This window comes from Anas acuta, chromosome 1 (assembly GCF_963932015.1).
Source record: "Anas acuta chromosome 1, bAnaAcu1.1, whole genome shotgun sequence".
NCBI classification, from domain to species: domain Eukaryota; kingdom Metazoa; phylum Chordata; class Aves; order Anseriformes; family Anatidae; genus Anas; species Anas acuta.
Window position 1 is genome coordinate 164,714,958 of NC_088979.1, and position 71,648 is coordinate 164,786,605.

The following is a 71,648-nucleotide window of genomic DNA, read 5'->3' on the forward strand; positions in this document are numbered from 1 at the left end:
GGCACAAAGAAAAGAAATTATTGGCTACACAGACAGAACGTGTGTCCTTAGGCTATTGTGCCTTTTTGTTCCATTATGTCTGCAGCAAAGCTCAAATTGACCAGAGATAAAAACACACTTTTTATTTTGTTTATGATCAAGCCAAAGTATTTGTCTACATAAATGGATCAAAATATTTGCCTAATGCAGTTGAAGATGTATTTGGTAGTTCTGGATTGCTTGAATATGATTGATTTTTCTGTTTTATCCTTATCTTGCTCAATAAAATAGTAATGTAGACATATATCGGCATAATTCATGTCTGGCCATTCTCAAGGCTCTAAAGAGTTTTATAATGTTTCCCTTGAAGTCAGTATGTACTTTACAAGATCAGTCATTTGATGTTTTTATGTATAGCAAAAAGATGCCTTTGCCCAGTAAATCCCTTGATTCTAGTACCTGTTTGATAGACTTGTGCAACTTGGGCAAATTTCTATTTCTATTACAGTGACCAAAAAGTAAAAATGATCCCCACACATTACAGTGCAGAAATTATGAAACAGAAATATCAGATTTAGAAGCACCTAAGTAAATAAGTAAGAAAATGACCTATCATAAAATGAACTATCTTTTGGATTTTTTTTTAACATGAATCTGTTGGTTGAAGGCTTTTTTTCCCTTTTATCACAGAAAAACATAGCTTTTGGAAGTACTCGGGAAAAGCAATGATAGGGAGCAGAGGAAATGTCTGTTTTGTGGGTAGAGAGGCTACTAAAATACCCATCACCATTTCAGCCAGAGGGGACCACACATGGTAGGACACGAGGCTCCCTTTTTACAAGGAATCTGGTGCATGGCCTGAAATAATTGCCCACCCTCAAAAGGTAGAGCATCTGCCTAACAGGTGAAGATTCAGCCTCCCCTTGAACCACCAGCTTCCTTCAGGAATATACCAGAAAGAGAGCTAAATGTAAAACACTGTATGCATGTATATATGTAAACCATTCCTCCAGTGATGTGACGAACAAGCACAAATACTTTTGAGACTTCTGTACTGAAGGTTAAGCTCAGGATGAGGAATAAGTTGAGAGCCACAACTCTGACATCAAAAGTGACCACCAGGTATATCACAAGGACTGTTTTTTCTTATCATTTTCGCAATGATATTTTTTGTAGGATTTATCTTTCTTTTTCTTTTCTTTGAAACATGGAAGCTAGCTTTAAAGATGATGATGACAAAGGATTTCCTTGAGCACAGCCTGTCAGAAAAAGTTACTCAGTAGAAAGACCAAATGTTATGAGAATTGTGATAGAATCTGAAGGAAACAGCAAAACTGCATCACTTTCAGGATGGCCCTGTCTGTCCGAGGGTGCCTGATGGACTTCAGTTATTTGTGTTTTTGTTCCCTGTCGCTTCTTTTGTCAACGTCTTCCTTGCAGTGACAGTGTCATTTTGGACTCGGGACATGCTTGAATGGCTCCAGCCGTGCACAGTCTATCCTGAGCCGTGGATGACAGCTCCAGCGTGTCTGGCAGGGCCTTGAAGCCACCCCAGGCCCTCCTCAGTGGCTGAGCCTCCACAGAGTGGTTGGGGCACCCAGCCAAAGAAGACCTGGGGAGTCCTTGTCCAGTCTTCTGGTAGGTTTAGCTTACGGCTAGAAGGAAGACATTGGTATCCTGTCCTTTATTTTTCAGAGCTGCCACTTCTAGTGTGGTGACCGCAGCGGCTACTTTTTAGCATAAAATAGCAGGAAGCTACGCAGTACACTTGAAATTTGCTCTTCATGGCAGAAGGCAATCTGCTGGGAGAAGGCAGACACAGCAGGCTGCCCGGGCCAGCAGACTGCCAGCTACACAGGTCTTTCAGATCCTCCAGGAGAAAAGCTTCCTTTCTATGAAAGTCCAATATTTCAGCATAATCTCTTTTGTCAGCCATAAGCTAATCAGCTCACCCAAAGCTGTACCAAGATATTTTGGCATTTGACCTCATCCGCACCCTCCTCAGGCTCTTTCTAGCTACTGCTACAGTCTCTCTGTCTGAACAACAGTGGCAACAGCCAGGAACTCACAGGCAATGACAGTCCCTTTTCCACAAGCACTGGATGGTGCTCTCCCCATGATCCCTTTCTTGTGGCTCTGGGCCCAGTTCTCTTCCTGTTAAATGGCTCCTGCTACACAGCATCTTTGTCTTCATGTTGGAAGAGAAACCTGACGTCTAGAAATGGGAATATGACCTGCTGTGAAGAAGAGGATAAAGGTAGTCTTGTGGACAAGTATGCTGGTATTGTCCCTCCAGAGGATGAGACCCATGTGTAGGAAAAATCTGTTTTCTGGACTTTAGAATTTGTTCAGTTAAATGATCATCATAACCTCCCATGTCACTGTCCCTCTCCAAGGCGTTGCCTCTGCCCCACCACACATGCACTCCTTCCCCTCACCACGGGGGCTGATGGGCAGTGTGTGCTCACAGCACATCCGTGGGCTTAGGGATGTTATGTGACTACTGGCAAGCAAAACCAAGCAGGCACGTTTTGCTGCCCAGCTGAACAATCGGGTCCCTTACTCAGTCCCAGACCATGGAGGCATGCATTACTCTGAACACAGTAATTAGTAGATTTTATAATGCTATAATACTGTATAATGTTATGATGTTGTATGTGCAAGAGCACAAGAAAACCACTATATTTTGTTGTAACACAACCTTCTGTGTTTTTTAGGAATGACAAGCAGCTGTAAATCTGTTTGTTTTAGGATACCTTTTGCCACATGCCCCTAAGCTTTTGCCTTGTTAATTGATTATCCCTTCTTTGTCTCTCTTTCCTTCCCACCTTGCCTCCTCTTTGACAGAAGGTGACATGTTGCTCATGCTGGGAGCATCTACCAGATGACTGTGAAAACAAGCTCGGGCTTGTAGACTGCTGGAGGAAATGACAGATGCCCCTTCCAAAGTGACTGGTGCACAAGTGCCAAGAAATAGAGGGATGAAAATCAAATCATTTTCAGGCAGAAATGTATCATCTCACCCGTTGCTGAATGGCAAACAGGAGCCTGTATGCAGTAGAATTAAGAGGCATTTGCTCAGGCTTTTCCTCTGGTCTGGCAGATCTGCAGCAGCCTTCCTGTGTACATTTCCCCTTGACAGACCAAAGATCTTGCTTCAAGATATCTAAATTTGACCTGCACAAGGTTGCACAAGGAAAGCGTTGAATAAGTAGTTACCAATATCTTGCTGTTTTCATAATTACATTTCTGAAATGCCTTACCAAGATCAGCAGCCTCCTCTGCTCTCTGTCACACACAAGTGTGCAGTGACTGGGTCCGTGCCACACAACTAAGCAACAACAGAGCCCACATCTTGTGCATCCCTAGCCAGGGCTTGTCTGCTCTCCAGTAATTAATACCATGATATTTGTTTTTAAAATCCTCTGCCACAGAGGCAGTTTTCATATACTGTGTAATCTAACCAGACATCAACTAACAGTCTAAATGGCTACTCTTTCTCAGGCTGCGTGACACTCTGTTTCTGAAAGGGGCCAAACCAAACAATTTTGCTTCCAACTCATATTCTTCTCTTGTTTTAAAAACTAATATCAGCACTTTATAAATACGAAGGGTTAAGGTCAAGACTTGAAATACATTTGCTGGATGTGACTTTCCATGCATCTTCCATCAAGAAATGTTGTTTTGACACACCTGACCAGAACGATTACTGGATTTTCGTGGTTTTTAATGGCTGCCTCAGGAGTCTGGAGAACTTACAACTGATGAGAACTTGTGCAGAAGCTTTTATAGCCACTGAAACTGGCAACACGTCAGAGTTGCCTTCAGCTTCAAAGCTGACGTATTTTTGGCCCAGTAAGTGGTATAACAGTATCTACTTTGCCTACAAATTACTTATATTAATATAGGATGGTTTCAAGTACTGCATTTAATTTGTGACTTCCAAGTTGAGGAGCAACTAGCAGTTAACAGGAAAACAAGACCAATTCTGAGAGCTCTCCCCCTTTTAATAAAGTTTGCTATGGTAGTTATTTTATGCCACATGACTATAAAGGAGAATATGAATAAGAGTAAATGAATCTTTCATGTACTTCAACACCGGAAAGCACCATTCTGCTCATCTAGTTTGACCTTTTTGGTTTAAAAACAAAACAAAAATAGCAACAGAAACCCCAGGCCATAAAATTTCATCAAGATGTTGCTGAATCAACCCCATAACTTTGACATATTAGTGCCAAGATAAAAAATAAGTTCTGCCAAGTCTGCATTTTACAATAGCTAAGATGCGGGGAAACATTTTTTGCTTAATGGGAAGCGTCTTTAAAAGGCTTTCCACCAATTCTCCGCTGCTTCTCCCTTCAGCCTTCTCAGCCTTGTCTTTAGCCCACCTCACAGGAAGGAATGCACAGGTACAGCACAGCATCACCAGTGTTTGTACCTCTCCTGTCTAACATGGCAATATCTGCAGATCCATCCAGGGCAGCTTGTCCAAGCAGTACAGGCAGCTGCACAAAGAGGCCAGACCTCCAAACTGCCTGCTGTGGAGGGAACTTGGGCTTTTGCTTTTTGGGCCTGTCCCTGTTCCCAGCTGAAAGAAGGATGCTTGCTAAGCCAGGACTCACCAAAACAAAACCCTACCATGTTTTTTCTAGGAGACAGTTTGAGCACTACCATCTTTTTCTTTTGCTGCAAAGCTAATTTAGAAGACCTTTCCTCTCCTTTTCCCTCGTTTCAGGACATTTACCCTTCTCCAATGTTATGCTGACACAGCTGTTTACCATGCAATGCTCCAAACCTTATCAGTAAAATGATCCAGCTTTAAAAACATGCCACAAACAGGTTTGTAAAGCCTGGTTTGCTTCATGGTCTGCCATACATGGCAGCCACAGAAGTTACATCAGCACACTGAAAGGGTGGTGAACTGCAGAATGGGGATGGGGAGGGAGGGCTATGGAAAAATGAGCAGCTGCTGAAGGCAGCATTGCAGGCAGAAATAACACCCACGGGATGCCAGTCCTGTCCTTGATCTTCATGTGGTCTTCCATAAGAGTCAATCCTGCCCCAAGAAGCTCCTGCTTCTCTCTTCTTCCCACCTTCAGATACCTGCTCCCTCTCCAGTGTCCCATCCCTGTGCCTGGCATTTGTGGGGCTGTGCTGGGAGCTGGGCCAGGCAAATGCTCTGGGTCAAAAGCAATGTTTTTGTGTCCAGGAGCAGCACCTCCTGAACCAGCACATCTGACAAAGAAAGTTTAAAACGACTATAAGCTGAATGTGAGTGCTTGTGTCTTGTCAAGTCAAATCGCTCCAGAGATTTAAAGAGCAGTCAGGCAAACAGCTCAGCTGGCAGTGACCTCCAGAAAGGCGAGGGACTGGAGTGAGCAGAGGACAACTACTACACCTCAAGTGCAGTCACACCAAATATTTAATAGATAATCTAACTTCATTTCCATCTCTGTTTTCTTTTCCTGCTGTTTCCTTGTCAAAATGACAAGAAACAGCAAGTATATTTAAAGACTAAAGTCCAAGCTGAATCAAGTTAGCCACATCTTTTTCCTTAATTATGCTACTGATAAGCAGTTGGTCAAAATCAGATTTCTGCATCTGGGTCCAGGTCTAGGTATATTGAACAACATACTGAACATGGAAATCCAGTTGCTCATAAAAGGTAGTTTCCTGCAAAGCACAATTACAAAATGCACTCCTTTCCAAGAAAGTCTCCTTAAATACTCTGCAGAAACACACGTTGTGTTTCTATAAGAAAAGGGAATGTCTTTTAGAGATGTACATCAAAATTATTGTTCCCAGTAATAACACACAGGGTGAATACATATGAATGATATGAGAAGGTCTCAAACACTTGTCCAAATTCCTTGTGTCTTTTGGAGATTCATAGAAATGAAAGCCAAGAGTGTCTGCTCTGAAACGATGGAGTATCTCATCCAAATGTCAAAAGGTAAATACTCCCATTAATGATCTGAAAAGGCGCATTGTGGGAGTGCTACAGGTAGAGTACTGAATACTGAAGCCCCAAGAGGGCAAGGAAATCTCGAAACGGAAAGTGTCCAAAGAAATCAGCAGGAGAAAAAGACCCCGTGCTGCAGTGAGGGAAACAAACACTAAACTCTAATCTGGCAACCATATAAATTGTATACCAGGCAGATACAAATGAATGCTTAAGTCCTCACAGTTCTTGTCTATAGCATACTGGATTTACTCTCTGCCTACATGGTATCCACAGTACAAGTCATGGATTTTTCTGTAGGAATCTAATAGCCACAAGCTGTTTCAGAAGTCTTAAAAGGACTTAAATATGGTAACTGAAGCGTGTCCTTCTGTCCTTCCCTCTGATTTAACATGGCCTTTCACACTTCAGTTTGAGTTACCTTGTTCAGTGAACAGACGGAATATCAACGCACTTTCATTAAAATCACTTGGCAAACAGAAGGCTGCCCACTGGACTTTTTTTACCACATCCTATATACATCAATTGCTGTTTTCACCTCTGAACTACTAACATGCTTTTTCATTTTAGATGCCAGTGTCACGCCTATAAAAACAGACAGAAAGGACAAATGAGTAGTGACACGTACACACTTGGACATTTTATTCTGTCAGGTTCATCCCAGCAACAGTCGAGTTCCAGAATCAATAGTGACTGACAGCCAGCCATTCCGAATACCTGCATCTTCATGAATCAGATCATACTCCGCATCACCGCATCTACATGGACAGCATAAGAAAAGCAAAGCCCTGAGAGCTTCAATTAGGCACGTCTATGATTAATGTGGCTAAGTTCACTGTACATGCACATGTACTTGCTGCATAATTTGGCCTGAGCATGCTTCCCAATTTCCAGGGGAATGCAGAAGCTTTAACCAATCAATCTAGACATTTGCAAGACTGATATTACAAGCTGCTTTACAAGCAAAAAGGTGTTACCCCAACCCCAGCTAGAGGAAGTATCAACAACTTTTGAGCAAAGCAAGGACATTCTTTGCCTGTAAATACTCTGCATTAAGCCATGTTTTGCATGAGCTGAATGCTTGGGAATACTTGCTATTCTTGGGCTAAGTGCAACCAAGCCGTCCCACGGGAGGTAGTATGCAACTCCCTCTTCCAAATACTTGGCATTTCTCTCCAGTCCCCTAGGAACAAAAATTTGATAGATAACCTTCCATGTGATTCCTCCAAAGTACGTAGGAGTGCCCAGAAGAAACACAACTGGAGGTGTTTAGCACCTGAACTGGATCTCAGTTTTACAATGCAGTTTGGGCACTGCTGGTCTGTATGTGGGTCCTGCCACAGGACAGGTCCCAAAGCCAAGGTCCTGCTGCAGAAAGGACAGATTTAGACATTCAGCGCCCGATAAGATGAGCCTGGGACAAGCCTAACCCAGCTGACAGCAGAATGATCTCAAATCTCGCCTCTCCTCTGCTTCTGCAACCTGTTTCAAGCATCTTCCCACAGTCCTGATCTGATTAGAAATGCAAGACTGAGAATATCTCTTGGATTGTGGATACCAGGCTTTTTCTCCTGAAAGCTGGGGAGGTCAGATCTCAGGGGCAGGTTTGTCTCACTGTTATTCTAAGAAGACCCAGTCTTCCCAGTCTTCCACACAGGAGTGTGAGCTCTGGGCTCCAGAGTCTGCTCAGGTGAGGTTTGCAACCTTTAGACAACCAAGTCCTACGCTGGCTCTAGTCATTATTATTTTTGTTGATGAAGTGATCAAAAGGACCATCAATCCTAATCTGGAACAAAACCCGTTGTAAGGAAGGCCAGAATATATCTGCTAATGTTTCTTCCTTACTATGTTGAATGAGAACAGGTGGCTCCTTCACAACCCTCCTGAACATCTTTAAATTTCTCATTTGTACTGAACTTTTAAAAAAGAATAAAATAAAAACAAAACTAACTGAAAAAAAAAAAAAAAAAGAGCAAAATCAGTAATTGACTTTTCTGGAAATCATTTTGATTCCTTAGCGAGAAGGGTTACGTGAAAAAAAAAAAAAAAAAAAAAAAAAAAAGGATTATTAACAAATTTTACCAAGCAATGAAAGTAAGCCCTGAGCTTATATCTAGCCATTCTTGGTATTCAGCCAAAACAAATAGCAGTGGCTGCCATTCAAGGTTTTGTGCCAGTTCTCCAGGTGAGATAACTGCATTCTTTCTCAATAGTATGGGCAGCACCAGCAAAATCAATTCTGTCATGCCATCTAAAAAGACAGCCCCTGCACTGAGCCTAATTACTTGCGTTCCCAGCTACCTAGGGCACGTCAGGAGGACGCTGGATATGTTGAATAAGCAATTCACTCAAAGCTTGTGCCGAAAATGAGTGGCTTTTCAAAGCTGTGTGATTGACTACCTGTTTTTCGCAGCTTTCTAGCCATTCAAGAAGAAAACAGTGCTGTTATCTATTTTAAGCACTATGTCATTTCAGACAATTGCAAACTATGTTAGCAAGCCGCAGCGCAGGCATATTCAGAGGTTTCAAACAATTACTGGAGGCCACAGAGCTTTGATAATTATTTTCACTTTTCACCTGCTCAACCAGAGTAGCTGAAAGAGATTAATTCCATGCTATAACTGAACTCCCAAAGGAACCAGCAGCCTCTGATTGCACACACTGCAGCTCAAACACAGCAGCTCATTCATACGCTGCAGAGGGCTTTGGGGAACAAGAGCAGCACTGCCACATAAATACGCAATTCACACCTGCAAATTAAATGGTAGCATTAGCACACTTGGAGATAAATCCTATAGCTGGATACCACAGCAGACCTCTCATTTGTTCATTTTTGCTGTTTCAACGGGCAGCTTAATGTAAAGAAAACTTTGATACCGAGTCAGGCAGCATATCTCAAAGGGAAGTACCTTTCACGCTGCATAAGGACACTGTGGGACCTGTCACTGCAGGGCATGGAGGTGGCCAGAAGGGACTTCAAGGGGCTGCTCAATATGACAGCCCAAATGCAACTGCCATCTCAGGAAGTTCCCTAAGGTGCTGGACCTGGGATGAATAATAATACTCAGGGAAAGGAGTGCTTTCTGTGTGTTATGATTTCATACACTTTCCTTTTCATACACTTTCTATAGGGCACTGTTTGTCCCACTGTGTGGGGCGCAGCACACTAGGCAGGGCAGCCTTTTGCCTCTCTATAATGTGGCCAATGTGTTCTCCTGTACTCATAAGCAATAACCATAGTGACTGGGCAAGAGCTATGAATTCACGGATGCTGTTAGTATTGCTCAATGTAACCTCCCTGCACCTGGTATCCTTCCTGAAACTGGCTTTGTGTCATACATTTTGTGTCGTACAGTCTTTAATAAAAGGGGTATCAAGTGTGCATACACACTTGAATTCCACCCAAGTGGCCTGGCCAAACCCCACCCAAGTGACTTCATTTTCTGTCCTTCCTCCTATTACTTGCTGTCTCCAACACATTTTAAAATTCTTGAGAAACAGATGGTGAAACCTGTGGCTACACTGATCTTTGAAATATACATGTAAAATACATGAATTGCATTAGTAAGAATTTGGGGTTTCTAAGAATATATAAGCTCCTGAGAAATCTTGATTTAGTAAATCATCTGCAAACAAATAAATGTAATGATTAATTGCCACTGCAGCCTCAATAAAGAGGAACTCTATTATCGTACTGCAGCAAATCCAGCAGCAAGATGAAGAAATTCAGGAGCCAATACACTTTTCCATCCTCTCCCGCAAGCAGTCCACAGATTATACTTGTTGAGACTTTGTTCACATCAATATCACTACGATTTTATGGTGCATGACTTCATGGTTCAGTTTAAAAGCATACAAATCATGTATCAAGATACTCATAATTTTGTTTACATTAAGTAACGAAATCCATTTTTATAACTTCAGGTAAACCCCTATTTTATCACACTCAGGTAACAGTGCACAAATATTTGTTTTACTGCATACGATGAACTGTTGTGAACGATTCTGTATGATTTTGTATTTAAATGTACTTTTTATCAAATCATCCTGTTATCCCTTAATGCCTGAACAAAATGTTTCCCTGCCACGGGCAGCTGAATGCAACCGAAAGCAGTTTGTTGAATGCAGGCATGTTCCAAGTATCTGGACATATGCCAGTGTTATATTTCAGACAAGGCAATATTATCTGTGCTTCCAAATGAAGCATTGTTTGTATTTTACTACAAGAAAACCGGAGAGGGACTCTTTACAAGGGAGTGTAGTGACAGGACAAGGTGTAACAGCCTTAAGCTAGAAAGGGTAGATTTAGATTACACATTAGGAAGAAATTCTTTACTATGAGAGTGGTGAGGCCCTGGCACAGGCTGCCCAGAGAAGCTGTGGCTGCCCCATCCCTGGAGGTGTTAAAGGCCAGGCTGGATGGGGCTTTGGGCAACCTGGTCTGGTGGAAGGTGTCCCTGCCCATGGCAGGAGGTTGGAATTTGGTGATCTTTAAGGTCCCTTCCAACCCAAAGCAGTCTGATTCCATGAGTTTCTTTATAGCAAAGCATTGCTCAAAACACACTCTGAATGCTCTATCAGAAAGTCTTCACCCCATTTGTTTCATATGGCCTACATCAGGTTTAAACACTTGGCTGTTAAGTTACAAAATTTTGAAAATTTAATTCATATTAAATTAGGCTCATATCCACTCACTTCCATTGTGATTGAGCTGTTGTAGAAAGTCAGGTCCTAAAATGCACCAAGCTCCTAGCAGTTCCTCAGTTGATTTCTGAGGCTTGTAGGGCATGTCTTGAACAACCGACAAAAGATACTCATTTTTTTATTTTAAAGAAACTCACAGCTGTACTCTGCGGTGGCATTTTAAAGTCCATTAGGGTAGGATTCTGGTGTTATTCAATGGCATTGGTTGGCCTCTGCCAAATCATCCACATTCATACATCTGAGAAGGAGGAAAATATTACTCTTGGCTTACAAACATCAGAGAAACTGAGGTGTATTTAGAACAATCTTTAAGACAGATTTTGCAATATAATATAGCCTGCAAAGCTTAGACAATAACAATGTTATCCTGTTCTCTGGCCCTGACAGGACACATAGGTATTTTAGTTTATTCCACTTCCAAGAGCCTCCTTTCATATCAGGGAGGAAATTTCATTAAATCACAGCCTTCACGTGCCAACCATAAGTTTCAGTTGGCTTCTATTTTCCTTCAAGTGCATTGTAAGTATAATATTAAATCCTTACAAACACCAAGAGGGTCTGCTCCCATCAGGTGCTAAATGGCCTTCTCCCTTTCCAGGTCAAATAAGCCCTGGCTGTCCATCAGACAAAATGTTGAAGTGTTGCTTTCTTTTTGTGTCATTTGTTTTTAAGAATGCAGTTGTAGGGGACTTCAGATATATAGTCAGCTCTGCTCAGTTACTTATTGGCAATTTATCTGGACTGCAGACCAACCTCAGTGCAGGTGGAGACCCTTCCCGGGGAGGGGGGGCTCTGTGCAGAACCAGCTCGGTGCTCGTTTATTACCCCAGGGATGGCACTGCATGAGTGCACCTGTACCGCTCCCCGCTGCAGTCTGGAAGCAATACTTAATTGGAAACAGTCCAGCTAGTAAATACTACTGCTCTGCCAGGTTGCAGTGAGTCACCTCAAGGACCACGGAGCTGCCTTTGCTCAGAACTGCAAGAAATAAAATATTGAAAAGGAAGAGAGATACCGCTGGGTGATACCTGTGGGCAAACAGGAAGAGCTGGGGCAAGGAAGAAATAAAAGTGCCAGGAAGGAAAAGTTTCAGCCCAGTATCCTCCCAGTTGACAGGACCCGCGCAGGTGAAGAACTCGGGTGTGCTTCTTCCTCACCAAATTCATTTTCTGGGATTTGGTGGTCGCAACACAGAGACTTTTTTTGGCAACAGCTTTCTACTCTCAGAGGCTGAAGTCTGCCTAAGGTGCTCTTTCACTTCAAGTTTGGATCTGATCAATTCTTTGTAAGTATCCAAGAGCTTCCTTAGTCCTGCTGGTAGATGAGATTTTCCCTGATTTTGCATAATCAGAAGTGATTTTCTTTATCTGTTTTGGTATCTGTGCCCTTAGGGGCTGGCACCAGACAGTTTTCTTTAAACATAGCACATGTGGAATATGAGGGACCGGTGGGAACTGCTCTCCTTTCTCTATCAGGTTGATGGGCAGTGAGTCCAGTGACAGTTTCACTGATGCGTGGTAGCTTACCAAAGCAGTAAGCTTTGAAGACACATTGAAAACAAACAGCCAAGTCTGCTATCTTTCCACCAGGTGCAAAATTTCCAGACAAAAATTAAAAACTGATAAAATTTGCAGATGAGAAGAGCGGTCATACAGGAATACGGATGGTTTGATGAGAAGAGCCCTTTGCAAATGAAAAACCTCTGTACATACTCAAGTTATTCATTTAATAAGAGGAATGCAGGTCCCTTTGAATAGCTAGGGGGCTACAGAGCGCTGACTGCAAAAGATTGAGAGACCATAGGCGACAATCAATTATTAATGAGCTCCTGCTGCAGTGCCGGTATAAGCAGGGCTAGTGCAATCTCTGCATCAGAAGCAAGGGGCAGAGGTCTTTTTTTTCATCCCAGCTGAAACGCTGAATTTATCAAGTCCAAGACCTTCAAAGGATGGTCAGCTGAAGAAATCAAAATATATACTTTGATTGATATATACATTTTGTGTGACAATATGCTTTGTGAAAAATTAAGAACCCCCAAATAGAAGAAAATTACAAAGCTCTATATACGATTTAAATTGTCTTCTGCTGAAGGAGAACCTTCCTGCATGCAGTTTTCTACAGGAATGCAGATCAGGAGTGGGCAATGATTTTACACCTGTATAAAATTTTGACGAGACCAGTACAGTAACATAATATAAAGCCTGGATATCTGTATTTTTAAAACATGTGTAGGAAAATTGGAGAAGTTGAACACAAAACAAACAAACAAACAAAAACAGAAGTCATTTGAGAGCATTGGAAAATGGCTTTTAGTAAGAAATTAAAGCTCTTATTCTGAGCTTGTTAATATGAGTAAGAGGTGACTTGCTTATGTTTGCAGTATTTACAGGAAAAATGCAGTACTTAAAGGTCCTGCAGTTTGGGGTAGAAAATCCTAACAGGGACCGATGGCTTGAAACTGAAACCAGATGAAATCCAATTAGTAATAAGAAGGAAGAAAAAATGATAGGGAGAATGAGATAATATTTAAACAAGTAATAGTGGAAATGATGAATTCACAGTCTTTTGTTTTCTTCAGATCAATACCACAGGCTTCTCTGGAACACAAGCTTTAGCCAAGCAGAAGTCCTTAGGATCAATACAAGGGTAATGAATGAAATTTAATAGCCTGCAACACCCAGGAGGTCAGACCAGATGATCTAATGGTCCCTCTGGATGTATAATCCAGGGACAATCATATAAGATCAAAGCATACAGGGCAGGGTAATGAAATGAGCCAGGAGTGTGCATGGCAGTCTTTTCCAGGAGTACTGTGCTAGAAAACTAAGTACAGGTCTTTCTTTTTCCTTCCTGCCTGTCCATCTCTTGATTTGCTCCTCCATCAGCGGATATTTTGTGGATAGATTGCACCACTGACTGCAAATGTTCTTACAGAATTACATCAATAGGGTCATACTGGGACTTCTGTTATAACATTTATGATCATAATTTTCAGGTAAGAACCTGTTTTTCAAACCCATATTTTCCATGTTTGGTCTCAAGAGAAATTTTAAAGTGATTGAAGGGGGACCGTCATCCTGGTTTTGGCCTGAAATCAGGAGGAAAACCATTCATCCATAAGAAGATACTTGGCATTCTCTTCCACTGCTAATTCAAAAAGCCAAACTTTCAGGTGGCAGGTCCATGGAGGAAACTAGCACTGCCGAGCCATTTTGTACAATGAAATAGTAGCAAATGATCACTAGAGAGCAGTTTTGAATATTTACAGCACACAGTGCATCCTTCTTCGAGTTAAACTACTGACAGCTTTATGGTACAACAAATCTTCTTCTGTGAATTTTAGGCAGAAATGGTTGTGTATTGGTATGTTATTGATATTCCAAAGAAGAAACAAACAACTCTAGAATTTACTCAGTGATGACTGCAGCTGTGTGGGAGATGTGTGGTCTCACATCTAAATAGCCTCCTATACTCGAAGCTCCTCAGTCATCTTAGGGTCAGTCTAGAGCTAAGCAGAGGTACAGAGGCACTTTTCACTAAAGGTAATGTGGCAAGACAGAGGAAAGGGTTGCACTCCGTGATTTAGAAACCAGCTGAAACATAACCATAGCCCCTGATCTTTTAGATCAAGGGCTGCACAGAGTAAAGATGCTACACCCTGCCCAGGGAGACAAGGCTTCAACCATCACTGTGTCTTTCTGGTGCCACCATGGAATGCTCCAGTAATTGTTTTAATAATTATTAAAACTGTTTTGCATTACACACTAGTTCTTAGTTAAACAATTAAACACTGATTCCTTGTTCACTTCTTTTTGCTGAGAAGTCATCTACCTGAAACCCTAGTAAAGAAGGTTTATGTCATGGGATGTGAAGCAAACTATATTTCATTCAGAGTCGAGTAATGAAATTGTAATTGTACAAAGAGTTGACCATTAATAGCAATTTAATTTCAGTATCCAGTAATTGCTGGAGGTGTAATGCTACCTTTGTGAAATACTCATCTTTCTCTAAAAGCAGTAGCTGGAAGTGATTTTCAGGTGCAAGACTGATTAAAGAGACGCAACTCAGCGAGCTACCTGGTTCCTTATGTGACCTTTGGCAGGTTACTTGGGATCAGACACATAAAAGGACCAAGGCCTGGCCTCGCCAGCTGTCCAGCTCCCAGAAGGGATTTCTCAGAGCCGCTGGAGTGCCTTCGTACACTATCCACTAGGCAGATAGTTGCTACCTCCTGTGAATGGCCATCACAACCCTCAACAAGGCTGCACCTCAATTAGGCAATGGGAGTTGCTCAAGGTCACAGAACCATCTGGGTTGGAAAAGACCTTCAAGATCGTTAAGTCCAACCACCAACATGACCTACCCAGTCCCATCACTAAATAATCCATGTTCCCTAGTGCCACATCCACACCTCTCTCAAATATTTCCAGAGATGGGGACTCCATCACTTCTGTGGGCAGCCTGACCCAATGTCTGACCAATCAGCACTGGACAGGAAAATAATTTTATAAATTGATGACCTTACTTCTTTCCCTAAATGTCAAGAATGGCTGATCCATTTAAAGGGATATCACTGAAGTATGTAAAAGATGGACCTTAGATATAATCCCCAAACTAATCTGCCCCTCCTGTCAGAGCTGGGGCTCTGTGTTGCTGGGAATGCAAACTTCAAAAGCACAAAACACCATAGCATGGTGCGAGAAGGGCCTTGACGTGTTCAGGTGCCACTCCCAGCTATGTTTCTGTACTTCAGTGATGGCTACGGACACCAATGTTCACAGGATCACTTCTAATGCAACCTCTCCTGGCTGCTTTTGAACATCAAGCGACCACGGTGGTTGCCCATGCCCAGCCCAAGGGACAGCTGGATCCAAGGTGGCCAGAGGTCACTGCAGGCTGGCAGCTCCCCCGCTGATGTCCTCAGAACCATTTGCTATTCTGTGATAGAAAAGTTCTGTTAGATACACTGACAGGATTTGTTTTTATCCAACTCTTCCACCGAGGGCATTGGATTTCCCTCACCAAGAACTGGCACCTCCAATTGCACCTTGCATAAAATCCTGCATTTTTCAGGTCTGGAAAGAAACTGAATGAAATTAATAGGAGTGCTACTTCTTAATAATATTCATGTTGCATAGAAAAAGCGCAAATATTTGTCCATGTATCATTTGTACAAAATTGTAAATTAACAGGCAGGTTTTCTTGGTCCTGTCACAAAGTTATGTAAGCAGAGCATTACAGACAGGTACTTCTACTTAAATTTAGGAGTCTCATTTTTAACTCAGTCCTGCCAGGTCTATTACATGTTCTGTGCATATCAGATATAGAGATAGATTTCAAATCATCTTGGAGCATGATGTATGTGTGTACAGCTGCAATAATTAATCTTATCTGATAACCAGCGAGCTTCTTACAGCTGCTAGAGGCAGAAAAGGAAATGTAGTGTCATAGCTTTGTTCTAACTCATGTGTTAACCAGCTAAGGTTTGCATTTTACTGACAGGGGACATTTGGGTGTTTATTTCACTGAAGAAGTAATTAGACTGAAGTTGAACCTGGGAAGAAGGTGGGGCGGGGGAATGTGGCTTTAGTTCGCTTTTAGTTCTCCTGGCCCTGCTCTGTTAGTAACTGGCAATAAATAACATTAATCTTCCCCAGCTCTTGTGTGTTTTGCCCATGACGGTCGCTGGCGAGGGGTCTCCCTGTGTCTTTGCCTCCATCCTCCTCCCTACTCTGCCAGGGAGAGAGCGGCAGGGTGGGCACCCGGCCCACCAATTTCCATGCCTAAATCACTGTAAAGACTTGCAGAGAGCCTTAGCAGCCTATATTCAGAGACATCCTGAATCTCAGGCAGAAACCTGGTGACGAGTGCCGACGGGAGGCCCCTGCTCCGTGCCGCAGCGCTGCAGGCCGGGCACACCTCAAGGCGCGCTGCCCGCACAGCCCGTCACTGATGCTGACCCGCTACAGAAACACGGTACAGCATTTCAGCAAGTGCCTTCCTAAGGTCTTAAATAACTGCAAAATTAAATAACAAGGGCTGTGAACGCAGCCAGACCAGCCAACCCTGCACGGTCGCTGGGCTTTGGGCTTCCCAAAGCCATTTGCGCTCAAGCAGAGGGATGGACGCCAGCTCTGTGCTGCCAGGGCTGGGCACACCGGTGGGCTCTGGCTGGTGCCATGGCCTTCCCCTGCCTGTCCCAGCAACACCCGCCTGCCACATTGGGGCAGCTCTGGCTTTTGGGGCCCCGCAGCTCTGATGAATCCTTGGGCATGAGGGCAGCAGCGGCTCGCTTGTGCGTACCAAGTGCTGCGGCCACAAATACGTGCCAAGGGGGTGCATTTCGCATCGGGGGAATTCATTTTCCTCTAAATGAGGGATCTTTTTATAAATTTGTAGTTTAGAAGAGGTTCTCTGGGAGTTTGTGTTTCATTCATTTGATGAGCTGCGGTGTCCTGGAACTTGCTGCTGGGCAGAAATTAACAACAGGCTGTGTGCGTGTACATTAAACCTCACAACTCCAACCTAAGCTTTATATTCTCATGTTAAAAAAAAAACACATTTTTTGTGCCCCCCAAAACCCCACCGGTGACCATCTCCCAAACCACCCGGAGCCCTTCCCGCGGCCAGCAGGGCAAGGACGGGGCAGGGGGGTGAGCTGCGAGCCGGGCTCCCAGGCAGCATCCCGCCCTCGCTCCCGCCGCCCGGGCCGTGCCGTGTCGGGACGTGTCGGGACAGGCGGTGCCGGTCGGGAGGCTCCGCGCGGGAGCGGGGGGGGGGGGGGGTGCAGGAGGGAGGAGGGGGGGGGGGGGTTGGAGCCGGCGGCTCCCGCGCGCAGCAGAGGCGCGGCGCGGGCGGGAGCCTCGTCCCGCGCTGGCGCGCGCCGCCCGCCCGCGCGCTGATTGGCCGTTGGCGCGGCCGGGGCTCCCCGGCGGGCCGCGCCTGATTGGCCGGATCGTACGAGCCGGGCTGGAGGGCGCCAGCGCGGGGCCGGGGCGCCTGGCGGGAGCGGCGGGCGGGCGGCACCGCGGGCACGGCTCCGGGCACGGCTCCGCTCCGCGCCCATGGAGCCCGGCGGCCTCAGCCTGCGGGAGCTGCCGGCCGGCCGGCAGGGCAGGAGGGGCCGCGCGGAGCCCGAGGAGGCGCAGAAGGTGAGCGGGGAGCCCTGCTGGGGATGGAGGGGGGGTGGGGGGGAAGGTGCCCCCCGGGGGAGCCAGGAGGGGGGAGAGGGGAAGGTGCCGCTCGCCGGGCTGGGGGACGCGGTGCGGGAGGCTGGTAGCGGGCGGCAGCAGCTCCCGCGCTCCCCGCCGCTTCTTCGTGCGCTCCCCGCGCGGAGGGGGGAGTGTGGGGTGGGGGCTGCAGGGCTGAGCCCCCTGCAGCCCCCAAAAAGCAGCCCAGGGACCAGAAGTTGGGGGAAAGGCGGCTCATCTCCACTGCAGGGTAAGTGTGGTTTCTCCTCTGCCCAGTGTGTAATTGCAAGGATAAATCGCATGCCAACACTATGGGATCCCAAGGATACCCATGGTATCCCAAGGGGTACCGTGGCCTCCGAATTGACCCCTATTTGTCGCAGCGTAGCACCATACAGCTGGCTGCTGCTCATTGTAAAAGAAGGTGCTTGTTACATCCCTCTGGGTTATTCGTAGGTGAGCGTATGCAGAAATTATGCCAGGGCTCAGAACAAGATGCTTTTGGAAATCAAGTTGGTGCCCAGTTTGAGCGCTGCCAGGCTGCTGCTAGTGAAAGCCAGCCGCAGTTCCTGCTAAAACTCCTCTGCTTTCCAGCTAGGCTGCACCTGATCAAATGAGAGGTGGAATCACCTGTTGGGATGTCTGTATCCGCTGGTGGTAGCTGAATTGTTCCAAATAAACAGCAAAACACGGGGAAGTTCTTACAGCAAGCTTACTTACAGTAACTTAATGTATCTATTTCAGGCAATATTCCATTTCAGAATTGGATCTGCTGCAGTACAAAATAGAGCAGTGACAGTACCCACCCTCAAAGTTAGCTTGTTAGACTTTTAAAGCTCAACTCAGAACAAGTGTCCTGTTCGTAGGGTGGTAAGTAGAAGTAAGCAATAACGGGACTGTAAGAGCTGGATGTGCTCCCAGGGCAAAAAGGAGATGTGCTGCTTTCTGCGTGGACACTTCTGGAAGTCCTGCGCTGTGCCAGCTCCAGCATACTTCCTGCATCCTGCAAAGAAAACCAGCATGTCCTTCTGTCTTCTTCGGCCCTTTAGATTTCATGAACTGTTTGCACTAACAGGCTAGAGTGAAGTAGGATCTCCTGTTGCTCAAAAACTGATCTCTCAGCTACAGGATACCACTGATGCTTTCCTGAATTAGTTCCTTTAGATTAGTTGTTGGTCAAAGTGGGAGTTCTTGCAGCAAGAAGGGGGGGTGAAATGACTGCCTTCCTGTTAGACCCAAAGGTGAAAAAAGTTGGACTGCAGCTAGAGACTGGAGGGAGTTGAACTTCATTCAAGGAATGATAAAAATCAGCTTATGAATTAAGATTTTCCTCCCAGTCCTAGCTGTAGTCAAAGAATACTGTTATGGAGATTTTCCTTCGTTGTTTTGAGCAGCAGATAGTGCAGACACAAAGCTTGCTTCGTTTACGCAGGAAGTTAACTTCATTTTAGCTTGATGTCTTGTGATGGTCCAAGCTCTATTCCCAGCATGGCTTTTCACTGGGGACTTCTCAAGCAGAACACGGTGTCTTCTTGCCAAGCGTGACGTGACCAAAGTGTTCTTCCAGCTTTAATCCAGTTTGGTGATTTATATTCTCAGGCAGTGCTGTCTTGTAATAACAGTCAGAATTTAAAAGTTTGACTGATTGACCTCAGCTTCTGTAATTCACAGCAGTATCTCATACACACCGTCTCCAAGTACATGAGCATATAGACTATTTCACTGCTTCTGATAAAGGCAGAAGAACTGTGCTAAATATAGCTCTGAGTGCCAAGGCATGAGTCACTAAGATTACCTCTGTAAGAGCAAATGAAATTGATTGTTGGACTGTTTTCTTTCCTGTTGTGCCTAAACAACATTTTGTTTTTAATAGGAAAACATATTTGATCGATCCAGGATGGCCCCAAAGACTCCCATTAAGAATGAACCAGTTGATTTATCAAAGCAGAAAGGCTGCACCCCGGAAAGAAATCCAATTACACCTGTTAAGCTCATTGACAGACCTCAGCCTGACCCCTGGACCCCCACTGCTAACCTGAAGATGCTTGTTAGTGCTGCTAGCCCCGACATGAGGGACAGGGAAAAGAAGAAAGAGCTCTTCAGACCTATAGAAAACAGTGAGCAAAACGACATATCTGATTCATTACAGGTGAGACTCAGAACAGTTACCTTATGTTCAGTTGCAGCTCTGACCGTCCTTTGATTCTGCCTCGTTTTTCTTGCAAGTGGTCCTTTGCTCCGTGTAGGAAATTGCTGTATTTTAAATCATTCCCAAAGGCAGATGCTTATACAACACTAGCTGACCAGTATGAACTTCAAAGATGAAAAGTGGCTGTCTTGGTGGTAATTGACTTGAGACCACTCAAGAGCCTGACGATGAATTGATCTGAGAGGACAGTGAAGGAAGCAGAGCTTCAGGTGGGGAAACAGCACAGCTCCTGAAGCTATTTAAAAAAAAAAATTAGAAAGAAAATTGCCACACCACTTTTAAACAGACACCGTGCTTGTCTACTCTACTACCATTTCCAAAAGCAATCAGACTCTGGTGCAGGCATATTTTTCAAAATGCTTTTGCAGTCTTATGCCTTATTCACAATAGTGGACAAGTCCCAGCAGACTGGTCTGTTAAAGTCACTTCCCATATTTTTACTCCAGCCCCAAACTAACAGTTACGGACAACTCTTAGGAAGATTTGTACATGCCAGGACTCAAGTAGTGGTGGGGCTGATCTCTGTCCTTGCTTGAGGAAGTGCATCCATGGAGGTGATGTTGGGTGATGATAAGGGTCATTAGTTTTCTTCCATCATTTTTTTTTCCCCTCAACGACTTTCATATCCTGAATAACTTCTTACAAAATATCCTTCACTGGGTATTTCAGTGAGAGGAAGATAGTTCTGGGGTGCTCTTTCTGAGAAACATCATTTGATAGGTACAGGTCATGCTATAAATACAGATTTTACAGCGTCTATGGTGAATATAGTCTGGAGATCTCTCCAATTTAGGTAAGTCACAGAGCAGCAAACAATTCTCTGAAGATGATTCCTGACACAGCTTCAAATAAGTAGAAATAGTTGATGTTAAAAGTTAATCATATTACTGATCCAAGCCAGTTAAAACAGAAGTGCCCACGGAGGTCAGGCAGCATTTTCAGGGTGGCTACTATAAAGAGTTCCCATGTTTTCTAGATAATAAAACCTACAATTAATAAGTTTCTGAACATAAACAGTAACTTAGAAGAGATGTGGAAGTGTTGCTGTAAAAGTGTATAACCATTAAAGCACATAAGGAATACTGCTAATTCTATACCATAGAAAACTCAAAGAATTCAATCAGAGCAATAAAGTCACTTAATCAGCAAAGGACAACTAAGACCTTGTAAGCATGGAAATATGGGCTAGAACAGCTGTCACTACTCTCAACTTCTCTTTGCCAGACAGATTTTTTCCCTTTTTTGACATAGAATTAAAGTCCAAAAATTGCCAGTGCAAAAACATCGTCTGTCACCTTGTGTTCTTCAGCTTGTGTCATAGACATACCTCTTCACACATTTTTGCCATCGTATCATTTTTTTTGTTTTGTTTTTTCTCCTGCAGGGGCTGAAAGACCGTCTTCAGACCAGCCTTATGTTAAACAGCTTGACAAAGTTTGATGTTCAGAGGCTGGGTGGTGCCTTTTGTAGCCACTGTCCCCTCCCTATCCCAGCCAGCCCAGTTCCTTAAAGTTAGAGGGCCACTGTGAAGGGCAGTAAACTCCCTTGAAAGTGGTTCTGCAGGAACTCTGATGGTTTTTATATTTTCTGATTTATCAGATCAAGAGGTTTTTGAGGAAAATTCCTCCTCCTGTCTCAAAAAGAAATTCTCCTTCAAGTAGGATCTATCCATCTACCAGTGTGGGTGTTTAGTCTTACTGGTTTGTTTCCTTATGCATAACCATTATTCCGTAAGCTTGCAGGTAAGAGTTTTTCAATAGAGGTCTCATGTGTTGGACACTGGATTAAAAAGAGCTTGCAAGCAAAAGTGTGTGTCACCCAAGTGCCTGGAAGAAGACCGTGTTGTTTTCCTTATTAGAAAGTCTGAGCTTGAATATTGATGTCATCTGGAATACACCTTACTTGGCTATGCCTTGCCTCTAAAGCTCTGTACTGAAGGGTTAACTTTTTTTTTTTTTTTTACAGTATGATATAGTAGATGACAGCACGGTTGATGAATTTGAAAAGCAGAGGCCCAGCAGAAAACAGAAAAGCTTAGGACTCTTGTGCCAAAAGTTTCTAGCTCGCTATCCAAGTTACCCATTGTCAACAGAAAAAACTACTATTTCTCTGGATGAAGTGGCTTCAATTCTTGGTATGTATAACTGCAAAAACTGATCACCTGGGATAACCCCATAAAATGGCCTTCAAAACATCAATTCCATTACCAAGTGTGTTTCAAAGTTTGCCTTTCCTTGGGTCTGGAGGATCTTCCAATTATGCTAATCAAGAGCTAGAAATGTATAATAATGGCTAATGTCTGTCTTGATAATGCTACCATTTTGAAATCTGCTTTCTGACAGTGCTTTCTACTAAACAGATAAATCCTTCAGCTGTCTACCAACGCTGCTGCTTTCTTAATTTTTTCAATTTGCTGAAGACTAAAAGAGTTATGAGTTACAAGCTCTCCTAAGGGAGGACTAAAGCAACAAATTACGTCAAAATGGAACATTGAGGGAAACAATTGCCATCTAGTAGGTATAGGAAATGAGCTGGGTTTACTTCATGAATTAGTAATACGCCTGACATTATATCTTCCGTGATCTCATGGTTCATTAAGGTTATCTTAGTTTGAAATGCTATCTTGTGAAGGGAGGCTACAAGGAGTTCTGAAAAAGTAGGAGAAAATGTGTTCAGGTGGTGAGAATGTATGAACCTATTTGTTGGCTCTGTTGTCAACTTTGGTCTTTTTATTTTTTTTTAAACTATCTGAGAGAAGTAATAAAACCTGAGAGAGAGGACTCAGATCACAGCACTAACAAAAGGATCCAGGTCCATGGAGAGGAAGGGCTTTATGGAATTGGACTTAAACTAAATAAACATTTATATTTAGAACGTTATGTAACAGAAAAGAATGAACAAAGATGAAATGTGTCCTTTTGGGGAAGAAGGAGAACAGAAGTGTAATGTTCTCTGAAACTCTGGTGAGAAAGTCCATTCCCGTGCTTTGGTAATGGGAAGTGAAAATAGAAGAGGATTCAGATCAAGTAAATCGTTGAACAATTCCTTTAAAAAGTAATATTTTTTTGTTAAGTGGGGCTGTTATTCCTTTGTATGTTTGCGTGTATACTAGTACCCCATCCTTGTGTAGCTAACCATGTGTAGTGCATTGTCCTGTGTTGGGAGTGGCATTACCTTGCTTTCCTAAAGAATAGAAGTCTTGCTTTAAAGCTTAGTACTGAGGATCTTACCTCCAAGAAAGGGATTTCTTTTTTTTGTTCTTCTCGATTTGATTTTCACTTCCTTGCTTGTGTGCATCCACTTGCTTCAGCGACCACAGAGTCATTCACTGCTGATGGTGCTGCTGCAACTGCGTAGGTCTGTGTTCACTGGAAAGCTGGCTGTGGTAAGGCCACGAAGAGGACTGTGCTGCTGGTGTCTGATGGACACCAGAATATGTGTAGCAGTGTTTTTATGGAGTATCTTTTCACTCTGAAATCTCTGTGCACTTGGAAACACTCATGCATTGTTTATCCTAATGTGCATTTGAAGCTGGTAAGTGTTATCCATATTCCCCAGCTGGTTAAACAGATGCATCAAGGCCTTGCCTTCTGCAGGGAAGTCTTTCAAAACTTTCCAACTTGGCCAGCGCTTGTTCTGCTCAACTGATGTTAATAGTGATGGGATTTCAGGTGTAGATGCTGATACTAGCATATTTTGTCATATGTAACACAGGTTAGTGTGTTAGGAAACATAGCCGTGCTTCAAACAGAGCTGGAAAGAAGTACCCGGGACATTGAGCAGTTAGCCTGTTCCTGTTCAACCCCCAGCCTTGCTCATACTGGTCAGGCTGAACCCTAGCTGGCCATATTTCGTCAATATTCCCAGACCTAGGTGGCACTGAGGGCTTGTTTCTGCTGCAGGAGTAAGATTTTTTTTATCTGCCCTGTGTTGGTGCCAGGCTCAGCGCCTTTCCTGCCCTCACTTCTGTGCACGTTTGGAGACAGGTACATGCCTGAGCTCTGGAAAGAAGGGCCAGAGTGCCCTGAAAATCTGAGGGCAGTGTGAATAGATGTGAGTGAGGCTGAGCAAACTGCAGCTGGGTTCTGAACACAGCACAGATGTTGTAAGCCGAAGTCACGGCGGGGCTAGCAGCTAAGTGGTAGAGCACATCACACCATGGGGTTAGTCATACATAAGTCAGCTTTAATCATGCAGATTGGGATGGATTTAATTTAATGTGTCCAGGAAAACACTGAAAGACACGTTATGAGTGTACATTGAACAGCCTGTGTTCAGCTGCTGCTAAAGAGCATGTTAAACTGGGCAAGCATCGATGTCTTTTATTTTTCTCACTTCCAACAGGAGTTGAGCGGAGACGAATTTATGACATAGTGAACGTCCTGGAGTCCTTGCACCTGGTCAGCCGCGTGGCCAAGAACCAGTACTGCTGGCACGGCCGGCACAACCTCAGTCAAACTCTGAAAACGCTTCAGGAGGCAGGAGAGCTGCAGTATGGAGAGCTAATGACCTTCCAGCACAAGGAGCAGGACTTCGAGTATAAGCTTGGAGAGCGGAAAAAGGAAACTGTTCCCGATTCTCAAGACAGACCGTTACTTGACTTTTCAGAACCAGATTGCACCTCTGGTAAGATAATAATGTGTGTGATGTGCTATATAGGCACGGGTCTCTTTCTCCAGTTCACTGGGTGACATTCTCCCTTGCTTTGCTTTTAAATTAGATAGTAAAAAAAAATAGACAGTTTGCAAAACGGTGCTGAAATCACTGTAGAGGTCACAGAACTGGCTGTCATATGCCTAGCAGTGGAGTCAGGACAGATTTTCTTTGTCTCCTCTGGACTGGCAGGAACTTCTGCCAGATGCTCCAGTTCTTCCCTGCCCATACCTGGCACTAAATGCTTTGTCGTGACTGAAGGTGACATGTTCCCTACTATTTACGTGCTGCCCGTATAATTTATAGCATTTAAGTCCACTGAAGCTACAAAACTGTAGTGACACTGTAACATAACAGAATTAGCTTTGGAGTCAGACTTTGTCAAGGCTGTTTCTCTGTAACCTCTAATTTTTACAGTCTTTTGAGCGGAGACTTCGGTCTACCTTACTCGGTTATTTGCTGCCTTTCAAAAGCTTTCTGCTTCCCAACAAGAAAATGCTGTAGTCCTTTTATGTGTGAGAAACCTACTTACTAGTTTTCTGTCTGTGTTGGATGATATATGCTAAGAGGCTTGGCTGTTGTTTGTAACGCAGCATCTGCGAACAGCAGAAAGGACAAGTCGTTGCGGATAATGAGCCAAAAGTTTGTCATGCTGTTCCTTGTCTCCAAGACCAAGATAGTCACTCTGGACATTGCAGCAAAGATATTGATTGAAGAAACCCAGGATACAGTGGACCACAGCAAATTCAAAAGTAAGCTGGCTTTTAAGATACAAATCAGTCAGTGAGAAAAGAAAATGGGGGCATTGAACTGACACCAGTAGACAGCAGCAAGAGCGGGTCTGGGATCTTTGCTGAAATGTGGGCTTGGTCTCTTAACCAGAAATGCTAGATACTGTAAATAGATACTGGGGGAAGGGAGGGAGAGTCAATTTGACAATTATCTCCAAGTTTTAGCTTGGGGATAATTAGAATGAAGACAAATCAGGTCTCTGACTTGATTTATTTTTTTTTATATACTTTATCCGTGCTTCCTTTTTCTTTCTGAATGATGTTTCAGAACTTACTGAAATGAAATGCATTCTTTAATGGAATTGATGTTTCCTCTGCAGATGTGTTACTTCTCACTCTGGAAATCTTTCATAGCTGGATAGCACAGTTTGTTCTCAATGGGATCTGGTGCTTAGATCCCTTGGATAACTTGGAAAAATTCAGCATTAATAAATAATTTTGAACTTGTAAAAATAAAGTACTAGCACTTAAGTTTTAGAATTCTACCCCAGATGCCTGAGGGATGTAAGGACTTAGACTAAATAATGGATTTGGGTACCTTATGAAGCTCAAACATGTTATTTATCGGAGTCACAGCTTTTTCTAAGAGTTTTTCACTTTTAAGACTGTAAATACAAGTCCTCTTGTGATCAGCTGTGCGCATCCATGAGCCTCTTGCCCCTGTGCATGTCTTTTCCCTTTATGGAGGCTGCTGCCTTTTCTGGTGATGTAATGCCCCCCTGTAATCCCTCCCTTACCGTTTCCATCAAAATGAGGTAGGCTGGCTTAAACTTGACTAGCTAAACGGGATGAGCAGCTAAGATAAGAAGCAGTGACAAGCAGGTGGAAGTGGGAGCTGGCATGGCAGCCTTTATAGGAGGTAGCTCAGGTCCATCCCAATTTGATTTTACCGCCTCCTCTGTGAGAGCTGTGGTGATATTCTGGAATGAAATTACTACGTACATGTGTACTGTATGCACTGTAAGTGTGACTGTAATATTTCTGTCCTTTCCTGTTAGCAAAGGTACGAAGGCTGTATGATATCGCCAATGTTCTTACCAGCTTGTGCTTGATAAAGAAAGTTCACGTCACAGAGGAACGGGGGCGCAAGCCGGCTTTCAAGTGGATTGGGCCTGTGGAATTCCCTGGAAAGATAGGTAAATTTAGAAGCCTATAGCCCTTTTCTTTTTCATTTGACATTCCCTTCCAAATTATAAAAGGTTGTTTTCTGTGTGTGAAGAGTGATCTGGCATTTGTTGTCCACCCTGTGGTTTTTAACTGCTTGCCAGCTCAAAATTTGCCCATGTTGGACTTAATGCTCGAAGGCTGTTGAGGGATATTGAACGATGATACGATGATATTGAACGTCTTGCTGGTATTCTTACGTTGCCTTACCTAATTATGAATAATTGTAAGAACAGTAGAGCAATGGTTACCACTTATGGCAAAGTTTGGTAATGTGGCAAAAGCCTAGATAGTGATCTGTGTTCCTTGAGGGACTCTTGTACAAAACTGTATTCTTTCAGATGAGCCAAGAGGGCGTAATGGAACATCTGATCCTCTGCCAGGGGAGCAGAGAGGCGCCTGTGCCCCGTACCAGATCTGTGCTACTGGAAAGCAAAGGTTTACACGTCACGCATCATTTAACGGCACGCAGCCTTGTGAAGGGACCAAAAGGAAGGTCAGTTCTGAGCCCAGCAGCCCACGCCAGGAGAGGCAAGGTAACTACTAAGGAAGCATGTTTTCTTACATCCCGCTGGATCTACCCAAATGTGGGCCCACCAGTTTAAGGCTCTCTTCTGGGTGAAACAGCCTAATAAAATACATATGAATTACCCTAGGGAGGTGCCAATAGTTCCGCTGCCCAGGTGATGAGACTTGTGTTCTGGATCTTCCAGGCAAGTGCATAAAGTTAGATGAGGTGAATCTGGGTGACACTGCCTTGAATGAGCAGTTTATTTTCTGGTAAACATTTCCGTTCTTCACTAACTGCAACTTTTGTGTGGTTTCTTCTGTTGAAATTTGGTATAGATAAAGAAGGATTCTTTAGACACAAAAGCTTGCTTTACGTTATGCTTCATAACATAGTGTAATCTTCTATAACTATCTAATGGAAAGCTCGTAAAAACGGTAAAGCAATTAGAGGGCCTTTCACAGTTCCCTGTTAAAGGAAATGATGATGTCAAGCACTCCTCCAGTGGGACTGAGAATTGTGAGTACTTTGCAGGTTCTGACTCTAGGTGATTAGTGGATATTATAAAAATGTACCAGGGAATTAAAATTAGATCAGTTATTTTATATGGCCGGTATCAAAATATGCTTGGTGAACCTACTTGTTACTAACTGAGTGCTCCTTTGTTCTTTCAGCCTGCATTGTGAATTCAGATGAGTATTGCTCAAAAATGATAAATCTAGCAACTGTCTGTAGGCAGAAAATAGAGGAAGATACTAGGTAAGTCAGTTTTACAAACTTCTGTCTAGATACAGCTTGGTGCTTGTCATGTTTAGTTAGATTCCATTAATGGCACCAAGATAATGAGACCCTAGGAATTTTCAGTTTTAATTCTAATACATCTCACTATGGTTTGTGTGTTTGTTTGTTTGTTTTTCAAGAGAGTCATTCTAACATGCGAAAAGTCTTAATGTAGAATGAAGCAAATTTATAAACTGATGTACCTCAAACTTGTTTGTTTATTTGTTTCTTTGCTGTTCTGTCAAACCATAAAACAACTTCATTGCTCTGATAATTAAAAGCTTTCTTCATGAACTTATTTGTGGCCAGTTTATACCTAGATGTATTTGTACCACTGTCCTTTAGCTTCAGCAGTTGTTCTTTGTCTCAGGTGTGTTTATATAGGGCATTCCTGCCTCATTTGATCTATTATTTAGGTAGGCTGAGCAAATCACAATTCCATGGAAGACTTCTTTGTCATATTAGTTTTCTCTATACCTGTGCTAATTTGAATTCATCTGTGTGTGCCAGGCATATCTCCCTTTTGACCTTTTCTTCTCCTGTCAAGTGCAACTGAAAGCATTATTGTTCTGCCAAGAAACTGAGGAGTCTGCTTCTGTATAACCTGATATAATAATAATTAAAAAAGACACTTAAAGACACTCCTTGTAAACGGTGTAAAATAAGTGGAGTTTTCTGGTGAATTTTCCACATTTACTCTTAAGAATGTACCTAGTTGCTTTTGAGGATAATACATGGGTTTACTTTTATACTAAATGTTTTTTCTTTTTTCTTTGTTTTAGGACCAAAGTTTGTGCCACAGAAACGGTACTAAATTCAGCAAGGAACCCAAGTATAGCATCACCTCTCTCCCTTCTTACGGTTCCTGGGGACTCCGATTTTTGTGTTAACCCTTTGCCTCAGGCAGTTTTCCCTGTGGTTCAGGCAGATGTGCCAGGTGTCTTGCTGCCAAATGGAGTCAGCAACCAAACTCTACAACCCTCCGCTGCAGCAGCCTCCAAAACAGAAAATGGAAAACCTACTCTGCTCCCCAGCCAGCCCTTCCTGTGTTTTCCCTCATCATCCCTTTTTATGTTGTGCGGTGGTCTTCAGGAAAACCTCTTGAGGGAGAACTTGCCTGCAGCAGGAGACGTAGGAAACAGGAGCACAGAGGAGAAGGCCTCACCCATGGAAGCTCAGGGTGCTGGCCCTCCAGCTGGCTGCCAGAAACGCAGCTCCCACGAGTGCACATCGCCCTCTGCGCCTGTAGATGATGAAGAGCCAGCTGCTAAAAAGCAGACCATGGAACAGGGTGATGGCCCTCTCTCGCTTGTAGTACCTAAGGTAAAGAAGTTAATTATGTTATCACTTACACTTCCAGTTAGTGAGGAAAGACTTTGCCCAAGACAACATGTTTATAAGTGAAAATTCACTGCACCGCTCTTGTTATGGATAAAAGTGCTACTTCCCACATGTTAATACAATTATATGGGTGCTGTGTCAGCAAGTACAGGCATTAATTGGGAGAAATTTTCACACTCAGAGGGAAAAATGGATTGTGATTGCTTTGCATGCTGAAAGGATGGTCAGCTGTTCTTGGGAATCAATGCCTTGATCCTTGTCTTCAGGCTGGCAGAAGGGACAAAATCAATGTGTCTATTACTATTCATCTTCCCCTGTTTGCTTCAGCTTTCCCAGACAGCAGCAGCATTGCTTGCTCCACTGAGCTACAGAAAACGTGACTAATCCTTTCCCCTTACTCTCTCTCCATCCTGAATCCCTCTCTCACCCGGTGCTGCCCACAGCAGAATGGTGAGAGAGGAGATCGTGGTGAAGGTGAAGTGTGTCTGTCTCAGTTCTTCTAGCTACTGAAAACAGGTATCAGGCTCAAGGTTGTATCACTGCTTGAATATATGCCATCTGAAACAGATGGTTTTCCTTATCAATAGAAAGAAATGAATCCCCAAGCCTCAGGTACTTCTTAACTACTGTCTCCAAGTACTGAAAGTGAACTGCAGCCCTGGGCACAGGAGTCAGGCATCACTAAAATTGCTCTTGAAACCCTCAGACAAAATCTTTAATGCAGTGACTTGGTAATCAGCTTTGCCCTGCTCTTGTACACAAGTACGCATTTTATTCTTTAGCTGAGGAAGGTGTATGAGAGACATCATTTTGTATTTCAGTTTGGATGCCTCATTACCTCTATTTTTCCTTAGAAGCCTTCTGAGTTGCACAAGGCAGATTCTATCCCAGGGAGCAGCTGTGCATCTGCTGTACATCTAGAAGCTTTTCATCTTGACCCCTCAAGTCCTGCTGCTCCAGAGACTGAAGACAAAAAGTCTATGAGCCCTTTACATTCTCAGGAGCAAGAAAAACGGCCTAAGAATAAAGACCCTGATGAACCTTCTCCAGGAAAAGAGCACCCCTCTAAAGAAAATGCCAATCAACCTTTTCTGCCACAGTATCTTTATGTTCAGCCTACTGCTGGTAAGGACAGGCATGAGATCTAGAGGTACTCAGCCCTCTCTATCTGTTCACTTAGCTGTTCAAACAGGGAGACCTACAGATAGGTCAGTAAGTCTATAGTTGGCACAAAAAGCGTCAGTGGTTTTTCTGTGGCAGTTTAATAGCTCTGAATTCTCTTGACTCCGTATGAACTGTTGCTTCTCTGAAAGTGCAGGCTTTTTTTTTTTTTTTTTTTGAGGTACCCAGACATTACTAGAGATAAATAATGTGGATTTTCTATGCTTGAATTATATGGGGGGAAAAAAAGCCTATCTGGCATTCAAAACTGGGGGCAGCTGGAAGACTAGATTTGGCAGAAAGGCAGCCAGAATAGTGCAAAAGCATTCCTCTAAGGGGTCATCTGTGAATTTCATACTTTCTTGTCATGTGCATCGGAGGGATAATCCCACACAGACTGAGGCACTGAGAGTGTTCATGGACACATTGGGGATGGGAAGGAAGTAGCTGAAAATACTGAAAACACAGAATTTCATGTCCATCCTTATTTGTGACTGTGCTCGTGTGGCATGGAAGACTATTCTGTGGGAACAGCATACGTGTGTGGCAGATTTTCATGATTACTGCATTGTTATTTGATTCCTTTGTCACAGAATGGGGTCTGCGGGACTTCACTTATGTGGAGAAGTTTATAGAATAGAGACCTCAGTTAGAAAATCTTGCTCTTGGGAGTTTTGGAAGGTCAAATAATTCAAAACAGTATTTCAGCTTTTCTGAGGAAAATGAGCATCTTTGGGGTATATCTTTGTGGAATTTTTCCATTTGCATTTTTTTCTTGTTAAAACCCAGTGTATATACTTTTGTATAGCATAGAATGTGATTCCTGTTAGTGAAGAGTTTCTTTAGCCAAGGTGTTACTTGTAACTCGAGTTAGAAGCAGAAAATAGCAAGGGTGTAGTTGGTACTTAATATGAAGAAAGCAAATAGATGCAGAGATGGTGAACAGGCAGCAGGGGGGGACATGGAGGTAGGTAGGAAAAGGGGGGTTGACTGAACAGCCAGTTTTTTCTTCCTGAGCAGCCTCTTTCTTTCTTTTTTCACCTTTCTTTCCTGTTCTAGATGAAGTTATAATAGCTTAATTCCATATTTGTTAACTGTACTAATGCCTTGCTGTTTCTCTTTGGTTTAGGACTAAGCAATTTTAATTTACTCTTCTCGCCAAACCAAGCTCCCGGTGCCATTGGGCTGGCTGCAGGCCAGTTACCTTCTCTGAGCATCCCCTGTGTCATGGTGCCATCAGCAGCCTTAGCTTCCTTCCCTCTCGTCTGTTCTCCTGCGATCCCCAGCCCTCTTTCTCCAGTTCCTGATGGCTCCTTCTCAGCTGCTGCCCCCATGAATATCAGCATGTCTGGCCTGGCATCGACGGCACCCGTTCTCATCGGCACCACGGCAATGGTTACTCCAAATGCTCCCCCCTCGGTGGATCCCCAGCAAGCAGCTCACCCCGCTGTGCACCTGAGTCCTGTGCTTGCCAGGTCCTGCAGTACTGTTAAACTGGACTCCCCTGTGTGCATGGGGCATCCAGTGACCCTCCTGAAACTGCAGCAGGTAAGACCAAAAGGTGGTTGAATAACAGTGAAGCAGCAGCTCCAGCTCACCGGCACTGAAGGCAACTCGCGCTGCAGGCTGGTGCCTGTGTGTCAGAGCAGCAGGTTGGCAGGCTGGGACGTGGTGTCTTTCACATGATGTACACATCCACCTGTACTGGTTGGAGGGCAGTGAGTTTTAAAAAAATTTACAAGAATTTTGTAAGATAAAAAAGTCTGGCACAAATAGGGGTAAAAAATGAGTTGCTGGTTGTTTTCCCAGAGATCTGAGTGAGTATTTTTTCCAGTTTGAGACTCATTGTAAGCGTGTTATGCAGGAGCTATAAGAAACACATTGTAGGAGGATTGTTTGTCATATTTCAGGAGTCAACTGGCTAGAACCAGGTGGTAGTGTGCTGGGGATCCTCACCCACAGTTGTAATCACTGCTCACCAAGGAATGGAAACTTAATGCCAGCATCAGATCAGAACTGGGGGAAAACACCAATTTTCGTGGGGTTTGTTGTATCATTTTTATAATGACAGTTTTAAAAATCTACCGTGGTAATAGACTTTTTAAGTAAATAAATGAGAAATTCAAAAATGAAGGACTCAACTAACTGAGGTACAGTGATGACATAAAGCAGTCATGTCACGCTGTTACCTGGGTCTTCACAACTACTGGCAGTGACATTTTGGCACTGCTTTAGCTTAAATTTGATCTGTGATGTGTTTTCCTATTTTCTAATGCAGAGACAAATCAAAGTTTTGGAAGCTTTATGACAGTTATTTTATGTTTATTTTGTTTAGAGTTTACAAAAAGTTTGTAATGGAGTCAATCTGATTACAGATACCAACATTAAAGGTAACAGAAGAGTGGCACTTAAAACAGAAGTGGCCTGGGTTTAGAAAATTAATTTTAGATCTGTTTTGATGCTAGCAAATAACAAAAGTGAGTAAAACAATAAGGAGGAAAAAGAGCCATTTAAGCTAGAGGCCAAGATTGGCATAAGAATGAATGAGTATGAACTAGCTGTGAATACATTTAAGTTGGAAATGAGATAGAGGCTTTCAGCTTCACAGAAGTGATGTACTGGCAGACAACCCCAGAACAAAAAGCAGGGGCAAAGACCATAGCCTTTCATGTGGAGCTTCTGAAAAGATTGTGTGACGTGGTTTCCTATAGTAGCTGGGTACAGGGTTGCATGTCTACAAGCTCGCTTCTGTTTGCGTGCTTGCATGTAGGCTTTGATAATTACTGAATTACTTCTTGTTTTGTTTCACAAATAGCCTTCGTCAACTCCTGTCACTCCCAAGAGCATTCGTCCTGCGCGTCATGAGACATTTTTCAAAACTCCTGGAAGTCTTGGAGATCCTGGTGCATGGAAAAAAGGTGAAGGCAGCCAGACCAGAAATGCCAGCTCTGTGCAGAGGCGACTAGAAATCTCTAGTAGCAGCAATGACTAACCCCAGACATTGCAAAGGGTGGGCAGATTGTCCTAGGACACTGTATCCATTACAAGAGAACAAGCTCTTATCTGACAAGAGGGACACGTTAAAATGTCATACCTTTTGGCATGCTTCCCCATCATCTTTTCACCCACCAATTCTGTTAACCTTCTTCACAAATCATCCTTGGTAGCGAAAACCTTTTTACTTAATTGTTCCTCAGTACTGATTTGAATTCAGATGCTGTGTTTCACACAGCCTTGTGGGCATCAAATTGTATTTGTGGTTTTAATTTGGAAAACTCTCTGTTGCTGTGAGGAGATGCAAACAGATTTCCTTGGAGTCCCCATGGGTTCTTTGTTCATGGTTTTAAGTGAGACGTCTAGCACTTATCTGGGGTAAGCGTTTTTTTTTTTTTTTACATATACTCTACTTACCCTGAGTAAATCTGCGGTGAAATTGATAAACTTCTACAGTTGCAAGAGCAACTGCGTCCTTAGTTCCAATCTGTCAAACCCTGCCTCCGCAGTACAGCCTCTTGCTATTTATTTTGTACGTTAGAGTGGGAGCTTCAGAATAACAGATTTTCTCAGGGTAGGATTACTTGAATGTCAGTTGATTGTTGTACAATTTGCCCAGCACTTGTGGTTAGGAAAACCTAATAATAACACAACATGATTGAATGTATACATGTGAAAAATATTAAGACCAAAATAACTGTGAATGTTAACATTTTTATAGTTATGTTAACGAACTGCGGTGTTCCTTGGGTTTCTTTCTCCTAATCTGAGCAAAAAGTACAAGGTAGATATAAAGAATGCAGAACCTGATTCCTTCAATCGGTTGGACAAATTAATTTGAGAACGCCAAGCCACTGGGAGGGCAGTGCTAAGATTTCATCTACCATTAAATATATGTTCTAGTCTTTATGACTGAGGAACACTTGTAAGTCATTAACCACACAATTAGGTTCAGTTTAACCTGAGTCTACTTAAGTCTCCTAAGTGCCTACTTAAGTCGATTTTAAGTAAACCCTTAAGGGGTATAGACTGAAGTGCCTAGCTGTTCACTTATGGGAATTTTGTCACTAGTTAATAGTGTGTTTGAGCATACTTGGAAGACAAGGGAGATCTTACATTTTTGGCACATACCTATCTAAACCATAAAAAGAAGCTGAAAATGAATGGGAGCCATAAATTTTTGGAAGTGGGAGAAAACTATCCAACCTCCTTATGAGAAGATAAGGAGGAAGAAAAGGGCATGTATAACACTTAACATTCAGGGTCCTCACATAATGGATGGTGCTATTAATAATATAGGACATAAGAGTTAATGCTCTTATGCTTTGGTATGTTTTCACTGGTGTAGCAGTATGCCATTAAATTTGTGCAGTTTCCTCTGGAAGACAAAGTGTTGCTGTTGACATCATGTTACTCCAGGTTTTCAGCAAACAGGGCCAACATTGTCAGCTCTTCTCTGATGAGCAGTAACTTTGCATTGAATGGTACTGGTTTTCCAAGGGTAAATACACTGTGTGATGTGCTACTTGGTTGGTTAAGGGAGGCTAGGGCTGGTTTGAGGGGCTGGAGAATTGGTAAGGACTTTTATTTTTATAATGAAATGTTATTAAAATGGAATTTAAGAAATAATTTTAGTGAAATCGGGAGTTGAATAATGTGGCCTTATCTTAGAACAGACCAATAACAGTCTTATAAGGAGAGCTGGTTAGACCTCATTGAAAGAAACTCTGTACAGCAGAATTATCATAGGAAACTTCAGGGGTGGTAAGGAGAAATATTCAGACTGCTAAATTTTAAGTTTTTGTTTTTGTTTCTTATTATTATTATTACACTACAGTTGTGAAAGTTTACAATTTTTGCTTCTGAATTATTTCTTCCTATACACCAATTTAAATGAATTTCATTTTGAAAAAGAAACGTGTAACTGGCACAGTGGTGCCACTGCATTTCTGCTAACATACATTTGTTGCCATTCTGTCTGGAAACAGGCTGCTGGGGTTCTGGGTGACATGATGGATATCGATTCTCCAAACTTTGTTTTTTCTCTTCACCTCTAGTATGGTGCAAACTTTTAATGAAATGGCAGCTGGGAGCTGAGAGGAGGATTTGGCATAAGTATTCACTCTCTGCTCCAGTTGAAGCATCATCACAAAAATTGCCTCCTTGTGTCAGTTATGTTACTCTGAGTCATAACTAACCTAACTATACTTGAAAATGCAGGAGCTGAAAATGTATCTTCAGTTTCCAATTTCTGCTTCCACTTCTGAGTTTCTGTAAATACAGCAGGCCTGGAATTGAGGATTGACTCCCTCACAATCAAAGCTGTTTGATGGATTGCTGTTGTGAAAGCTGATTTGGGTTTGGGAGAAGAAGGGGATTTTACATGATATTCTGTTTTTGTCAATGCAAAATTCTCACTGGAGTAGGTTGAAAGGAGTTGATGGAGCAGCACGACTGAAGCTTTTGGGTGATGTTGGGAGCAGTGCTACTTGCAGCACCTGAGCTGCTGTACTAGACTGGCAAGGCAGAAGGGTGGGTTGCCATGAGGGAATGAGTTTACATTTCCCATCTTTACCTTCACTGAAAGCTGAAAATGTAAATTAAACTAGTAACAATTCACCAGCAAAGTAGCTTTGGAAAAGCAGAATTTGTATTTGCACTGACAAAAAGTGCATGCCCATGATGTTCTGCAGGGTTTATAAAACCTTTTGGTTTCAAGACAGTTGTTAAGGAGGGTGAGTGTGTAACTTATACTTGAATCTACCTGCCACGTTTACATTTCTGATTATCTTTTGTAAATTGGTGCTATTTCTGTATTTAAAAAGCTGTATTTTTAATGTAAAGCTGCTTCCAGTTTGTATCTTTGCACTGCTAGTTTAATATAGATATTAATTTTATTGCTGCCTGTAACTGTCCTGCTCTTCCTGCTCTCTTGCGATCTTTCTAGCTGTTTGCCTATAGCTTTACTCCAATCACACTGAGTTGAATTTTTTCATACTATCTTTTAGCAAAATATTAAACTTTTACAGAATAAAATGGAACTAAAAACAAGGCTGAGGTTGTGATGTCATTACGGAGAGCATCCTTTAAAATAAATGTCTGTCAACCATGCATTCAAATTAGCAGTTACTGTGGAATCTGAACAGCAAATAAGTAACCCTACCTGCGTTTACATTCAGCTTGTATGCTTAGCACAGACAAGAATCCCCTTTAAGCTATTGCAAGTACAAGGACCGGTGCAATATACACTAACTACCAAAGTCCTGGAGGTGGCTAGGAGAAAGGCCCTGGCCCAAAACTGTGCAAACTGACCCCAAGCTCTGCTTCTATAATGTGGGAGAGATTTCAGTGCCAGGATATCGTAATTCAGAAGCTGTAACAGGTTGTCTAAATGTGTGCCTGGGGCCTGTCACCCACATGCCTTCTGGCATGAAAGCCTCGCTTCTATGCAACGTAAAGGTCAGGAATAACAGCAGTAAGCCACATTTCTCAGCAGGTTGAAGTTTTTTTGCAAGCGTTTTCTCAGAGGTGTCTAGCAAAAGCATTGTTCATGTTGTAGATGTGATACCAGGGCACTCCTGAACTCATTGTCATGGGAAAACACCTGTAAACTTTGCTTTGGTTCAGACTTCAGTTTCTTGTCTGAAGAAACAATGAAATGTAGTTATCTATTTCTCACCCTATATAAGATTTTCAGCAGTGATGAAGGTGGGCACTGTTCCTAGTGGTGACAGTACAGCGGACACCTGGGAAGACACAGGACCTGACATGTAAGTGGCCGATCATTCACCTGGTCCCACCAGAACCCCTTTTTTCCTGTGTCTGGGAGTTTCCCAGGAGCAGGAGGGCCTGGCACTGGGCTGTGGGTAGGGGCATGAGCCTGGGCACTGTCCTCTGGGGATCCTGCCCCACCACCAGCACCTTGAGGCTGCCCAGGGCACCACGGCCATCCCTCGGCCCCAGGTCTCCACAGGATGGCAGCAATGCCTGCCTGACTGCAGGCACTCCTCAGGCACTGAGGAGCAAGGCAGGCCCTGATGCAGGCCCATTGTCCCATGGGTGAAAGCCATGGTCTGCTTGTGCATGCTCATGGACCACAAACTGCTTTTAAAAAAAACAAAAATGAGTTTAGCTCGTGGGGCTGCATGAGCTGAGGTGGCTGGGGGCAGGGCTGCTGTGTTAAGTTTGTGACCTACAGGCTGCAGAGGCTTGCGTAGGCACATGGCAGAGGGAAGACAGGGCCACACTCACCCGTGGCCTTGCTGTCAAGTCCACAACATGAAAAAGCTGAACAGGGACTGGGTATCATAGTCCTCTGTACTGTGTCACATGCACCTGGGCCCTTCTGAGCTCTGCAGGTTTTGATATTTGTGAACACTGTGGTATCTGTTCAGCATCCTTTCCTTTAAATCTGTTGGAATTTAACCTCCACCATGCACACAAGACACAGCTTGACCCAAAACTAAATTTGTGCCTGTTAAAATCAGTGGCAGTTTCACTGCTGATTTCAGCAAGTCCCTCACTGCCCCGTTCCCTCTGTATTTAAAGAGATGCGAGTTAACATCCTGCATCACCAAGAAATGGCTTCAAGATGCCTGAGTTATGACTGGCTGAGTTCCTCGAGAGTCATTTCTAAAATGAAAACTCAGCAGCTCACTCAATATTGTTTGTTTTATTTTTGACCTGTGACTTCACCAATATTAACTTTTCCCTTTCCACTGACAGGAAAGATTGTAATTTTAATAAGATTATGGTATGAGGAGTGCTAACAAACCATAACCCAGCTCCAGCTTCTCTAGCAGTGCCATGGCTGCAATTTTCTTGGGCTGTAGTTTCGAGTAGTTCCCGTCTTCATTGGCGTGCTTTTAATACTCCCTTCTGAAGTAAAGAATAATTAGAGGGGAACATTAAATGCCCTCTGATTTTGTTCTCTATAAAAAGGGAAAATTAAAAGTGGTGGCACTGCGGATGGAAGTCTTACTGCTCCACAGCCTGGGCTGGGCAGCCAGGACCAGCTGGGAGACAGAAATAATCCCATGGTGCTGGAAGGTGTTAAACGCTGCCAGCAAACACGGCTTTGATCTTGGGCAGCCATAAACCCCTGCGAAGCCCCAGGGCCTAACCACTCCTCATTTGGGTAATGTGGGAGAGGTAACTGAGCATCCTTATGGAGTAGGAGACCCAGAGCAATAAAACCCACCCACTAGGCACTGTGCCGCATGGGAAGGATCTAACAAAGGCAGGTCTTGAGGAAAATTACAGAGGTTACCCTGGGGCTGATTGCCAGCACAGGGGTTACACCAGAGACCTCTTGCAAGTGTGTGTGCTGTGGCATTTGGAGGCAGAAAGCCACAGAGAAGTCTGCAAAGCAGCTGTGTGCCAGCTAGGCAGAGAGAGTGAGTGGGGCTTCACCGTGCTGACCGTAATCCTCTGAGAAGATCCCTCTGGCCTCAAGAATTATCATCCAGATTCTTTCCAAATTCATTGACTGCAACAGAAACGTGATGAAAATTTAGTCTATTTTTCAAGAGCTTTCTCCAAGACCTCCTGAGGAGTTGAATTGTGTTCTCATGGTGTCAGTCAGCACCAGCTCAAGCTCCAAAAGCCTCGGGCCTTCCCCTGCTCCCCTAGAAGGGCACAACAACTCTGCTGGCGAGTGGGCAAAAGCCTGCCTTGCCTCTTGAAAAATGCTGTGATGTCCAAATCCGATACTGCAGGACCTCCCAGGGAAAGTCAGGGCCAGCAGGATCTGCCACAGTCAGAGCTTGGGACTCCTCCATTCTCCAGATAAACAAAGTTCTTATTTTCACCCTGCAGGAGAATGCGAGATGCCAGACTTTTATGCCTTTCCCTCATCTCTGGCTGGGTATTTCTCACCCTGGATGGGTCAGCAGTTTAATTTAATAGATGACATTCCGCATTTGGGTAGGAGGGGAGCACAAAACTTTTTTTTTCAGAAGTTGCTTTCTAATTTCAAAAATGATGGCTGCAAACCTGCAGTTTACAGACTTACCTTCTAGATGCAGTGTGTTAGTAGAAACCCTGTAGGAGAATCAGACCCATCTGCAATACATGTGAAATACTGCAACATGGTACAGACTTGCAACACCAGCTGAAATAGTTAAATTTGGAATAGGTTTTAATATTTCAGGAGGAAACTGGAAAATATTTAAAGCCTAGAATAAAAGATAATGGAATAAAGATTTTACTGCACAACAGTAAATTTTCTAGAAGGAAACACCTCCCTTATTTTGCTAGTCTGTTCGTTAATGCTGATACAGTTCCTGTATCTCACTAATAGGCAACCAATATGTGATTTAATAACCCTACACCCCTTTACAATCTCGATTAACTGCTAACAACTAGTTTGTGCTGAAAGCATCCTTGTGTGCCTGAAAAGCACAGGCAATTTAATGAACATAACAAAGATCCTGAACCTCTGGTCAGAGTGAATGTAAGAGGAGATAAATGAGGCTAATTTTCTTCCCAAGTAAGTGCCAGTTCTGTGGTTTTATGTAAGTGTCTTTTTCCTCCTATTCCCAGAACTGTAAGATTACTGGGGCCTGTGACATTGCTCCCACCTTGCACAGCCCTGAGGGGTGAGCTGCCAAGGGGCGAGATAAAACAAACCACTGTTCCCTGACCTACACTATGGGTTCCTGTTGTTGCTGCAGCCACACTGAAACTGGGACCTTTGGAAGATGTTGATGAAAAATGTCTCTGCAGACACTTTAGGCCTAAGCGTCAAACACTTCTCCTGGCTCCTCATATTAGTGCAATGCCAGTTGCTCCAGTGGACTTGCTCTTGATTTATGTTGGCTTGAAGGGGAGGAGGATCTGTCTCCTGATTCTGAGCTTATTTCTGCTCATCATCTACTATGTGACCTTCAGCAAATCAGTCTTTGACTTCTCTAAAAGCAGAACGATTATAATCAGGCAGGAACACCACCTTGCCTCACAAGCCCTAGCTTGTGGAGGTAATATGGAGGGGGAAAGGGAGGAGAGACGTGAGGCTGGAGAGAGGACATGGGCATGTTGAGCAGGCTTTAAGAAACGGGCAGACAAGCACATTCCCTGATTTGAAAATGATTTAGAGCTTTTCTGCTCAGCCTTGGTTGGGTCCTCACATTATTAGAGGCTGTCCCTAAGGACATGTCAAAGCCTGCTAGCCTGGTGGAGCATCAAAACCTGCCCTTGTGCTACCACAGTACAAGCCTGATGGTCTTGGACTGACCTTCTCTTGCTGTCTGACCATTACGTGCTATTGATTTTTAATTTAAGACTCCTCTTCACATGTGTGAGGCTGAAATCACATAGATTGGAGCCCATTACGTCTACAAGACATTCACAAAAATACTTCAAAATGCATTAGATAAAAAAGTATTTCAAGAGGCTGAGGAAGCAAAAGCTTTTTCAGTCTTCCCAGCACATACAATTAAAGAGGAAAGAACATTTCAGATGCAGTCAGGGAATATATTTTACTATAATCAGATAACTACGCGGTGCCCTGCCAGAGCAACTACAGCTGGGCTCCAGGAGTCTCTGCAGAGAATAAAAGGATTCGCTCAGGCGCCAGCCTCCCTCCTCCCCCAGTTCAGAAGTCTCTCCAGATATTTCTTCAAGCTAGTACAGGCTGCAAAGTCTTGCATGATCCTAGTGAGTTGTTATCTCTGGGAGAAACCAGAGGGCAGAAAGAAAGTACCAGCCTGTCAGCATTTGTATAGCAAAGTCCCTGCCACTTACTATGCTAGGCAAACATGACTGTAGCCTCCCTTTGACTTTCTCAGGATGGGGCTAGTTTAATTACGGAGAGCAAAACAAATCCCGGAGGTTCATAAACCTTTTAAGTCTGTCAAAGCCCAGGAAATCTTGGTCTGGGTTATAATTTTGCGTACAAAAATGAGATTTCTGTAGTTCCGTGCAAAAACAGGTCAGACTTATTTCCCCTTTTTAATTTTCAAGGAGGAATTCTTCATGGCAAAATTAAAAGGAAAAAGCAGAGATGAAGTAATGAGAAGCAGAAGTTGGTCCTTGAGATCTCTCTGCAGGTGGAGGTATGGGGCTGCACTCAGGCCCATTAAAATAGTGTTGGAATCAGTCAACAGGGGGCAGCTGATTAGCAAAAAGAGACCTCTCCAAGCCCTACAACAACAAACAAACAAAAAGCTATTTTAGCATTTTCAGCACAACAGATAGGAAGTTAAAATGATGGAATGGATTAAAGCAGACAGAAGGGCTGGTCCAGCCCCCTCATGGTGCACACTGATGCATCTGCAATAACTGCAGCAGAGCTGTGAGGTTTCGTGCAAGACACAGACCCCAATCCTTCTACATTTTGAGGCACGCTGACAGTGCTTGCACAGCTCTTGGTGCTACACTGCTCCCAAGGTCATCTGGGGAGAAGAGACTCTTGGTTTTTCTATCTCCAGAAACATGATGCCATTTTGTAAGGTGTAGGCAGTTCGGAACAGACCAGGCCAAGTCATGTGTCTTCCACCTAACACGGTGCAGCCTGTCCTCTGCCTTTAGCTCTGCAAACTGTCTCTATTTAGCACTGTTGTCTTTTCTCAGCACCATCTCCTACCTCTTAAACCATCTTCTATCAGGGCAAGGGAAGCAGAATGTCTTCCTTAGAGGAGGTTCTTTTCTAGAGGAGATCCACAACTCAGATTCTCCTGCCTTTGCTCCTGCTACCTGAAGCTCAGGGGGCCTGCTTTCCTGATGTGCCTGACAGCATGGCACTGTCCCTCCTTGCTCAGAGCTGTTGGGAAGTCTCTCTGGCTCAAAGCACTCACCTGCAACCTTGGCTCCTCTCTGGCACAGGGCTCGGAGGCTTAGCACCACTGCAGGGTGAGGCTGCAGCAGGGCATCACCATATCCCTGACCTTTCTGGCACAGAATCCCAGAATCATTAAGTTTGGAAAAGACCTCCAAGATCATTTGGTCCAACCATCCCCCTACCACCAATGTCACCCACAAAACCGTGTCCCTAAGCACCACATCCAACCTTTCCTTGAACACCCCCAGGGACAGTGATGCCACCAGCTCCCTGGGCAACTCGTTCCAAAGCCTCATCACTCTTCCTGAGAAGAAATATCTCCTAATTTCTCCTAATTTCAAAACTTGTCCTAATTGGTGAAATTTAGAGGAGACAGCCACTCACTTTCTTGTTTCTGATCCAGCTATAAATGATGGATACTAGGTAGTACACAAACTGCTGTGTTACTGGTTTGTGGTATCTGGGAGGGAGGTGAAGGGTCAGCCCTGACTACACCTTGCACTCAGCCCAGAAATTGGGTAATGGGTTCAAGACTTACGTGCAATGAATTGACAAGCAGGAAGGCAGGTCCAGTGACTCAGTAAATCTTGATTTGCTAAAATAAAACACAGGGCTAAAGAGTTTGGGGCTATTCCAGATTGTGTCTTTCAGGGCTACCCATTAACCCCTCAGTTTTTACTCAAGTGAAGCTCCTTTCATAGCTGCTCCCCAGCTGTGATGCAACCCAGGTGGGGCCAGTGGCAAAGCCGCAGCTGAAAAGCAGCTCCCAAGGGAGAGGAAGGGCAGGCCCTGGCTTTTAGCTTTTTTTCTTGCTCTTATCAGCAAAGGAGCCGGGCTGTGAGTCAAGCAGCTAAGCTCCTCAGCTTAGCCAACAAGACGTCTGGAAGGGGATGGATGCTCTCAGGGCCCTGACAGCTTGATTTGCTATTGGGGAAGGGACGAAGGCAATAACTTTAACATGCTCTTCTAGTTTAGGTCGTTAATGGAAAGGCTGAAGTCAGCTTAATACTAGAAGATCTCTGCAGAACCACGTCCATGCAGATGCAGAAACTCAATCACATTTTCCAAAGGAAATTGGCTTCTGTTGTGCCAGAGTAGATTCCAAGGTACAGGGGAAGGTTAAACTGACTGTGTTTAATCCAATAGTGTGATAATGAGACAAAGTGATTAATTACACCTCCATAATGAGAAAGAGATTGTGTACAGGCTTGAATCAGCTTTAACATATCACCTTGTAAACTGACTGCATGTTCACATCCAGCTACTGGCATTTCTGTGCTCTAATTGCTGCTGTTCCTGTGCTAGACCAAAGGGTAAAGCCTGTAATTAGAAGGGAGATAGACCACTCGTGGCTTGTCCTGGGCCTCTCCTTGGCCAAAGAGGACCTGACCGAGATCAGCTACGACCAAACAGGAATAAAAAGAACTTTCCTTTTTCATTAGTACATCAAACAGAGGACTGGCAAGCAGCATAGTGAGCTATATTAAACCTCTTTCTAACCAGAGATGTGGTCACTCCCTGCGTCATACGCACACAGCACCTTTCCTAGGATGATGGCAGCAGCCACTAGTGCTCACTGAATGGTAGCCCCAAGAGGCCCTGGGGTGTGAGGGGAATTGTGCCCAGTCACATCTGGCTAAAGCTCCCTTTTAGCAAAGAGATTCAGGGTATATCTAACATTTGCTAGAATTAATGGATTATTTTTTTTAATCTTATCAGGAAGAGATATTATAGGAAGTTTGCATGTGAGCTTCAACAGCCCAACACTGAAATGCCTAATTACCACACCAGAAGTGCAAATTCCTGCTTAAGCACAGCAGAAAATACTCAAGCTCTGTTCTGCTGGGAATTTATATGTTTTTGTATGTCCTTCCTATCCTTCTAAGCCGTTGCCTTTCTTCTTGCCAGCAATATAGCTTGTTTACAGCAGATTGAAAATGTATATGAGAGAAAAAAAAAAAGATATTGAAAGCACTTTGGAGGAGAAGATGCTAAACTAAAACTGATGTTGTGGAGGGGAATAATAAAAGCAATTCAGGAGTCTTTGCAATAACAACAGCCAGCCAGGAAGTCAACTGCAGCTGAAGCAGAATGAAAGCTAGGTCATTGCCATTTAAACCTAGGAAAATGTGAAGCAACAGCAAGATGATCACAGGTTTTTGGAAGCAGTTCTTCAGAGAATGAGCAACATCAGCAAATCCAAGCAGTCAATTAATGAGTATTGCACGATGACGTTCGTTCATGACAGTCCCCTGAAACAATTCACCTGGTCTTCTATGGAATTGCAATAACTGGCACAGCTTTTTCGTTCATAGAGCATTGGACAACAGCTGGAGACAGTGCTGCCTCTGCCTGTTTACATTAGCTGAGCGTGAAAACCTTCTTGACAGACATCCTGGATTCCCAAAAAACAGTCCATCATATGAACATCTGGGCTCTTATTGTATTTTCCTGCTGTATCGCTACATTTTGACATATCCTGATGGGTCTCATCCTTCCCCAAACGGCAAACCAGATGAGCACCCTAAATAAATACAATAAAATAACAAAGATTTTGCAACTGGAAGCAAATCCATAAACTGGAAGGTGGTGCTGTGCTTCAGGCATAGCCCTCCAAGACACAAGTGCCCTCCCACGTCCACCTTATTTCAAAGAGTAAGTTACTCTAGGACTACCCACCCTGTACTGGCTTGCTGAGGGGGCAAGAAGCTTGTCTCCCATGTCATGTCACAACCTCTGAGATGGGGACTAAATGAGGAACAAAACAATAATTCTGCTATAGGAAATATCACTGTTTTCTTGTCCTATTTTGGCATATAGAAATCAACAATACTAAGAAACAGCAAAGGGAAAGGAGCACCTGGATGGGAGGAGAAGGAGTTACCCTCATTGCAGAAGTTCTTGAGAAAAGCAATGGAGAAGATAAGAAAATTAAAGACATTTTCAGTCCTGTCCCTCTGGTAACAAAGGGCTGTTCCACACAGTGTATTCTCCAGAAGAGTGTTTGTATGCTAGATAGGTGCTTTTTAAGGAATCAAATGACTTTGTGTCTTTGTGCCAGTCTGCTCTTAGAAGCTTTCCTGACTCATTTTAATTGAGTCCTTATTGCAGTATGGTGGAGCTTAGTTTAGATGAACTCCTTTGTATACCAGCAGAAATCCATCAATTAACTTAAATACATGAATCACATTTGTGATTTCTGTTTGAGGAGTTAAATCTTTTTTGTGCTTGCTTTCAAGATAGTAAAAGTTACATCATGAGTAAAACGTTGATGTATATCTACGTATAAAACGGTGGAGGTCATTTTTAAGCTCTCCATTTAATAGTTTCACCATTCAACCTTACCACAGTCACCTCCTATTTTTATGAGCCTGTAACTCCACAGTACAATTTTGGTTTGTTGGTCAGGAACAGATTTTTCAGTGAATATCCTGTTGCATAGTGACACAGTTCCAGGAGATTTTGGGGATGAGTGAGTCACTCATATGGAACATCCATCATGCCATACGCAGACAAAATATCCCACTTGGGACCTGGATTAAATCTCACTTAAAAGACATCAGAATTTGTATTATGACATACTACAGAGGGGGAATTTGTTGCGTGGAGAGCAAAGCTATAAAATGAGTTTGCTTTGATCTTTGCTTTCTGAGCCTTTCAATTTTCTGAGGCTATCACTCACACCACTGAGGGCACTTAAGCATCTGCGAGTACCTAAGCCACTTCATGACATTTTTGGGGAAGTGGACCTCAAGGTAAGGAAAAATCTTATTTGTGCAGCTTGTTAATTTGGTTTGATTAAATGGACATATTACTCTTAAGAATTGGTGATCAGAGCCACTAATCCTGGGTGAGACTGCACTGAAGTTAATGGAGTTGCATCAGTAATTTGGCACAGTTCAATTAAGGAAGTGAGGTAAACAGGATTTATCTTTGTACTTCTGGAGAAAAAGTAGAATAAAAGAGGAGAACAGGACTGACTTGTATAAACAAACTCTGAACAATGGGTTTAGCTGGAGATGCTGAGAAAACTAATGCCTGAGAAAAATATCTTGGTAGTACACTGGTTAGGCTGAGGTGTTGCATTGCAAGACATTTTTGAATGCCCACAGTAAGGTTTTTTCACATTGTATTCTTTTCACGGCATTTATCTCAGTGAAATTCTGTCCTATCAACAGTTTTGTCCTGGAATCAAATAAAGCTCAGGGTGACTCCATGTCCATACCCTCTGAATACAAACCATCAAAATGCACATCTGAAAGGGAAGCCCTGCACATGGAAAATATTTCAGTTGGTATGGTATGAAACTAAGCAGCATATCTGCTTAGCAACAATTTGCTGTGAACACATCACTGCCGTGCCCCAAACCCTATCTACTGTGGCCAGGAAAATCATATTAATATTCATACCAAACATACTGTATCTGAAGAGCTGAGAAAAGTGCTAAATGGGCTTTCTAGCTAAAACAGTCAGAGAAATTCCACTCCCTTATATAACTACTATTTGACAATGCAGGGACTGACATATTTTACAGGAAAAGAAATGTGGAGGTAGAACTGATATGGTCTCCAAGAGCCTTAACAGCACAACTGGTGGTGTTCCTTATTGTCTGTTCAACACCATTCTGTCACAGTTCTTAGTGCACTTCCAGCTGGTTCAGCTTACCAACACAATCTTCAGATAAAACATTTAAAATAAAATAAAATAAATAAATAAAAAAAAAAGATTATTTTGTCTGTGAGAAACCTACAGTTTCCAGAGAGCCCAAGATACCCTCAATAATGGGGATCTCAGAGGACAGGCAAGTGGGAGCATCCTTTACTCAAGAAGTACTGACTTGCTCAAGTTCTGCAAAGCTTTGTCCGCATGAATAGATTGCTAATTTCTAAGCAAATACCAATTACATGGCTGAGCAAGAAACATTTTTAGTTCCATTTCAGCCATCCACATGAACAAAACAGGCCTCTGGGTCCAGCCAATCTACCAGTACTCCTCATTTTCCCCCATTATAGCAGGTACAGATATATTTTTTCAGGCTATGATGGCCAAATGATGCCATTCTCTGTCATCTAGGACCCCTGCTCTTTTCCCCAGCATTAGAGAGCTATCACCATGTGGCACTTGTATTCCAAAGAGCAGCGAGCATCTTTGTTGTACCACAAACTAAATCTATGCACGCTAAAATCACAGAGTGTTTTTATACTTTCTGAATAAACAGTTTGATTAACATAGATGACACTATCTTGACATTTCTTTCAGATTTGCTTACGTTTATTTTGGTTCTACCCAGACAGGAGCTTTTCCAAGCAGACACAGATTGAGAGTGGAAATACCTCAACAGCAGGGGGGCATAGACAATCATTTCTATTTATTCTCTTGGTTTCCATCTTGGAGAGAAATATGCCATCCTTCATGTTTTCTGCAGAATTTTAAATTCTCTCTATATGTTTTTAAAAAGCTTTCAGCTTTGGGGAATTTTGAGACAGCATTTCCCTCAGTAGCTGTTGATAATTCTTCCACAAAGCTATCAGCCTCTGTGCAACAGACTAAGTAGCGTGAGTGTGGGTAACATCGTGCTTAAAAGCTGCAGTTTGTGTGGCATCGCTCCATTAATATGCCTAGCTGACATCTGCTGAACCTGTAAATCACTGCTGGAAGCAAAACTGTCCACTCTGTTATTTGCACATAAAGAACTGTTGGCGTGAATGAGGAGGCAAAATCTTACAGAGAGGACATAGGAAAAATCCATCTTTTCCTCCTCTGTGAAAAATACATTATGTTAAAAGGAATGAATAAGACATACTGAACAGAGAATGAGTACTGGCAATGTATGTCAAAAGATACAGAAGCATTTATGACACAGACACCAGTGGTTTAGGGAACTTCACTATTTTCTGCTTTTGGTCACTTATCAGTAGCCCATAAATCTGTCACCCAATTTTGGATTTTAGTAACTATGCGTTAGCTATCTCTGTGTTGGTTGGACAAACTCCTTTTTTGGCAACACCATTTATTTTTTACAGAAGGACAGACACAGCCCTGGGTCTCCTCTAATTAACTGCATTTACTGCTTGTGTAAAAAGCATCCTGTACTGGAAGAGAGCCCCATGACCTGATACACACATCTGAAAACACATTTCCTGGCCTGAAAATGGAATTCAAGTTGCAGTATACTCAGAGGTTTACTAATAAAATTCTACACTTAAAAAGACTGTGTGGGCATAGATGAGCTCAGCTCCAGCCACTAAACAAACTGTAAGTAAATTATCCCAGAAAGCGCTTACAGGGCACTCAGTGATTTAGTATAGGAAGAAGCAGTAAGTCAGAATAATATAAAGAGCATGCACATAAATCTATCTTCTTTGAATCTGATTGACATCTAGTTTTACAGAGCCTTTGCTTTTGAAGAGAATGCTTGGTAGTAACTCTCTCACTGCAAAATATCCCTAATTCAACCAGTCTTGATTTGGGGAGAATAAAACAGGAATGTTACCTGGAGCTCCCGGGAATTCCCAGTCCATAAAGGAAACATGCACTCAGGTGGACTTTAGAAAGACTGAAATGATTGCAAATGCAAAAGTAGGTTGATGCAAAAATCAATTTATTCTAATCTGTTTTTCAATCATAATTGCACTGCCATGACAGTGTTGTTTGGGTGGCTTAACTGCACATTTATGCAGCATGAGACCTGCATGTATTTACAAACTTAACTCTACGTGGTTTAACTTTACTGGACTTAAGACAATTACTTAGGTATTACACCATGATTTGAAAGCTATATTTTTGAAGCTTAAATTATTATTTCATTCTCCCTCTTGGCTAAAGTCATTTATTTTACCTAAGCATTAATGAATGTTTTTCTTCTAATTACGAAGAGAAAGGTGCAGAGGCTAACCATGAAGTTCTGCTAGGATGGAGTGGGATGTCTCTGTGAGCAGTCACAGCCCGACGAAGATGAGAACAATAGGTGGAGTGTGAATTAGTGGGACGTACAGGGCACATAAATTCTGGAGTCAGAGCACAAATGATTTTGTAATACCCACCAGTTATTGCAGAGTATAAATCATACTAGCCAGAATCCCTTAATTTTTGCCCTTTGGTCAAGGTACATATCGAGGCCACCAAGTCCCATGTAAGACAGCAGGCAGCTGTGTCACTGTGCTGCAGGCACCACATGAGATGCAGAGAGCTCTTCAGGGCAGGTTACTGGTGTGCATCTGAGCAGAGACACCATTCCTCTCTGATTTACTGGACTTGATGAAACAAATAGTTGAAGAAGGTTTGTGCAATAAAAGCGTGTTTTAAGAATGACCCTACTGCAAATTAAAGGGGCACTAAGAGGAGGGGCAGTGAGTTTCTTCTCGTGAACCCAGCATCCCCGGTTTCGTGTCCCATGGCACCCAGGTATTTTCTTCCAGTAACCTCACACATCCTTATGGGCCATGGTAGTGTCTTGGACACCCTCCTTCCCCAGCTACCTGCCTCCAGCCCATCACCCTGCCAGCCTGAAGGTGGACGTTCACGTGGTGATGTGTAACCCAACAGTGTCGGCAGGCCTGGTAAATGACATCCTGATAAACTGGACTCTGACAAGCACTGTGGTTCTGGAGGTGCTGAACTAGAACTTCTCACTTTACCTTTAGAACGAACAAACAAAACACCTTGGTCTAATCTGATCTGGCAAAAAAAAAAAAAAAAAAAAAAAAAAAAAAAGAGCATTTGATCATGCAATGAGCACCACTACTGGGTAGACTTATAGTTACCTGGGTGATTTGTCCATGTATTCCTGCATCTTAACCTACCTTGGTTTCCGCTAAAGCCTAACTTTCAGTCTGGGGGATCTGGTTAATCCTTAGTTTGAGGATAGCTACAACATCCTACATCAGCCTGAAGAAGACAAAGCTCTGGGGAGACCATATAGAGCTATAATGATAGGACAAGGGGGAACGGTTTTAAACTGGAAGAGGGTAGATTTAGATTAGACATTAGGAGGAAATTCTTCCCTCAGAGGGCAGTGAGGCCCTGGCACAGGGTGCCCAGAGCAGCTGTGAATGTTCCATCCCTGGAGGTGCTCAAGGCCAGGCTGGATGGGGCTTTGGGCAACCTGGGCTGGTGGGAGGTGTCCCTGCCCATGGCAGGAGCTGGAACTGGGTGGTATTTAAGGTCCCTTCCAACCCAAACCACTCTGATTCTGTGATTCTATGACCCTTATAATGAATGTTGGCATCATAGGCACATTGCAATAACCTCAGTTCATGTTTAGCATTTTTTCCCTTCCCCTGAGAATACATGTGAGCTCAGTTGTTCCTAAACCCGAAGCATTTATCTTTCTGTGAATTTCTAGCCTGTGTTACGTTAGGAATTGAACTTTCCTTCAGCAACAAAACCATGATAAATGTTCAGTTTCCAGTGAACAAAAGGGAAGTCAGAGTAGAGTCTGCTTAGCTTCCTTTGCCTGTGAACTAATGAACAGAGACCATAAATGACTGTCTGCAAGATCTAGTTATCTACCTCTGTGAGAGGAGCGTATACTGCAGGAGAAAATGAGATTGCAAGAACGAGGGAAGCGGGAGGATTAATGATTACAGGAAAGGAAACTCGTTTAGAAGCCTAACATGGTCATTACATAACTAAGCTTTCTTCATGATCATTCAGATAATAAAGTGGTATAAACTGAGAGTCACCTAATGACTTGCTCAAAATGCTTTAGAAGCTAACATTTGTTAGTATGAGCTTTGACCAAACCTGGTCCAAGGTAACTCAATAGTAATTGATTATTTTTAAATGTGTTCTGCACACATGAGGAGTGCTTTCCTTTCCCCAGAAATCCAGGAGAAAGGCTAATGGGCTTGATTTTTTCCCCACAGATGCACCTGCAGCAGAAGGAAACCCGTAGGTGTACTTGAAAAAAAATCATGTGGGGTCAAGATGTGAGAAAAGCCTCTAAGGACAAGGCTCAACAAAGGGCTGGTATTTTGGTATCTGTCATCTGATTCAGATCAGGGGTGTATAACGAAACGCATTCACTCTCCACACGCTTCAAAAGGCTATGGAGGAGTATCCTTAGGTAGCACGAGTGACTGCCAGGCCCCTCAGCAGACAAACTGACATAAGGCAACTCTGTCACAGCTGCCCGTGAGGACTATGGTAAAGGTGGGAATGGTGTGTGCTCTGCATGCCTGGACAGAAGAGACAGGGCCTTTGCTGGGAGGGTTTGTCTTCAGAGGGTATATCTGAATTCTTCTCGGTCTCTTTATCTGTGTCTGCATATCTCCTTCAGCTTAGCTGGACTGATGGGGCAGCAGCCTGGTTCACTCCTCCAGTGAGGTGAGTGCCATCTGGTCCTGCACTTGAGGGCCCCTTTGCCTCTTAAGGCAAGTAAACACAAGCATGAGGGAAAAGCAGCCTCCTCTTCCAAAACCAAGCCGCCTTTTAGCAGTCACCTAGCAAGACACGGAGACCTTAGGGCAAAAAATCCATCTCAGACCTCAGCCCAAACCCACATTATCATCCCCCACCTATTCCAGGAATCAACTTTGCTTCTCTGTCCCAGTGTGTGTGTGTGTGTGTCAGACTGTCTATCTTCTGCTAGATGGCAGCAAAACCAAAAAACCTGTCTCTTCAGTTTTGGTCTTGTACTCATGGTTTTCCTGGTCTTCCTTCCTGGCAATCCTTCCTGGTGAAGGTAAGTAGCGACATCCAGCTCTTCATGGCAGATTTCATGCCATGCCAGACACCCAGCAGTTTTTCCCCATATTTCCCCGTAACCTTCCCTTGCTCACGGTGGAAACAACGTCAATATAAAAAAATGGAAGAAATGGAGTCCTGAACAATAACTCTGCACTCATTTAACATTAGTATGGGGACTGTACATCAAGATATAAATAAAAGCAAAGTTAAAGTACACTAAGAGTTTGTGGAAATCTGAGGTTCAGCAGTATGTAGGATTTTCAGACTTTTATAAGCATTTACACTTTCTCAATGTCTCTCAGTAAGACTTCTATTGCCTCACAGTGCTAGAGAGTTCTCCTGTAGCATATTAAACCACAGCATGAGAAACAGAGGTACATCATTGGGGAATATTAGTCTGGAAGCACAGAAACAACATAACCATAGCTACCATAGCTGCCAATGTCTTCTGGAGATTCAGCATAAAATAAATTTATATATTTCGATCTTTTGCCATTTTAATTGTTCTCCCAGGTCTAAATAAGATTCTGCTGTTTGCTTGGGAAATGAGGGACTTTAGATTATATATCAACCCTGATTGAGAAAAAAATCATGCTGTAGTTGCTTGGTGCAACAAATACTTGCTCCATGCAAAAATATTTCCTCTCCAGTGTAAAATTTTTGTAAAAATGAACACAATATGTCCATTAATTGCTATAAAAGATTAGTCACTTCCAGACATTGGACAGCCAATGACCATGTAGATATATAAAGGAAATTCATAGCAGACAACAGCTATGTGTAAGATTGATGTGAATGATGCGTTTATTTGTGGGATGGTTACTGCACTCCCCAGTTGGTGAGCAGGATGCAAAGGGCAACATGCCCTCTTAATCTTTTTAAATTTAAAGTCATTAAAGTAATAACAGTATTTATGTCTTCAAAACACTTTGTAAACATTAGCTAATGAATCCTCACTCCATCTCCAGAAGACACTTTATAGATGGGGATATGCATGAGGAGATGCAATAATTTACCCAAGGTCGTGGGGACAGTCAACATTAGCAAAGACTGGTACACATTGTTCATTAGAACATATTCATATCGGGAACAATTTCTTAAATATTTGATTAAAAATATATATTACCCTTCTCATCCAAAACAAAACAATTCTGCAGCTGTGACAAATGCTTTGTCCAGAAACAACATGACCTTGTGCAGTGTCATTTCCTCCACCTTTTGTCAAGTAGGGCACTCTGCTCAGTTTGATTCCCACAGCACCTAATCTGAAGACAAATTATAGCACAGTACAATTACCTGCACAATCCTCCACAACTTGACTGATTTTTAATAAGCACTTTATATATCAAGTAAGATGATTGCTTGACAAAACTTGCTCTCACAGACCTGGCTATTCTCTCGCATGCCACAGCTAACTGTTCTAATGCAGTTCTAAATGAAGGCATCAGTAAAAACATTAAAATTGTAAGCCTGCTCTTCAAATTCACAGCTGGAACCAGCTCCACCTTAAGAGGGTGATAAATTCAGTGGGCCAAATTCACAGGAGGGCTTGATACCAAGGACAAATACAGCTGTGCCAGCCAAAGAGATTACTGCTCTAAGCTTGCTGCCAACCACTTGTCACCACTCTCCCCTACTTCTCAGGGGAACATCTCCTCAACCACTTCTCTTTGTCTAAACAACTCCATTTGTAGACATTGGTTAACTCCACTTGCTTGGACTGAAATGAGGAGGAGAGGTTCATGAGTAGCCAAGCCAACAGATCTGAGCAAACAGAAGCTTTCAGCAGACCAACAGGAAAGAAAAAAAAAAAGAAGAGGGAAAAAAAAAAAAAAAAAAAAAAAGACTGAAAATACCTAAATACCTTCTTCCACTGCTGTGTAGTCCTGAATATACGTACACATTTCAGGACAAGGGGCTGGAGCACAACCCTGCAGACAGGGATCTGGTGGTTTTAGATGATGGTAAGGTACACGAGTGTCTTGGTGACCAAAAAGGCCAATGGTATCATGGGGTGCATTAAGCACAATATAGCTAACCAGCCAAAATAAGTGATTGTCCCAGTATACTCAGCATTGGTGCAGCCCCACCTTGAGCACTGTGTGCAGTTCTTGGCTCCACAACATGAGGACATAAAAGCATTAGAATGTGTCTAAAGTAAGGCTACAAAGATGGTGCAGGGTCTAGAGGGCAAGATGTATGAGGAGTGGCTGAGGTCCCTTGGTTTGCTCAGCCCCGAGCAGAGCAGGCTGAGGGGAGGCCTCATGGCGGCCTGCAGCTCCCTCACGAGGGGAGCAGAGGGGCAGGCGCTGAGCTCTGCTCTCTGGGGACTCCGAGAGGGAACGGCATGGAGCTGGGACAGGGGAGGGTCAGGCTGGGGGTTAGGGAAAGGTTCTGCACCCAGAGGGTGCTCAGGCACTGGGACAGGCTCCGCAGGGCAGTGATAATGGCTTTAAGCCTGTTGATGTTCAAAAAGTGTTTGGCCAATGCACTTAAATACATGGTTTAACTCTTACGTTGCCCTGTGTGGAGTCAGAAGTAGGACTTAATAATCCTTGTGGGTCCCTTCCAACTCAGGATATTCTATGATTCTATGATCTGTTTGCAATGCATGTTCACTTGAATGCTGAGGCAACACAGTGATGCTACTTACACCTTGCATCATCAGGGGATGGTTCAGTCCCACTCCTGCTTCCACTCCATCATAGCATCAGTCCTAGTGTGTATCTCTGTGCATCCTCGCATTGGTTATTCACTCACCTCTGAAGGAAAAGAAAGAGAATGTTATTTCATCATTTCACTTTTTGAAAAATTTCCTTCCCCCTCTGTAGTGGAAACTAATTTTATTCCATTGTTTCATATTTTTTATCCTCTTTTCCTACATGCTATACTGTAATCTGTTTTCCTCCAACTGTAGTTAAGGAGATACAGCCTCAAAAGGAGAAATGAGTTTTAGCATGGGCAAAATAGTACGGAGATCTCTCTGAAACAAGAGGCACCTATATGCCTACTGAACGTCTGCAGGCTGTTAAGGTAGTTATAATAATTCTTCCTTCTTTTTTCCTCCCAAACTATATTCCAACCTGTTCACTTTTTGATGTTCATCTAACTATAACAGAAATAAACCTGGAGATTTATGCTGAAAAAAAAGATTATTTTTTTTAGGCAAGAAGAATTTGATGCCTTTTCATAGTAAAGCAACATTAGCTCATTTCTTACTAGACCAGCCATCCTTTCTTTCCATTAACTTCTACATGTTCTGCCTCAGGTGTATGATTAATAAAGGGCCAAAGCTAGATCAGTTTATTTATCCAAATAATCCAATTAAGAACAGTGGGGAGTCCAACCGCTGGTAAGGAAAATAACCCACCTGTTGAATTGTTTGGACCAAGTAAGAGAAAATGAGTCCCATCTGTTTTCTCTATATTCTTAAGGCAGAATGAATAGCTCTGCAGGAAAATACATTTCTGGTGTATTTTTAAATCATCATAGTAAAGTTAGAGGCTATTTTCAGACAGTAGAAAAGAAAAAAAAAATCTGGAAATGAGTACTATCCCAGATGCCTAATTTTTAAGTCAGGCACAGAGCTTCATTTTAACAGAACCATCACTGAGCCATCACTGGTGTGCCACACTTGGAAAAGGGGAGTTCTGTTTTTCAGTGCCATTCTTAAATGCTTTCGTCATTATAGACACCAGCACTGTGGCAGACTGTGTCTCCTAAACATGTTGGATTATATTTAATAGTGTTTCATCTCAGACATTACATGCAGGGAATGAAGAAATTGCCTACGTGTAATAGAGCTATCAGGACTAGAAAAGAGATACCAAAGGGGCACCAGGGAACATCTGTAATCCTGGAATTACTTCAGAATGGGGTCAGTCCCTAATTGATTTGTCTTTTGTTGTTGTTCACTTTCTGATCAATTACATAAATCAGAGTATTCTTTCCTATATATGCATTTCTACTCAGAAAAAAAAAATAATAATGGGGAAAACACCAGAACAAAATAAAAAAAAAAAAAAAGAAAAAAAAAAGACACATATTCAAACAGCAGAAACATTACAAATCCTCTTACAATCTATGGCAATTGGGATTAGAAATGCCTCAGAATTCCCTTCTGCCATCCTCTTACTGACAAATCTGGGCTTCTCCAAGGAAATAACCCGAAGGCAGTGACTGCCAGATTAGGCCCATAGCTCTGACTTCCAAGGAGACATTTGTTAAGAGCCAGTCTTGACAGGTAGGATTCAGGGTCTCTATTATCTTGAATAGGCCCTTTGGCACTGTAAGCATTTTGGATCAACTCCATAATCTATTGGATAATGAGGGCAATAGTCCCTGGGGAGAGGAGAGGCTGGGAATATACAGAGGTCCTGGGTCCACCATTCATGCCACGTGGCTTGGTGGTGCTGCATGACGTGTAGGTGTCACACAGTGTGTGGATGCCACTCACACAGAGTGTTGATGCCTTCCAGGTCCTGCAATGTCCTCTGGAAATGGCCTGCATCAGACACAGGCCTGGTCTCCAGGGAGGCTGATGGCTACCACTCAGGTGAAGTGCAGGTGCAGCTCTGAGCCCTCCAATTAACAAGTAAAACAAATTGAAAAGCCCAGTCCTGAAGTACTCCTGAGTATCAGGACATTAGCATATTGCTCACTTTATATGAAGCATTCCAGTGTCTTGCAATAAATTCCCACAAACCAGCAGAGAACAAAGGCTCCCCACCACCCCTGCTCACCTCCACAGATGTTTCCTTCCTGCACACAGGCACATGGGTGTCCTTGGGAAGAGAAACCATGATCTGTTCTCCTTTAGGGAAACGAGATAGCCATCTACTTATGAAAAAGAAAAAGTACACTTCAAAGTCATGCGGGAACACTTGACTCTAGAGTCCTTGTTGTCATTGTAACCCTACGCAACAACACCACTGTGGGCTGGATCAGCCCCACACTAGCTGCTGGAGGCAGAAGAGCTTCTCTGGATTTCCAGTGTTTTATGGCTGGGAGGTAAGATGCTGCAGCTGGCAGCCTCCCTGACCACCCCACAGCCCAGCTACCCGTCCCAGTGATCAAGAGCCCGTGCCCTGCAGAATAGCTCTTCCAAGTACTGCAAGAGTTAACTATTTCTGTACTACTCATTTATGTCTATATAAATTATTAATTCTGTCCACATAAATTATTAATTTATGTACATGTAGTTTTTGTTTTGTTTTGTTTTAACAATTTCCATCTTCCAGATGATGTTCCTTCAATAGGAACCTATTCCCTCTGTTGCCAGGCTTACACAGCACTCCAAGACGTCACCAATCAGTCTGTTGCCTGGAGTCCCTAAGGGCTTTTGGATACCTCAGGGACATGTGGAAAGTTTCAGGAGTGTTACACTTTGCAAAATGAGGTAAACACAATCTACTGCAAGGCAAAAAATGAGTTAATGCAATGAAGCACTTGCATTTTTCCACTTTTTTCAAAATGATGTTTTTGTTTACAGAAATGAATGACATGTCCAATAGATGGACAATGAAAGGAAAAAGGATTTCCTACACTTAAAGATGCTTTTATACAGGCAAGCAAGCACTATGCACTGAAAAAAGGAAAAGAAGGAAACTAACATTCAGCATGTGCTTTCAACTTCAAACAAGTGGGTAACTATGAAACAAAAGCTAAATGTATGTTTTGATATCTGGACAGGAAAGCCAACATCTTTTATGGGTATCAACACCTTTATTTTATAGGAACAACTCTTGAGGCTTGGAATGTGTTTTCCAGGCTCACAGTGGGAAAGAGGATTTCCAGGATGCAGACAACCTTTAACACCTCAGGAATCACAGCGTGGTCCAGACCTGACCAATGGAAGATGGACACCAGAGAAAGACGGGCATTTTCTGGTGGTACCTGAAGCAAGATTAAAAAAAAAAAAAAAGTACCTGGAAGCAGCTCTACTGGCCAGGCTCTTTGGCACCTTGCTTAGGTGCCTGAAGTCAAGAGGCAGAAATCCAGGTCACAGTTCTGAAAAATCTTTCATGATGTCACAGCTGAGACTTGTCTTCACAGTGCCCCTTTCTGGTTCCGTCCATAAACTTATGGCAACATATACTTTACTTTAAAGTACAGAATAGCTAGTGCTTCCAGAAAAATAAATAAATAAATACACAAATACATAAATAAAAGAGAAAAAAAAAAAAAAAAAACACAGTAAGAGTGGTAAACAGAAGGGGATACATCACTTGGAAGGGGAGAAGGCAAAAGAAAGGGCTGTGACATCTTTCAGAATCAGTGTTTGGAGATGCTGTACCTGATGCTGGGAAATAACGATTGAATCAAACCTTCTCAAACACTGCAGCTGAGGTCCAAGAGGATCCAAGATGAATACCTGCTATGGAAATATATAAAAGGGGGTGACCAAAAAGGGCTAAAACAGTGGAGACAGAGTTGCACATACCTGCACAAGGAAGTTCATGGAAATCTTGGCAGTTTGTCTGCTCCTTATGAACAACCAACATGACAAATCATATTGCTCTCATGGTATGAGATCTGATGAGTATGAGGTCTGATATCTCCGGTGTCTCCAAGAAGGAAAGAGAAGGAAGGACAGCTGCAGCATTTTGACAGCATTTAGCTGCTGTGCTGGCTCACTTGGGGAAAAAAAAAAAAAAAAAAAAAAAAAAAAGCCTTCATGAAGCTGTTTTACAAGTTTAAACTTTATTCCCTTAGCTTACCTCATCTGTCCACAGCAGAGTCACTTAGGTTAATAGCTCTTTTGTTTTCTCTGTAGTGTCCTCTAGACTGTGTGGGTAGTGTGTGTCAGCATGTGTCAGGCCAGAGCTGACTCACCCCAGTGAAGTAGTCAGCCAGAAGAATTAACCATATCTCATAAACTTTACATAGACAAAAAAACTAGACTGACTTTTAAGCTGATAAACAAAACCAATCAACCAACCAAACCAAACCAAAAAGTCTTGGAGTGTCTACATTTGTCACACAAAGCTTCCTTAAGGAGGGAGAGAGGTACCCTGAAAGAGCAATTCAGGTTGTAGGAGGACTAAATTGCATTCTGGAGTTCCTCATCTACAGCAATAAGTGAGCTTAAGACAATGAGACTCTTAATTCAGGCGCCTTGTTAAATGCCTAAAATGAGATGGGATGAATTTGGGCGGAAGCGTTCATGCCACTGCAACACCTGCAGACTCTGGTGAGGGTTGTTGCTGTGCTTCTACTTGGAGAAAGCTTAGCTCATCATTTTCCCACAAGCCTTTGATCTCATCCCAGTGGCTCAGCTGAAGTCACTAATACCCAAAAGCCCAAAGCATTCCATTTTCTTTTCAATTTAGAAAGAGAGTGGGTGGATAGATGAATGTACCAAAAGAGTTTAGGGAAACCAGAGAAAGAGAGGGAATATAATTTCAAAACCCTGCTCTCAGCAAGGTACATACTTCTTTCTCCTCTTACATGTTTTAGAAGAGAGTATCAGACTTCTGCTATTGCTGTAAAGTCTGAGTGTTTAAACAGACATACTGTCCTCTTGCCTGAGGACAGCTGCAATGCACAAAGTGCATTTTAAGAAATCATTATTTTTATTAACTGCAATTATACAGGGCAGTAATGAAAACAAGTAAAGACTATTACCCATCCCACCTATCAAACTTCAGAGCAACAAGCATCACTTTACTAAGGTATAAAGTAAATAACTTAAACCAGCCATTATTCTGCCACAGATGCAAAACTTTGCATTTCTCCTTTTTAAACCATTGAAGCTCTTTAGGTTAGCCCAGTCCTCATGTCTCGGAATGAAGCTCTAACACTCATCTTGTCAGCCAAGTATTCTAAATAAATACCGTTTACAAATTTGCTGATGGTTCATTTTGTGTTATCAATCAGGTTGTTGATGAAGATGTTAAACTCCTGTAGTACTCCTCTCATAAATGGCTACCCATTAGATATGAGCTACACTTTGAGCCCAGAGCATCAGCTGCTTTTCAATCCATCTAACAGTAGTTTCTCCAGCCCAGCTTTCTTCATTTTCCAAATGACAGTGCTGTGAGTGATGGCACTAAAATTATTAACAAGGTCAAGGTGTATTGCATTCGTGTCTCTCACCTTTTCCACACAGCTATTCAACATGTTCGATCCATGCTGACTATTTCTCATAACCTTCTTATCCATCCCATCTGTGAACAGATCCCCAGAAGACATGTGCCATCATCTTTCCAAGAACTACAGTGAAGCTGAGTAGCCTTCATTGCAGTGAAGTTGCCTGGGCCCTCCCTTTTGCACTTCTTAAGGACTTACTGCTTGCCATTTTCCTGTTGGCATGGACCTCTCCTAATGGCCATGATTTTTTGGACGTAACAGGCAGTACATTAGGAAATCACACAGGCCAATTATCAGCTCACTTGGGAAAATCTCATTCAGACACAACACAAGCCGGCAATGTGCACCTGCAGCCCAAAAAGCAAGCCGTGTCCAGGGCTGCATCAAAAGCAGCGTGGCCAGCAGGTCAAGGGAGGAGATTGTCCCCCTCTGCTCTGCTCTCCTGAGACCCCACCAGGAGCGCTGCATTCAGCTGTGGGAACCCCAGCACAAGAAGGACATGGATGTATTGGAGAGTGTGCAGAGGAGGGCCACAAGGATGATCAGGGGTCTGGAGCACTTCTCCTTATGGGGACAGGCTGAGGGAGTTGGGGTTGTTCAGCCTGGAGAAGAGAAGGCTCTGGGGAGACCTTACAGCAGCCTTCCAGGACCTAAAGGGGGCCTGCAGGGAAGGTGAGGAGGGAATGTAGTGATAGGACAAGGGGTAATGGCTTCAAACTAAAAGAGGGTAAATTTAGATTAGATATTAGGAAGAAATTCTTTACTCAGAGGTTGGTGAGGCCCTGGCATAGGTTGCCCAGAGAAACTGTGGATGCCCCATCCCTGGAGGTGCTCAAGGCCAGGCTGGATGGGGCTTTGGACAACCTGGTCTGGTGTCCTTAAGGTCCCTTCCCACCCAAACCACTCTGTCAATCTATGAATTCTTGCTATCCTTAAGATTCCTCACTAATATTAGCTCCAGGGCTTTGACCTTCCTGACCTTCTTGAAACCAATTGTCTCATACAACCTCTTTGCTGCCCATACTTGTATTAATGCCTGGTATGCCCCTTTTTTGTGTTACAGCTCATCAGGTAACTCTTGCTCACTGAACCTGAAGCTGCCATCCACAGGTACATTTGCTCCCAATTCTTCCCTTCCTGGGAACAGCACAGAAAAAGAGAATTGCCCAAGTGGATATTTTCAGAGTTTACATTAGAAAAGGGTTACTAACAGGGATCTGCTAAGTAGCCCTAAGTAACACTTCCAAAATTCCCCCTGTAAACTCAGCTACATGGTCTTCAGATGTTCACGAACTAGAAAGGTTTCTGAACATCCCTCCCAGATGCTAAGACATGAAACCACTTTTAAAATATATCATTTTTAATAGCATACATAATCTGTTTGTTATCTAAATACATCCGTTCTACTTCCATGCATATAATGAATTTGCTTCTATATCGGGCTGCTTCCTTCTGTCTTCTGCTGCTATCTGAAGAAACTTGATTTGATGCTTCCTCTACAAAGCTCACTTTTGCATAATGAAGAGAACAACAAAGATGAGCCATAGCACAGTCAGGGGCTTAGATGATGAAGTTTTGGTTTATTTTTAGAGCAAAGCTAGAGTATAGAGTCCTGTGTAGGCATAACATTGAGATCTTACTGCACTGCAGCTTCTGGGGCCTTGCACTTTCTGTAGTCTTTTCTACTTGTGTGAATTTAACAGCATCAACAACAACAAAAGTGAAAAAGCTAGCAAACCCAAAAAGTCATTGTATTTCTTTATTCATTTTGGTGTCCCCCTGATTTCAAGCACTAAGGTAGTGCTGACTCACGCCTCCTATACTGTCTTAAACTGTATACTTGAAAAGATACATATAAGAATGTATGCATTTTCTTACAATATGTACAAGAAAAAAAAATCTCTGATGCAAAAAGGAGCAAGAATTTACCCTCTCTTGGGAGGAGAAGGCCACAAATGGCCAGGCTTGCTGTGCAAAGACTTGATGTGGTACTAAACCAGATGCACCAAGGCAGTGTCTGTGTCCTACTGCCCAGGTTGTTCAGTCTTTCATTTCCCCCAGATCTATACAGATATAAATATATATATATGTATTTTATTTTATTTTATTTTATTTTATTTTATTTTATTTTATTTTGCTGTGAGAGCTTCTCAAATAAAGGTCTGACAATACTTAGGCTCTGCCCTGTCATCCTCCCCCTTCCCAAAAGCATATGCTTTAGCCAGAAAAATGCTTGAGTATAAAATGAGTATAAGAGAAATAAGGGCTCTGCCTCTGCTTCTGTCTGCTCAAGTGGTTACTTGTTCAGCAAGAATAAACTCTTTTTGTCCTTCTTGTATCATGCATCCCGGGTCAGGAAGATGAGAATCCTGTTACCCTTAGAAGCAGTGTCTCCTGCAGCCTTACCGGCTTTCAGAATCCTCTTTCCATCTCTTAAATCATACCGAGTGACTTAAACAGAGCCGTGTTTGTTGGCCTCCTTCCTTATCTTACACATACAGAGCTCTGTACCTCCTTTCAAAAGGACTTTTGAGGTTTTCTGCAGCACTTTGGGTATCAAGTTATCCATTAACACCGTCTCTGCTGTCCGAGGTCTAAGTGCCCAATGGTTATACTTAGCACCGGTTCTCCAGCCTCCCTTGCTATCCAGGATGTTTATTTTCCATAAGAGCCTTACGAGTTTAAGCTCCTCACTGGAATTTGCATTTGCCTAGTGAATGTAAATTCCCTCCCCCTGGCACCTGGTAGCCTCTAACAAGGTAAGCCCTTGTTACAGGGTATCTGGTTCCCAAGAAAAGACGAAATCTCATCTCCCTGAGACCTCTTTGGCTTTCACCCTGTGCTAGCCCCAGAAACCTGTCAATGTGGGTGTATTTTACAGTGCCTTGGGGGTGCTCAGTTTGAAGAAATCATCGGTACTGTTTAGCTCAGTCTGCAGGAGCCAGCTGGTCATGATTTGTGCCAAGTGGCTTTTTACTAACATTTACTGCTCTTGGCAGGATTTTTTATGAGGACTTATCAATAACAGGGATTAGCCCTGATTTGAGCACTCGGAGACCAGACACTAGTACAGGCACACCAGTGCCCACCAGGAACCAGCTCCTTGCACACCCAAAGCCTTTCCCCACGTGGAAGTGCAGCGTGCTCCGCCACCGAAAGCTGCTGCTGCCTGCAGCTGTGCTCGAGCTTCAGCCACAGCAGCCAGCATCCACTGGCAGGTGTGTTGCACCTTCAGAGCGGATAACACAGCCTCCAAAGCTTCTGCTCCTCAGTTTGCACAGGAACAGCAGATGCTCCTGGTTCAATCCCCCACGTGGATGCCAAGAGCTGGAAAGGGGCTCTGTTGCTGTTGTGCTTTGTATATGCTGTGCTGGCAAGAGCACTTTTTGTTAGTATGACTGCATCTACGCTACGGCTTTTGCTGGCACGGCTACGCTGTACTGAAACACATGCCTCTGCCCCAGCCAACATTCCTGCTGCAGCCAGCATTTCCAATGTAAGCCTCACTGGAGAGCTGGGCGGGCTGGGCTTGTACGCAGCCCGCGGCGTCTGTCTGCTCTAGGGTGAATTGTCTGCCCTGGGGCATCATGTTCCAGCACTGTTCCTCACCTGCAATGCTCACCCAGGCCTGGAAATGTTTCCCATTTTTCAGTCTGAAGAAGCTGTCTCAGAATGGTGGTAGATTTACGCTCAGCACATGGTTACCTATCCTGTGATTTCTGCCTCACCAGGAACTTTTCTTGGGCCTCAAAGAGTGCGGAAAGTGTGGAGCATAGCTGTTTTTAAAGCGAAACCACTCCAAAATACCCATCTTCAGCCAAACAATAGAGGTTTGGCACCATCCATCGCAGTCTAGCCAGCTTCCAGCTCCCTCTGAGCATGCTCACCAGGAGTCACACTGAGACAGCCACTGTCACATACAGCCAGGGAAAATGAAGTGCAGGGAGAAGCTCTGCCTCCCACCTCCCACTGATTCCCCCACAGTAAATTGTTCTGCAAAATTAATTAAGGTTCTTTGTATCTTCAATTCTATATTTGGCAATAATTCTTTATGCTTACACATTTTGTAAGTGCCAAAGGGAAGAAAAATGCTATTAATTGTTACAATTTATGTTGCAAAAAAAGCTTTCTTCCGAAGGAAAAAAAAAAAAAAAAAAAAAGAATACTTACCTGAGCTTAATCAGGCTGTATCCTAGGGCTTGCCTTAACTGAAAGCATTCCCGAGATAAAGCAAATGTTGTACTGAAATGAAATGTGTGGTGCAGTGCTGGCCACGGATGGTCAGTGTGAACAAGACCAGATCTGCTGAGTTCAAGGACACCCCTCTGAGGGTGCCCACCTCAGATGACAAGGACTAAGAGCAAGATCACTCCAAGAGCACACCTGACTGTACCAGGCTGGGGAGTACCCATCTTCAAAGGTCTCTAGCTGGCCCATGCATGCTGGCCAGACCAGGCCTCGATGTAGGCCTTTCCCACATGGAGAGAGTAATTTTGGTGGCCAGGAGCCTGGCCTGGTGCAGGAGAGCAGTGGGAGCTGCTCTGGGGGTGCAGGCTGAGCTCTGTGTTATGCCTGTTGCTGCCTGAGGGCTAGCACAGAGGCGCCAGCAGGCAAATTGTTGTACAGGCTCCTAGGAGAGCCCCGTGTTGAGCAGGAAACCAAAGTGCTAAATGGCCAGGGAGAACAGAGGGGATCCATCCATTTAGCACTCGGGATGTAAGGCAATAACCAGCTTCAGACAATTTTGCTTCACATCCCCAGGAGTCTGACAGTTTGTCTTATTTTATTGCCCCTCAGTCCCTGCCCAGGGACAGCGTGCATGCCAAAGTTCACCTGCTCCTGGCCGGGATCTCGCTTTCTCCACAGAACCTGGAGCTGCGGGCTGCTGTACAGGGAGCACGGCCTCCAGCAGCCTCTGCAGCTCGGCCAAGCAGACCTGAAGCCACAAAGGGAGCTGCTGCTGTAGTGTCCAGCTTGCAGCTGGCTGCCTCCCAGGGAGGAATTTACAGCCCTTAACTAAGCAAACCTTGAACAGTAAGAGGCAGAAACCCGAGCTGGCCAAAAGGAAATGCTGAGAGGAAGTGCATAAAGTAACCTCAGCCCTGCTCCTTGGGGCCTGGATGTCCTCCCACAGCTCCTTGCCCGGGCAGGGGATGCTCACCCCTCTCGGCCACGTTGCTCACTCAGGGACGGTGCCTCTGCTCTGGGCTATTTTAGGCTGTCTGTTAAATGTGTGAGGAGATGTGTATGTTTTGTCCTTCTAGCTTTATGTATTAAAGCGTCACCTGATGCAACAGCATAGACATCTGCTGTGGTCTTCTACCCTGTGCATACAGGTAACATTAACGGCTCAGGCTCAGCTTTCCCTCTACTCTGCATCAGAACAGCACCTTGCTTTCTCCCCCAGCTTTTTCCCCAGCACTTTGCTTTTTCACCCACCAGCTGCCAGGGTCCCCGGGTCTTCTTAACCCAGAGACCTCTGGAGCTCGCTCAGATGCCATTAGGACCTTGTCCCTCCCTGCTGTCCAGGAAAAATGGGTCTTACTCACCATTTTCCCAAAAAGTTTCATGATTTCTTTCATTGCACTGAGCAATGAAAGGTGGGGTTTTGCTAGCCATGGTTGCAAGGGAAGTGGCCAGGAGCTGGTGCCATCTGTTTTCCCAGCCAGTTCGCCCAGAGCCTCAGGCATTCAGGCATGGCTAAGGAAACAGGCAGGAAACATAAGAGGAGGAGACACAGGGGTGGCAGATAGCTGAGAGGAGGCAGAGGACACACATGGGGAGACATTGCTGGGACACAGCTGGAGATTTTTCTCTTGTGAGGAGTGCTATGTGCTGGAGGAGGTACCATGGGTGACCATGCAAAGAAATCAGTGCCCTGAGCTGCCTGCTGGCTTGCCAGAGGAGCTGGGAGGGACTGTGTGCAACAGGTGGTGGAAACAAGGGGAGCAGAGTCTAGGAAGGGGGTGGAACATTGCTTGGCTTAAGCTGAGTCTGGGGAATGGGAAGGAAAGGTTCCCTAAGTGTTCAACGGTCTTCTTTTCCTTTTTTATCAAAACAAGTGATTAAAATTTTATGCTAATTTGGAAAATAAATAAAAGAAAAATTCCAAGTCAAGACTGTTTTGCCAGTGATACCTATTGCAAGGTGCTTTTTTCATTAAACAGTAGTTTACGACTAGTCCCATCAGTCTATTTGGGACTCCAAAGTCCTTTGATGAGAGACCATGCTCTGAAAATAACACTGCTCTTTTATAAAGATATACTTCAAAAACAGCCATGAGTCCCTTATATGCCTCAGTTCCTGCAAAAATCCCTTTACCACTGTTGCCTAGTTCTGTTCTCTGCAGATCTTTCAGTTTCTATGTCCATAAATGCTCCTCCTGAAAAATACAGTTCATTTTCTCTGATAGCACATACTGCCTCAGTCTCAACGTCTTGATGCACATTGCCTGGAATAAGCAAAACAAGGTTTCATTTCAGAGGTTCTCAAAATGCAGCTGATGTTCATGCTCACCCATATACTCCCAGACTTGCACAGTGACTAAAACTCTAGTTTTTTTTCCTATTTGTTTTTTAAACAACTGGCCAGTGAGCTACCCCACTGTCGAATAGGCAAAAAAATAAATTGCCCCCATGGGACATCTTTGCTGGCACCTTAAAGCTTGTTCTCTTCCCTGGGTTCACTCCTCCCATGCCCTCAGAGCGGTGGAGGTACAGCCCACCTCACTGGACCATAAGGTATTTTTTTGTGTGCACAAAGAGCAATATCTCCATGCACAACCCTGCCTCATTTTATGTAGAATATGGGGAAACAGTTGTGCAAACCTGTTGTGCATGTGGAAACCATCACTCCGAGACATTGGCTAGCTTCACTGGAACACCAAAAGGCCCACTGCATCTCTGAGGGCTATTTTCCTATAGAGTTTCAGTCTTTCCTTACCCCCACTCATTTTGACACCAGAGCAGTTCAGAACAATCTATTGCTTTTTTTTCCCCTCCCTTCAAATGAAGGGAGAATATTTTCCCTGTCTGCAAGAGTAACTGAGCTCTGTTACTCGCACTTTTAAATTAAATTAATCCCAGGGAAGAAACCCAGTCTGGAAAACTTCAGCTCACATGCTGAAGGTTTCAGAGTGTAACTAGCATCTGAAAATAGAGAGCTACCAGAGCTTGACTATGATACTGCAGGTGTATATCTCTGTGAAGAACTAGGAAAAGAATCACTCTGTTCCAGGCAGAATACAGATCATGGAATCCTAGAATGGCTCGGGTTGGAAAGGACCTTAAAGATAATTTATCTCCAAGCCCCTGACATGGAAAGGGATGTCACCCACTCAATCAGGTCACCCAAAGCCCCATCCACCTTGAACACCTCCAGGGATAGGGCATCCAAAACTTCTCTGGGCAACATGTTCCAGTGTTTCACCACCCTTACAGTGAAGAATTTCCTCCTAATGCCTAGTCTCAATCTATCTTCTTCTAGTGTAAGACCATTCTCCCTTGTCCTATCATTATCTACCATCATTTTTATAAGGCCCCTTGAAGCACTGAAAGGCCTCGATGAGGTCACCCTGGAGCCTTCTCCAGGCTGAACATCCCCAGGTCTCTCAGCCTTTCTTCATATGAAAGGTGCTCCAGCCCTCTGATCACCTTCATGGCCCTCCTCTGGACTCACTCTAACAGACCCACATCCTTCTTGTGCTGGGGGCCCCAGACCTGGACACAGCACTCCAGGTGGGGCCTCAAAAGGGCAAAGCAGAGGGGCACAATCCCCTCCCTCGGCCTGCTGGCCACTCTTCTCTTGATGCACTCCAGGATGCAGTTGGCCTTCTGGGCTGCTGGCTCATGTTGAGCTTTTTGTCCACCAGAACCCTCAGGTCTATCTGTGCAGGGCTGCTCTCAACACGTTCTTTTCCCAGTCTGTGCTCATGTCTGGGATTGCCCTGACCCAGCTGCACCTTGCATTTGGACTTGTTGAACCTCCTTGGGTTCACATGGGCCCACTTCTCCAGCCTGTCCAGGTCCCTGTGGATGGCACCCCTTCCTTCTGGTGTATCAGCCACACCACTCAGCTTGGTGCTGTCTGCAAACTTGCTGAGAGGGCACTCAATCCCATCACCTACGTCATTGATAAAGGTATTGAAAAGCACCGGTCCCAAGGCAGACTCCTGAGGGACACTGCTCATCACCAGCCTCCACCTGGACAGAGCCATTGACCACTACTCTCTGGGTGCGGCCATCAAGACAATTCCTTATCCATCGGATGGTCTTCCCTTCAAATCCATGTCTTTCCAGTTTAGAGATTAGGATGTCATGTGAGGCTGTGTCAAAAGCCTTACAGAAGTCCAAGTAGATGACATTGGTCGGTCTTCCCTTGTTGACTGGTGCAGCTACTCCATCATAGAAGGACACCAAGTTGATCAGGAATGATTTTCCCTTGGTGAAGCCATGCTGGCTGTCTTGGTTCACCTCCTTGTCCTGCATGTGCCTTAACACCATTTTCAGGAGGATCCGTTCCATGATCTTCCCAGGCAGAGGTGGGCCTAACCAATCTGTAGTTCCCTGGGAAGTGGTATTTCCCTTTTTCCAGTCACCAGGGACTTCACCTGACCGATATGATTACTCAAACACGATGGAGAGCGGCTTGGTGACTACATCAGCCCATTCCCTCAGGACCCTGGGATGCATGTCATCCAGCCCCACAGACTTGTAGTTGTTAAGTTGTGTCAGGAGGTCCTGAGCTTGCTCTTTGCTTACAGTGGGAGGGACTCTGCTCCGTCAGCCCCCACTTAGAAGTTCAGTGACTCAAGAGATGTGGGAGGCCTGACCACAAGCGAAGACTGAGGCAAAGAAGTTAAGTACTCCTGCCTTCTCCACATCTGTCATTACCATTTCTCTGTCTTCCTTTTTTCAGAGGTGATACACTCTCCTTAGTCTTTCTTTTGCTGCCAACATACCTGTAGAACCCTTTCCTGTTGTTCTTTGCATCCCTCGCCAAGTTTAGTTCTCTCAGTGCCTTGGCTTTCCTGATCCCATCCCTGCATATCTAGGCAGCATTTCTGTACTCTTCTCAGAGCACGTGGCCTTGTTTCCACTGCCTGTGCATTTTCTTCTTTTACCTAAGTTTAGCCAGCAGATCCTTGTTCAGCCATGCTGGTTTCCTACCTTTCCTGTGTTCTTTATTCCATATGGGAATAGAGAGCTCTTGCACTATCTGTCTCGGTGGAGAAACAGGGGAAAAGAGCTCTCTGATGGAGATTACCACTTCTTATGGACCAGAGCCTGGGGAAAGACTGCACCTGCAATAGCTTCAGCAGTCCTTATTTGGCGGATTTAAGAACTTTTATGCCCTTTCATTTCTATCATTGAACCTCCCTCATTCTTCAGCATACTTGGCATATCTGATGTAGAAAGTACTATTTTTGCCTTTTACAGCTAGGATCTCTAGAAAAGAGATACTGAGATCAGGAACCTCGGAGATATTTTGGTTCCTAATTCAAAGGAGGGCCAAGTGCTTAAATGCATGTAAAGGTTTGGGATTTACCCAGTCCAGACTTGTTTCCCAGCTGGGAAGGACACACTGCAGTATGAACAGATAGGCACATGGCATCCTGCTGTTGCCGCAGGCTTCTGCCTTTGACGCTTTGGCCATGGCCCTGCACCAGCTTCTCAAACACCATAAAACCACCATAAAGCAATAGCTAGGAGCAAGTACATGGCCACACAACCTGCCTGTGCCAACCTCTTGCCTGGCCTTGCCCTCACACTGCATGCAAAATTTGCCATTAGCCCATCAAAGCTCCTCCTTTGCCCTGTGAGCTCCAAGAGCAATGGCAAGAGCTGTCCTACAGCTCTTCTTCCCTCAGACTTTTACAGCTGTATGAATTCCTGAAGCTATCACAGTCAGCCCTAATGGCAGCAGATTTTCAGAGAATTAATTCAGATGTTTTGGAGCTGAGCCCTTCACAAATCTTCTTGAAACTCCATGAATTTATTGCTAATGTTGATTCCTGAGAATCACACCTTCAGCCTCCAAAGCACAAAAAATGTCTCTTTTGTTAGAGGATTTAACTACTGCTTAGATTCATTAGCAAAGGTAATTTTGGCCTAATTAGTCTTCTAATTTCTATGTTATCCCTTGTAGAAATATGCCCTCAGAAATTAGTAAAATGGCTTATAATATATGCTAATCACCATAATCTAATTCGTCTTTAATTATACATGTAATAGGGAAACTAATTGGCAGATGAAGGATATTCTGAAGGGCCAAAATATTTAAATCAGGAGAACAGAATACTATCAATTAAACAACTGAAAAAATGTTTTCCAATATGTGGAAGAATATGAGTTTCCTAAAGCAGAAATATCAGATTGTTTAATTTCTATTAAAGCTCCTTATTGCAGCAAAACTGATTAATAAGCATAATGGTAATTGAGGTCTTGGTCTTACAATGCCTGCCTGGGTTGAAATGGAGTATTTAATACTAGAGGCAAAATTTAGGAAAAGTTGTTTACAGAATAGAAGGCAATGTATAAATAAAGTTGCAAATTATTATAACAGTGGTTTCAAAATTAAATTTTTGTAGTTTCTAATTTTTCTACCTGCAGGAGTAACGTCACTGTAGTCTGAAACAACTCTTGTAGCAACTTTTCAGTGTATTTTTTCCTATTCTGTGGATTTAATTAGCAATGGCAGAAAAAAATAGCAATTTCCTGGGCATTTACTATTTCTGTACTTGAAAAGTACACTTCATATGAAGTACTGTCAAGTTCTATCCATGCTTTAAAGGTTGCAGTGCAATGTGACTTCGCACGCACAGCAAGAGAGAGAGAAAAGGAATAGGTATTCTGTAGTGATGTCAGAAGGGGGTCATTTGAGAAGATCTTATTACAAAAAAAGACATAGATTAATAAAAAATGAAGATATCTATGGTTTCTGGCATAAATGTTTGAAAAGATAAGCATTTTCTGAATTGCGTGCTTTCTGATTAGAGAAGAATTCAGATGAAGATCTGGAATTTGTCTGGATGAAAACCAGCTTTTTGTTTAATAGTGGTTTTTATAATGCATTTTTGTTTAGTTTATTTTTCCCGTTATTAGACTATAGTTGACAAAAACCAACATGTTTCTGCTTTGTAAGCACTCCAGTCCAATCAGTACCTTACTCAGCTCTTGAACTCAGTGCTGAGTCTGGAAACACCACAAGGCCACGGGGGGAAGCTGATGCATGCGTGCTGCTCTCCCAGCCAGACATTTGCCAGAGCTTGTCCAGCAGTCCTGCCTCTGCTAGCCTTACTTTGTACCTGGCCCTGCAACTTCATTCACAGAAGATTTTCTCTTCAAAACAAAACAAAACAAACAAAAACATCACAACAGCAAACAACACCACGGTTACTCACATTTGCACCAGTTTTCAGGAATTTGGTGTCCAGTTTCACTGGTTCCAAGGGTAAGTTATGTATCTTAATCAAGTACATGGAGAGCATCCACACTAGATTTGGGGGTATTTTAAGAAACTTGGATTATCTGTTAGTTGTGTGAGTGCATAGTGAAATCCAGGATGTCAGAAAGCTGTGTGGGGCTGTGGCTCTTCAGCTCTAGCAGGAACTCCTGTCAGGTAGCACAGAGGGCAAGCAGCTGTCCCCAGGGA

General features: G+C 43.4%; 1 protein-coding gene and 1 long non-coding RNA gene across 4 annotated transcripts; both read left to right on the forward strand.

Moving 5' to 3' along the window:
* Positions 1 to 17,614: 17,614 nt before the first annotated feature.
* E2F7 (E2F transcription factor 7) lies at positions 17,615 to 36,487 on the forward strand. 2 transcript variants are annotated; one of them, XM_068669127.1, is made up of 12 exons: positions 17,615 to 17,796; positions 19,709 to 19,984; positions 22,010 to 22,178; positions 24,389 to 24,670; positions 25,291 to 25,449; positions 26,487 to 26,624; positions 26,994 to 27,188; positions 27,835 to 27,919; positions 28,723 to 29,263; positions 30,136 to 30,406; positions 31,572 to 31,990; positions 33,258 to 36,487. In XM_068669127.1, exons 1-12 carry the CDS (start codon positions 17,710 to 17,712, stop codon positions 33,432 to 33,434), a joined length of 2,799 nt encoding a protein of 932 aa, XP_068525228.1. In that variant the 5' UTR covers positions 17,615 to 17,709; the 3' UTR covers positions 33,435 to 36,487. The 2 variants fall into 2 exon arrangements, with proteins under 2 accessions (XP_068525228.1, XP_068525229.1); XM_068669128.1 differs by lacking the exon at positions 17,615 to 17,796 and adding an exon at positions 18,587 to 18,705.
* Positions 36,488 to 45,576: 9,089 nt separating this feature from the next.
* Positions 45,577 to 58,096, forward strand: LOC137849477 (uncharacterized). 2 transcript variants are annotated; one of them, XR_011091912.1, is made up of 5 exons: positions 45,577 to 45,970; positions 55,665 to 55,782; positions 57,146 to 57,303; positions 57,397 to 57,546; positions 57,641 to 58,096. It is a non-coding gene; the product is annotated as an uncharacterized lncRNA (long non-coding RNA). The 2 variants fall into 2 exon arrangements; XR_011091911.1 differs by lacking the exon at positions 55,665 to 55,782 and having other exon boundaries at positions 45,732 to 45,970.
* The last annotated feature ends 13,552 nt before the right edge of the window (positions 58,097 to 71,648 follow it).

What these genes read in the sequence shown, in the direction of transcription:
- E2F7 (XM_068669127.1), top strand. Translation starts at nt 17,710, where the DNA reads ATGGAGCCCGGCGGCCTCAGCCTGCGGGAGCTGCCGGCCGGCCGGCAG. An exon ending in TCTCGCTTGTAGTACCTAAG is followed by an intron (nt 29,264 to 30,135) that starts GTAAAGAAGTTA and finishes ATTTTTCCTTAG; the next exon opens with AAGCCTTCTGAGTTGCACAA. An exon ending in TTATGTTCAGCCTACTGCTG is followed by an intron (nt 30,407 to 31,571) that starts GTAAGGACAGGC and finishes TCTTTGGTTTAG; the next exon opens with GACTAAGCAATTTTAATTTA.